This window comes from Triticum urartu, chromosome 3, assembly GCF_003073215.2.
Source record: "Triticum urartu cultivar G1812 chromosome 3, Tu2.1, whole genome shotgun sequence".
NCBI lineage: Eukaryota > Viridiplantae > Streptophyta > Magnoliopsida > Poales > Poaceae > Triticum > Triticum urartu.
Window position 1 is genome coordinate 547,118,852 of NC_053024.1, and position 72,089 is coordinate 547,190,940.

The 72,089-nt window shown below is 45.6% G+C and overlaps 1 long non-coding RNA gene across 14 annotated transcripts; it reads right to left on the bottom strand.

Moving 5' to 3' along the window:
• Positions 1 to 10,784: 10,784 nt before the first annotated feature.
• LOC125544920 lies at positions 10,785 to 35,101 on the bottom strand. Of its 14 annotated transcripts, XR_007299832.1 has the most exons (11): positions 34,403 to 35,101; positions 34,148 to 34,224; positions 33,895 to 34,006; positions 33,085 to 33,292; positions 32,855 to 33,000; positions 32,724 to 32,787; positions 13,100 to 13,292; positions 12,707 to 12,851; positions 11,849 to 11,932; positions 11,576 to 11,715; positions 10,785 to 10,833 (listed from the first exon to the last, which is right to left on the bottom strand). It is a non-coding gene; the product is annotated as an uncharacterized LOC125544920 (long non-coding RNA). The 14 variants fall into 14 exon arrangements; XR_007299839.1 differs by lacking the exon at positions 10,785 to 10,833 and having other exon boundaries at positions 10,965 to 11,715; positions 12,707 to 12,817; positions 34,403 to 35,100; XR_007299840.1 differs by lacking the exons at positions 10,785 to 10,833; positions 11,849 to 11,932 and having other exon boundaries at positions 10,968 to 11,715; positions 12,707 to 12,817; positions 34,403 to 35,099.
• Positions 35,102 to 72,089: the final 36,988 nt, after the last annotated feature.

Here is a 72,089-nt window from a genome sequence, read left to right on the forward strand (position 1 = left end):
AGAAGAAGAAGGCGAGCGCGAGGCAGATGCAGATCACCATGGGAGGCCACTAGGAGGCGGGCGAGGAGCTGAGGCCTCTTGAAGGTCGAGGTCGCCGGCGGGGCCTGGAATTTGCCGCTGGAGGGCGCGTGAGGAGAGAGGGTGAGGGATCGGGGCTCGAGCGAGGGAGGGACCGAGAGGGAGATCAAGAGAAAGAGGGGGGTCACGCCTGCGTGCGTGTGTCTCTGGCAGCGCAGGAGGACGAGGGCACGATCGAGGGAAGTGGGTGCACGCTAGGGTTAGGATGGTTCGGTGGGCTTTGGCCTTGGGCCGGCCCAGTAGAGAGGGAGGGGCTTCTCCTAGAGAGCCCGGCGGCTGGGCCTTAGGCCAAATTGGTGGGAAGGAAAAGTCCAGAGGCCTGGTCTGCTGTCTCTCCCTCATACTTCTCTTTATTTGCCAAAAGAGCAAATAACAAAGAAAGAAAATGAGAGAAAAAAAAGGTCGGAGAAGGAATTTGGGCACGGGGATAATTTCCCCGGACTCACAAAAATGTGCACGGTCAAAGAAAATTAGGAGTGGACATGATTGCAAGAATTAAATTCAAAGTCATTTGAATTTAATTGAAAAGGTTTGAACAAGGGCTAGGAATTAGAAATGTCCAAAAATGTTGAGAATTTAGGTGGAGCTCCGGAAAATGACGAAAGGATATATGGCAAAGTTAGAGGCCAAGAGTTTGTGATAACAAAGGCATTGAGATTTATTTTGCAAGTGTGTTCCGGTTAATTCCAACAAATGAAATATTTAATATAGCTCCCTAATATCGGGAGGATATGTTATAAAGAGAATCACCATGTGAATTCCCTTGATTTAAATGGATCAAAGATCCATGCCATTTATTTAGTTGAGTTGCAAAAGATTTATGAGATGATGGCATGATGAGATGATGCAATGCAAAAATAAAAGGGCAGGCACAAATGAAACACACGGCGAAACCCGGAACATATGGAAGTATTCTCGCGCATCGGTCTCGGGGCGTCACACCGATCTTCGCCTACTTCAAGCGCCGGGGTGTTTGTCCATTCTGCCACGAAATCAGCGAGTGCGACTCCCTTGATGACCCTGGTAGTGCTGAACTCCAACTGGAATGCTTGTAACTCGATGTTCCACTCAGCAACCCTTCCAGCAGAGTTGGGGCTCCTGAGCACCCTCTCCAATGGGTAGGCCAAGACGACTTTGATGGGGTGGCCTTGAAAGTAGTGCCGCAGCTTTCGTGAGGCCACCAGGAGCGCGAGCAGGAGCTTCTGAGGCATGGGGTACCGCGCTTTTGCGTCCCGCAACACCGTGCTGACGAAGTATATCGGGTGCTCGACGAGGGTAGGCACACTGATGAGGATTGCGTCTTCCGGGAGTTGTGGTGCCTCCTGAGGTGGCGGAGCCCCCAACGCTCGATCGCTTGTCGAGGCCTTTGCGGGTTTGGGAGCGTCATCCTGTTGAGCTTGCTCTTCTGCTGTTGCTGCGGCGGCCCTTGTGGCACCCTCCTGGTCTTACGTCGTCTCTGCTAGAGGTGTAGCTCGGCGCGATGCGCCCTTGTCTTGGTGTTCTTCCTGAATTGCCACTAAAGCCGCGCTGGCGGAGTAGGGAGTGGCGGCAAGATAGAGCACTAGGGGCTCAAGAGGTCGCGGCGCCACCATCACTCGTGGGCTAGTCAGGTATCTCTTAAGGTCTTGAAATGCTCGGTCAGCCTCCGGGGTCCACTCGAACGGGCCCTTCTTCTTGATCAACTTGAAGAAGGATAGGGCACGCTCTCCCAGCTTGGAAATAAAGCATCCCAACGCAATCACCCGTCCAGCAAGCTTCTGCATTTCCTTGAGGGTTTGCGGTGGACTCATGTCTTCAATGGCCTTGACCTTCTCTGGGTTGGCCTCGATCCCCCTGTGGGACACAAGGAAGCCCAACAGCTTGCCGGAAGGGACACCAAATACGCACTTCTCCAGGTTGAGACGCAAGTCCACCTGGCGGAGGCTTTCAAAGGTCTCCTCCAGGTCTTGTATCAAGGTCCTTGCCTCCCGAGACTTCACCACGATGTCGTCGACTTAGGTTTCAGCATTCCTCCCGAGCTGCCGACCCAAGGCGATGTGCATGAGCCGCTGGAAGGTTGCGCCTGCGTTGCGCAGTCCGAAAGGCATGCAAGTGTAGCAGTATACCCCACATGGGGTTAGGAAGGCCGTCTTCTCCACATCTTCCACCGCCATCTTGATCTGGTGATACCCTGAGAACGCATCCAGGAAGCACAACTACTCGCACTTGGCAGTGGAGTCGACGATCTGGTCGATGTGTGGAAGCGGGAACGGATCTTGGGGGCATGCCTTGTTGAGGTTGGTGAAGTCGACGCACATCTGCTCCTTCCCGCATTTCTTCGGGACGACAACGGGGTTTGCCGGCCACTCGAGGTACCGAACCTCGCGAATGACACCTGCGGCCTCCAGCTTGCGGGTTTCTTGGACGATGAAAGCTTGATTCTCCATGGACTGCCGCCTCGCCTTCTGCTTCACGGGGCGTACATTGGGGCACGCCTTCAGGTGATGCTCTATCACCTCTCTTGGGACCCCCACCAGCTGATCGGGCTCCCAAGCAAACACTTCCTTGTTCGCGCGCAAGAACTTCACCAACGCTGTAACGCCCTCGATGCGGCTATAGCTCCCACGTGTCGAGGCACGACTTAGAGACATAACCGCATTGAAAGCAATGTCGCAAGTCAGGCAATCATTACAACATCCCATGTAATACATAATAAAAGGGGGAGATACATAGTTGGCTTACACTCGCCACGTCACATCAGAGTACATAAATAACATCCATCAAACAATCACTCATGGCCCGACTACGGCGCCAAAATAGAAGAAAAACCCAACATGCGACAAGGCCCTGAATCGAACCCCAACTAGGCACCACTACTGATCATCGGGAAAGGAAACATAATAACGCTGAGAGTCCTCGTCGAACTCCCACTTGAGCTCGTACTCGTCACCTGGAGCGAAAACACCTGGACCTGCATCTGGAATTATAGTATCTGTGAGCCACAGGGACTCAACAATCTCGCACCCTCGCGATCAAAACTATTTAAGCGTATAGGAATGGATGAGGCAAATATATGTGGAGCTGCAGCAAGCGACTAGCATATATGGTGGCTATCTTATACGCAAAAGAGAGCGAGAAGAGGAGGCAAAGCGCGATCGAGAATCTAGAAGAGCAACCTGCGCAAGCATTACTCCAACACCGTGTCCACTTCCCGGACTCCGCCGAGAAGAGGCCGTCACGGTAACACACACAGTTGATTCATTTTAATTAATTAAGGTTTAAGTTATCTACAACCGGACATTAACAAATTCCCATCTGCCCATAACCGCGGGCACGGCTTTCGAAAGTTCAATCCCTGCAGGGGAGTCCCAACTTAGCCCATGACAAGCTCTCACGGTCAACGAAGGAATAGACCTCCACCCGAGACACACCGATCAGACTCGGTAACCCGGTACAACAAGACAATTCGACAGGTTAAAACAAGACCAGCAACACCGCCCGAATGTGCCGACAAATCCCGATAGGAGCTGCACCTATCTCTTTCTCAGGGCACACTCAGATGAGACATCCTACGAGTAAAACCAACCCTCAAGTTGCCCTGAGGTGGCCCCGCAGTCTACTCGGTCGGACCAACACTCAGAGGAGCACTGGCCCGGGGGGGGGTTAAAATAAGATGACCCTTGAGTCTGCAGAACCCAAGGGAAGAAAAGGCTAGGTGGCGAATGGTAAAACCAAGGTTGGGCATTGCTGGAAAAGCTTTAATCAAGGCGAACTATCAAGGGGTTCCCATTATAACCCAACCACGTAAGGAACGCAAAATCCGGGAACATAACACCGATATGACGGAAACTAGGGCGGCAAGAGTGGAACAAAACACTAGGCGAGAGGCCGAGCCTTCCACCCTTTACCAAGTATATAGATGCATTAAGATAACATAGCACTATAATGATATCCCAACAGGTAAATAAATATTCCAACAAGGAACGGCCTCCAATCTTCACCTGCAACTAGCAACGCTATAAGAGGGGCTGAGCAAAGCGGTAACATAGCCAATCAATGGTTTGCTAGGACATGGTGGGTTAGAGGTTGACATGGCAATTAGGAGGCTGACAAGCAAAAGGTAGGCATCGTAGCATTGGCATAGCAAGAGCGAGCAAACTAGCATAGCAAAGATAGTAGTGATTTCGAGGGTATGATCATCTTGCCTGCACAGTTGTCAGAGTTGACTGGATCCTCACAAGCAAACTCAACGGGCTCCTCGGTAGCGAACTCGTCTCCCGGCTCTACCCAACAAGACAAACAAGCAACAAGGATACAATCAACCATGTGCAAGACCAAGCAATATGATGAAATGATGATATGCTATATGGAATGCGATGCGGTATGCAAAATGCAAGATATGACAGGAAATGCATGAACCTGGCCTCAACTTGGAATTCCAAGGGTGCCACTGGATAGAGGGGATGAAATCGCTTGAAAACGATATAAAGATCATTGGAATCGGAGTTACGGTTTGGAAATGGCAAGCGTTTTAAGATATGACACCGGTCTGCGATTTACAGCAAGTAGGCATCTAAATGCAACGAAATGAACATGCTACAGCCACCAAACATGACAACAAAATACATGGCAGGGATGACCACAAGATGCTTAACAAAAGACTAGCACTGAGCCACGGCCAATTCGTCCATTAAGAGGTTCAAACATGCATGGCAAAAACGCAAATGCAAAACAGATTCCAGACTTAGTGAAATTAACATTTGTCTTAAATTTCAGATCACGATGCTCTCTTCGGAGCAGCAAAACAACATGATAAATGACCTGAAAATGACAAGTAAGAACATGGCACGGAGCTACTCAACAATCTTAACAAAAGACCCAAAGTGACCTGGGGCCAAAAGGGTTCACAAAATATATTAACGGGCATACGAACATAGCTAAAACATAATCAGTTTTCAGACTTGGTGAAAAATGAGACATGCTGAAATATAACTCACGAAGGCATGTAAACGAGCTCGATGCACTCACCATGGTGCAAGTCACAGCAAGGCAAGCATACACCCATTAAGAAGGTACAAAATATAAGCTAGAAATGGCAAAAACAATGGCATAGCATGCACGGATCAACTATAACAACGCCGGCAAAATCGCAAACGAGTTGACGATCTGCCCAGATTCACCACGAAGCAAAAGTAGAGCTTGATTGACTCAATCTGGGGTGCTCCATAATTGCAAACAAAGACATGGATGGATAGAGCATAACATGATTAACAAAACTCCTTTACTGATCATCCTCACAAGAGGCACGGATCACTAGGAAACAAGCTGAACATATGGCATCATGAACTAAAATATCCCAGACTTAGTGAAAACAACTAAGTCCCTGAAAACAGATTTACCGGGTGCCTCACTTTGCAAGCTTGCACAAGTCACCACACACATCCTAAAAATGCATGGGTTGCACCTATGGAAAGAAGACAAAAAGCTTAACAAAACATATGAAGGACTCATAGGCATAGCATGCACACAATAATCATGGCAAAAATGACAAAAGTCTAAGATGAACTAGCAGATCTGACAATTAACTCACGAAGCCTCCTTCTAACAGAATTTTGGGCATCAATATGAACTCAAATGAAAATGATGCAATGGAATTAAATGATGTACTCGTCGAGGCGAAGATTTTGATATATTATATGCCCAAATCGGAGCTACGGATGCGAAGTTACGGGCGGTCAAAGTATGCATAAAAAACTAGGGTTAGGGACGAAAGTCAACCGAGATATTTTTGGATCTAGATCCAGATCGCACGGGAACCGAGGCCGCCGGAGTTACTGTAGCTTGAGGTCGCCGGAAATGGAGATCTTCGCCGGGGGACTTGCCGGAGCTCGGGGACGGCGGCGCCGGCTGGTTGAGGGGGCGGCGGAGCCGGCCGGAGCGAGGCGGCGGCCGGCGTGGCGGAGCGGCGAGGTGGAGGAAGGCGGTGGCCGGGCGGTGCGCCGGCGCTGCGGCGCGGCGGCCGGCGTGGCGAGGTGGCGGTGATGGCGGTCCGCGGTGGCGCCGGTCGCCGGAGGTTGGGAAGGCGGCGGCGCTCGTGAGGAGGAGGAGGCGCGGGGGCGCGGGCTCGCGGGGGCCGTACGCGGGCCTCCCGGGCCGGCTGGCGGCGGCGGCGGGCGCGGCCACTTGTCGCGTCGCGGTTGGCTGGGCGCGGCGGCGGACGCGTCCGGCGTCGGGGCGGACGTGTCCGTCGGCGGTGATCTTTTTTTTTTAGAACTAGGGTTTCGAGGGGGAAGACGAGATCCGAAAATGGAGGGGGTATATATAGGCATAAGTAGAGCTAGGAGAGTCCAAATGAGGTGCGGTTTTCGGCCACGCGATCGTGATCGAACGCTCTAGGACATGGAGTAGAGTTTGGTGGGTTTTGGGCCAAATTTGAGGGGTGTTGGGCTGCAACACACACGAGGCCTTTTCGGTCCCTCGGTTAACCATTGGAGTATCAAACGAAGTCCAAATGATACGAAACTTGACAGGCGGTCTACCGGTAGTAAACCAAGGCCGCATGACAAGTCTCGTTCCAATCCGGAAATGTTTAATCCCCACACACGAAAGAAAGCTAGAAATGACCTCCGGATGAGAACGAAGCGCCGGAATGCAAAACGGACAACGGGGAAAATGCTCGGATGCATGAGATGAACACGTATGCAAATGCAATGCACATGATGACATGATATGAGATGCATGAAAACAAAAACAACACACGGAGACAAAACCCGAACCCGAGGAAATAAATATAAATTAACGCCGGAAACGGCAAGAGTTGGAGTACAAATTGGAAAGTTACACCCGGGGTGTTACAAACGCCTCCTCCTGAGCAGGCTCGAGGTTGACGCCTATGGTAAAGGTTGCCCCTGAGGACCCGTCCTCCTCGACTGGCACTCGCTTGGTTTCTGCCTTGTCCTGAGTGAAAAACTGCTTGTTCTTGGTTGGTGCAGCTCCCTCGGCCTTGGAGGCATCCGAGTCGGAGGGCTGCGCTATTGCGGCGGTCTTGAGGGTGAGCTTGAGCGTCATCAAGGCTTCCTTGGCATCCCCCTTGATGGTGAGGACACCCTCGCTCCTCGGCATCTTCATGAGGTTGTAAGCCGGATGGGTTGCTGCCATGAACTGGGCCAGAGCCGGGTACCTGAGGATGGCGTTGTACAGGAGGCCGATGTGGGCGATGTCGAAGTTGATGAGCTCGGTGCGGTAGTTGTTGCGCGTGCCGAAGGTCACGGGGACGCGGATCTGCCCCAGGGAGCGGGCAGAGCCTCCGCCAACCCCTAAGAAAGGCTTGCTAGGACGGAGCCGCTCGAGCGGTACGTGAAGAAGGCTGAAGGCCTCGACGGAGAGCATGTTGAGGCCGGCGCCGCCGTCGATGAGCATCTTGGTGATGGACACGTGGCAGATGGTGGGCGTGCAAAGCATTGGGAGCACACCCGAGCCGACGGTGGAGGCGGGATGATCCCCTGAGTCAAAGGTGAGGTCGGCCTCGGGCGCGGCCCAGCCCGGCGAAGCCCCGGGGCGCTTGGAAGCAGCGCCGACCTGGCGAAAGAACGACTTGGCATGGCGATCTGAGGGTGGTTCTTGTGAGCCGCCGAGGAGGGCTGCAACTGCGTGGGGCACCAGTGCCGCGTGAAGCGCAATGAAGAGGCCGCGCAACTCCTCCCAGGACACCGCCGTGGATCCGGGGAGGTTGAGCAGCCAGGCGCACGGTGCGCAAGTGAGGGCCATGGGAAGCCAGTTGGCCATGACCTTGTCGTCGGCCCTGGCCTTAAGGACGACCTCCTCATATGCCAGCAGGAAAGCCGTTGGGTCCGCCGCGCCGTCATAGCGCGGCGGCATCTCCGACTTGAACTTGGGAGGCCATTGCACCCGTCGCAGGGCGGGGGCAAGGCTAGGAGCCCCCTGGCCCCACCGTCAGCGCCGGTCGTCGGAGCAGGGAGCGAGGCGCCTTCCATGAGGGCGAAGCGAGGTGGCGACGGCACGCAGATTGACGAGGAAAAACTCCGGCGCACCCCCTACCTGGCGCGTCAAATGTCGGATCACGGGTTTCGGCAAAACCCTCAAGGTTCGAACACTCGGGTGCGCGCGAAGATCTCCCCCTACCGATCCACGTCCTAGCTTTGCTAAGATCTTACGGGCTAACTCGACGAACTCGTAACACAAGGGACACAAGATTTATACTGGTTCGGGCCACCGTTGTGGTGTAATACCCTACTCTAGTGTGTGGTGGTGGATTGCCTCTTGGGCTGAGGATGAACTGTACAAGGGGAATAATAGCCTCCTGAGGAGAGGTGTTCTTGTGATCGGTGAACTTGTGGTTGTTCTGCTCTCTCTCGATCCGACTGATCAATCCCCCTAGCTACGGTGCTGGCTGGTCCTATTTGTAGAGGCCCTGGTCCTCTCCTCAAATATTGAGCGGGAAGAGAGCCAACAACGGCTAATTTGAAAGGGGACAGCTAGTATAGCTTATCCTAACAAAAGCAGTCTTCGCCTGCCAAAGGCTCTGGTGGTGACGCCGTCTTGGGCTCCACGGTGACCTCCATCTTGTCGTCCTGCTGGTCTTGGTCTCATTGCACCGATATAGAAACCTTTGCTTGACGCCTCGGTACTCCGCGCCTGCGCCTGCTTCCTTAGCACCAAAGAGGAAACAAGGACACTATGTGCGCTGGTGCCCGCCTAGCGCCCGCCTGACGCCCGCCTGATCTCGATCATCATGGCTCACGTCATCGAAACCTCGCGAGGTTTGCCTGGCCTTGATCTCTCCGCCACTCGCGAGCCAGCCTGGTGATGCCGCTCCTGAGGAGGTCTTGTGTCGTCCGCCTCGCGAGGCTTGGCCCCTCGCGAGGGTCTTTAGTCCTTGCTGGTGAAGATGGGCCGTACAGGCCCGCTCGTAGAGCCACGCCATGGGCCGCATGCAGGCAAGTCTGGGGACCCCGTTCCCAGAACGACGACATGTGCGAGGTCCCTTCCCCACCGTTCTCCATGGTTCTCTCGACGCTCTCCTTGTTTCAACGGCGTCGGTAGGGTTTAAGGTAAGCTTCGCACTAACCTAATCGTCCATCTTCTCGTGCTTACAACCAGTGTGACAGCTAATAAAAATCATGCTTACAATCTGTCTCCGAGTACTATGACAATCACTCTAAAATAGCTCTGGACCTTTGGGTCAAAGTTGTGACACTGTGTACAAATAAAGAAAAATAGATTGGTGCTTCTTTCAGAAAAGTGTACTCCCTAGAAAACTGCCAATATAAGCTACTAGTATTTTTTGAAGTCTAAGCTACTAGTATTTGGTTAGAGGATTTACTGCCGAGAAAGATCCATCCACGATGAGCACCACACATCCCACTGGTGGTGGTGGATGCCAATGCTTAGATGGAGCAGGGTTGATGTCGGTAATTTTTACTTGGCACCTCGCACTCTGCATATATGCCGGTTCCATCCATACATTTGTGCAGTTCCACCAAAATGTAGCTGAATAACCCTGTTTGCACAGATAATGAAAAAGCGTGATTACATTATAGTTGCACTAGTTGATGAAACGTACACTAATAAATAGAAGAAAATATTGCGATAGTATCATAGTATGCGATGCTGTGAGGGCGAGATGGGCCCTGTGATGCCTCATATGGTACACCTCATACTGGAAATCAACCCAAGGCCCCCCGATACACTTTCTGCCAGTGATGAACATCAGTGTACAACGGTAGTACAAGGAGGGGCCTTGAGACATTCCAATCTCTATTTTTGTGCAGATCAACTAAAATTAAGCACCCCAGTTTGCAAAAACGCTTAAACATTAACAATGGGACTAGTTGATGAAACATATACTAACAAAGAGAAGCACTTTCTTTATCTACATTGGAAATGAAATGATAGAGAGGACAGTCGCTCTATTTTAACTGCATTATTACTTCATTTTATCAGTGGCACTAGGGTCGAGTAGGTGGCAAATGAGGTGTACCATGCGTCGCAAGGATGGAGGACGGGGGTGCTTAGACTGGGATGCTGAAACTGGCTCTATCTCCCCCCTGATGTTTCTGTGGTAGCATTTGGGTTCTAATCCAAACTTGGTTGAGCTGGTGCTGCGGCCCCCTACCTGCCTAGCTTATGTGGCAAACTTGTCTCCTGCTAGTACTCAATCCAGTCTAGTAGTAGTTGCATAACTGCCCATTTACACTGAGATGTTGTCGGATAATGGTTCTCTATGGTAGGGTTTCTTTAATGAAATCGGAGGAAACCCCCTCTTTCGATATATAAAAAAATCAGTGGCACTAGCGGTGCCAAAACATTGCCTCAAATTAATAGTGCCACTAGATTAAGGTGTAAAATAATAACATTACCGCTTTATCATGGCAGTGCTAAAAACAGTAGCACAAGAGCAGACTCAACATGCAGGATCTTTGGCAAACAGTCAGACCAAAAAGGAACATACCTCGTGATGGGAACCATGTCTGCAGTCAACGCCATCGTAGAAGGGACGACACTAGTCACCAACATGGATGATTCAATTCATGGAACCTTTTGGTGCAGTTCACCTAAAATGAAGCAATGTCCCATGAGCTAGCAGCTTCTTCATTTTTTAAGAAAAGGGCTTCAGCCCCCGGTTCCATTTCCATCAGATAACGAAACCCACAGAGCTTCTTCTTCATTAGTTGCAATAAAATTGAGCAACATCAAGGTTGGTTGTGAAGCTCCTGGAATGCTCAACTATAATTTGGATATCACTAGCAAAAGTGCCTGTGTGTTGCACCAGGTGCAAAATAAATAAATATATGCTTAAAAAGTTGGAAAAAATACCACTCAAACAACTTTGCAAGTAATGAAACAACCATAACATAACAACATTGTTCGAACAATTCATATTTTCAGGTATGTCCCATAGCTTTCTCAAAGAATGATCATGGTTGGTTGTCAATTAGTGCTCAATGTTGAATAACAATGATACAACTAACCAACAAAAACAGACTTGCTACTTAAATTGGTTCATGGTTAAAAGACAGAGCCCTTAGTTCTCAAATATAAAGATGGACATCAACACACAGGTCATGAGCCAATCCAAAGCATGGCTTGTAGCATTAATCAATAAAATGGAATACCTGTATATACAAAGGCCGCCTAGTGGAAATCTAAAAGGATATTAACAGTCTAACCATCAGAGGGGCCTAAAGAGGGGGGTTCGAACTAAGTTATCAAAAAGGGGCTAAGAAGGAAAGCGAAAAGAAAGTACAACAAAAGAGAGCCTGAACAGTGACATCTATTCTTCGGAACAAACAGTTTCACCCTGTTCTTAGGAGATCGAACTTGACATATAACAAGTGAATTACATAGCCACACGAGATTTTATTTATGCATTTTTATTGCATAAACAAATCTTCATAGACCCAATATATGAACCATGCAACATTTCAATATAGGTTAATTTTCCTGAATAACTATTTTCAATAGAATTAGTTATGACATGCATACTTAGTTACCGCACCCTTCTTATTCTTCATTGTAGATTCTCAGGAAGCCCATAAGGAAGTATTATCCCTGTCTCTTGCTCTATGCGTCTCTTCAACTCTATTAGAATTCAAATTTGGCCCTATTTTTTCAGAGATGTTTTTTCCTAGCAAATCCCTGCATAAACAAACGTTCTTCAAAATCTAAGGGTGGAATGCTTATTTGTTTAATTGGCAGAGAAAATCACTTCATAATCTCCTCTAGGCATTACAGCAAACACGTGGTACACAACAGAAATCAACATATGTACCTTAGCAAGAAAGGGTAATGCTTCATTGTCTACGCGCTTGGCACCATTGTTTTGGGCACATGTGGCTCTTTGGAACATATCATCCTAAACATAACAATTTAGATACTAACATATTAGGTTGCTCAATACTTTGATACATGGGAAGAAGAATGTTTCATTTTGACACCTTTAGTTCTGTTGTGGACCATGAAATAATATTGCAGCCACTAATTAAATCATGCAGTCAAATTGGTATGAAAGCATAATTATGAATCTTCCCATTAAAGATTAAAATGCGATATAATTCTAGGCTGACAACAATAAAAGAAGCAGTACAGATCAACCAAAATGCGAAATTCAACAGAAGAGTGCAAGTTTCAAGAATCTGGAAAGAGATTATGTAGTACAATATTTAAGGATCCTCTAGGACCTCCTGCAGGTAGAACTGTCATCTGCATCATCTACTAACTCTACTAAAAAATGAAGCTGCTCGTGTGTCAGCAGTTGTCACTGAATTTTTTGATGACCGGCAATAAAGTTTGCTTCTTAATTTTGGACTGCTACATTTAAGTTTCCCATGTGTGTAGGTGTAGCAGGTAACAGCTCTGAACGCTGAAAAAAAGAATAAAAAATTGAATCCTTTCTCCATGCCCTCACAATGCCTATGAATTTCACATAGTGTTCGTTTAAACAGCACACACATTGTCCATTCAAAAAGAGGTGGAATAAAATTAAATCTAAACTGAACTTGACAAAAAATTTAATTCAGAGCCTTTGTATAGCTGACATTGGATCATCGTATACAACAAGATCCAGTAAGTAATGCAAGAGCACACACGTACATAAGAGTCAAAAAGCTAATTAGAAGGCATGACCTACATGGATATACTGAGGTCTCTGCAGTGTAAGGATTAAAAAAAATGGTAGCAACATGCCAAAGACAACGACAGTCAAGGATGACTTCTCCTTCCATACGGTGGTCCATGCTCTCTGCAATCCCGGAAGAAGAACATACCTTAAAAGGCTGAAATCAGGAGTAAAGAACATATCAAAAGGGTTCAGAAATAGAAAGCAGAAAATTCAAGAGTCAGTACAAAAACAAAATAGGTCTTTGTATCATAAACTCTGTATATCCAAATCGCTAAATAGATCCTCTGCTCTACTACTCCTTCAACTTCGAGGACGCCTCGCATGCTGCGCCTCTTACTTCTAATAAACACATGAACGAATCAGCATTTATGCTTGAATAAAAAAGATCCCCACGAAACATACCAAAGGGCGATGTAGTGGGACTCAGATCCTGCTGCCCCACAGTACGGAAAAAGGAAGGAAGAAGTTTATTCTAACACGATTATTGGCCCCAATTTCCTCAACTTTGCGCACAAATTGTTCGAAGGAGTAATATGGGATGAAGTAAGAGTGCCAGTTTAGCGTCAAGCTTGATAAGATTGCAAAGGTCCTCCACCTGGCATCAAGACGATAATTCAAATTTAGGAGGCCATCAGAAATCAGAATAAGTATAAGTGTGCAGTGAGCAACATCGGGCTACAGTCTCTACTGTTTTTGAGACCCAAGTTTTATGAGAAGAAGGCAAATTAGAACTATAACACCTGCTTAACATCCTGAATATCATGTTGCCAACTTGTGAAATAAAGCTTTTGAACTAACAGTAGGTACGTAGGTACATCTCCTGGATGTTGTTGAGACTGAGATAATGATGGTCATAAAAAAGAGAAGTGAGAATGAGGGAGTCTTGGATTAGGGGTGTCCGGATAGCCGGATTATACCTTCGGCCGGACTCCTGGACTATGAAGATACAAGATTGAAGATTTTGTCCCGTGTCCGGAAGGGACTTTCCTTGGCGTGGAAGGCAAGCTTGGCGATACGGATATGTAGATCTCCTACCATTGTAACCGACTCTGTGTAACCCTAACCCTCTCCGGTGTCTATATAAACCGGAGGGTTTTAGTCCGTAGGGCGAACATACAATCATACCATAGGCTAGCTTCTAGGGTTTAGCCTCTCTGATCTCGTGGTAGATCTACTCTTGTACTACCCATATCATCAATATTAATCAAGCAGGACGTAGGGTTTTACCTCCATCAAGAGGGCCCGGACCTGGGTAAAATATTGTGTCCCCTGCCTCCTGTTACCATCCGCCTAGACGCACAGTTCGGGACCCCCTACCCGAGATCCGCCGGTTTTGACACCGACATTGGTGCTTTCATTGAGAGTTCCTCTGTGTCGTCACTTTTAGGCCCGATGGCTCCTCCGATCATCAACGACGATGCGATCCAGGGTGAGACTTTTCTCCCCGGACAGATCTTCGTATTTGGCGGCTTTGCACTACGGGCCAATTCGCTTGGCCATCTGGAGCAGAATGAAAGCTACGCCCCTGGCCATCAGGTCAGATTTGGAAGTTTGAACTACACGGCCGACCTCCGCGGAGACTTGATCTTCGACGGGTTCGAGCCGCAGCCGAGCGCGCCGCACTGTCACGATGGGCATGATCTAGCTCTGCCACCAAACAGTGCCCTGGAGGCCACACCCGCATCAGCTCCGACCCTTAATTCGGAGCCAACTGCGCCAATCGAGGATGGGTGGTTGGACACCGCCTCAGGGGCTGCAATCTCTACGGCGATCGAGCCGAACACCAGCCCTATTCTCTGCGAAGCCCGTGACTCCAAGGAGCCGGACTCCTCTCCAAACTCCGAGCCCTCCGCGCCCCTACCGATCGAACCCGATTGGGCGCCGATCATGGAGTTCACCGCCGCGGACATCTTTCAGCACTCGCCCTTCGGCGATATTCTGAATTCACCAAAGTCTCTCTCTTTATCAGGAGAGCCCTGGCCGGACTATGGTCAGCAAGGTTGGGATGCAGATGATGAAGAAATTCAAAGCCCACCCACCATCCACTTCGTAGCCTCTGTCGATGATTTAACCAACATGCTCGACTTCGACTCCGAAGACATCGACGGTATGGACGCCGATGCAGGAGACGATCAAGAACCAGCGCCTATAGGGCACTGGAAAGCCACCTCGTCGTATGATATATACATGGTGGACACCCAAAAAAAGGCAATGGCGATGGAACAGCGGAGGATGACCCCTCCAAGAAGCAGCCTAAGCGCCGGCGTCAGCAACGCCGCTCTAAATCCCGCCAAAGCAAAAACGGTGATTCCGGCACGGGAGATAATAACACCCCGGACAGTGCCGAAGACAACCACCTCCAGCAAGATTTAGCACAAGAGGATGGAGAAGCCAGCCCTCATGAGAGAGCGGCAGACAGAGAGGTCAAGGACGATAATTATATGCCTCCCTCCGAAGACGAGGCAAGCCTCGACGACGACGAATTTGTCATGCCGGAGGATCCCGTTGAACAAGAGCGTTTCAAACACAGGCTTATGGCCACGGCGAGCAGCCTCAAGAAAAAACAGCAACAACTTAGAGCTGATCAAGATTTGCTAGCCGACAGATGGACTGAAGTTCTTGCGGCCGAAGAGTATGAACTCGAACGCCCCTCCAAGAGCTACCCAAAGCGCAGGTTGCTACCCCGATTAGAGGACGAAGCACCTAAATCTACATCACCAGTGCATGATGCGGCCGACCGGCCACCCCGTGGCCGCGACAGAGAGGCCTCTTTGCCCTCCACTCAAGCCACATGCCGGCGCCACTCAAAAAATACCAAGGCATGGGAAAATGCACCAGACCTGCGAGATATATTGGAGGACAAGGCAACGCAAACAAGATCGATCTACGGATCGCGTGAGCGCCCCACGACACAAGACGGTAATCGTCACTCCGGATACAGTAAATCCGTCCAGGCCGAACACAGTAGACAAAGCTCGTTTGAGCTGCGTCGTGATATAGCCCAATACAGAGGCGCCGCACACCCACTATGCTTCACAGATGAAGTAATGGATCATCAAATCCCCGAGGGTTTCAAACCCATGAACATCGAATAATACGATTGCACAACAGATCATGCGGTATGGATCGAGGACTATCTCCTTCATATCCACATGTCCCGCGGTGATGACCTACACGCCATCAAATACCTCCCACTCAAGCTTAAAGGACCAGCTCGGCATTGGCTTAACAGCTTGCCAGCAGAATCAATTGGTTGTTCGGAGGACCTGGAAACCGCATTCCTCGACAATGTCCAGGGCACTTATGTGCGACCACCAGACGCCGATGACCTTAGCCACATAATTCAACAGCCAGAGGAATCGGCCAGACAATTCTGGACACGGTTCCTAACCAAGAAAAATCAAATCATCGACTGTCCGGACGCAGAGGCCCTAGCAGCCTTCAAGCATAACATCCGCGACGAGTGGCTTGCACAGCACCGAGGACAGGAAAAGCCGAAATCTATGGCAGCCCTCACGACACTTATGACCCGCTTTTGCGCGGGAGAAGACAGTTGGCCAGCTCGCAGCAATAACATGACCAAGAGCCCTGGTAATTCGGATACCAAGGACAGCAGTGGCAGGTCACATCTGTAGGATCGAAAGTATGTCTAGAGGGGGGGTGATTCGACTATTTGACCAAATAAAAATCTAGCCTTTTCCCAATTTTAGTTCTTGGCAGAATTTAGCTATCTTAGCACAAGTCAAGAAATCTCCACACAATTCAAGCAAGCATGCAAAAGAGTATATGAGCAGCGGAAAGTAAAGCATGCAACTTGCAAGAATGTAAAGGGAAGGGTTTGGAGGATTCAAACGCAATTGAAGACGCGGATGTTTTTGTCATGGTTCCGATAGGTGGTGCTATCGTACATCCACGTTGATGGAGACTTCAACCCACGGAGGGTAACGGTTGCGCGAGTCCACGGAGGGCTCCACCCACGAAGGTTCCACGAAGAAGCAACCTTGTCTATTCCATCACGACCGTCGCCCACGAAGGACTTGCCTCACTAGCGGTAGATCTTCACGAAATAGGCGATCTCTTTGCCCTTACAAACTCCTTGGTTCAACTCCACAATCTTGTCGGAGGCTCCCAAGTGACACCTAGCCAATCTAGGAGACACCACTCTCCAAGAAGTAACAAATGGTGTGTTGATGATGAACTCCTTGCTCTTGTGCTTCAAATGATAGTCTCCCCAACACTCAACTCTCTCTCACAGGATTTGGATTTGGTGGAAAGAAGATTTGAGTGGAAAGCAACTTGGGGAAGGCTAGAGATCAAGATTCATATGGTTGGAATGGAATATCTTGACCTCAACACAAGTGTAGGTGGTTCTCTCTCAGAAAATGTGTATTGGAAGTGTAGGTATGTTCTGATGGCTCTCTCCACAAATGAAGAGTGGGTGGAGGGGTATATATAGCCTCCACACAATATCTAACCGTTACACACAATTTGCCAAACTCGGTCGGACCGATTTAGCAAACCTAGTGACCGTTAGGATTTTCGGTGGGACTGAGATGCAACTCGGTAGGACCGATATGGTTAGGGTTAGGGCATAACGTAATCTCGGTGTGACCGATTAAACAAACTTGGTGGGACCGATTTTGGTAATAAGCTAACCAGAGAGTTGGTCAGGTAAACTCGGTGGGACCGATTCGCTCATCTCGGTGAGACCGAGGTGTTACAAAAGGGAAACAAAGAGTTTACATTGCAATCTCGGTGGAACCGATCGCTCATTTCGGTAAGACCGAAACATTACGAAGGGAAACAGAGAGATTACAATCCCATCTCGGTGAGATCGAGATCCCTATCGGTGAGACCGATTTGCCTAGGGTTCGTGGCAGTGGCTATGACATTTGAAACTCGGTGGCACCGGATAGAAAGAATCGGTGGGGCCGAGTTTGACTTTTGGTTTAGGTCATATGTGGATGTGGAAAGGTAGTTGAGGATTTTGGAGCATATCACTAAGAATTTTGAGCAAGCAAGCCATTAAGCAACACCTCATCCCTCCTTGATAGTATTGGTTTTTCCTATAGACTCAATGTGATCTTGGATCACTAAAATATAAAATGTAGAGTCTTGAGCTTCAAGCTTGAGCCAAACTTTTTGTCCTTAAAATTTGGAGGGATCCACTTTCCTCATCCATGCCATGCCATTCATTGAGCTTTTCCTGAAATATTAATCTTGGAATAATGTTAGCTCAATGAGCTATATGTTGTTAGGAATTACCAAAACCACCCAGGGATAGTTGCACTTTCAATCTCTCCCTTTTTGGTAATTGATGACAACATATAGATCAAAGATTCGACAAATGATAATAAGAGTGAAAGATATTGTCGCTTTGAGAAGTATGTGAAAAGCAAGAGCTTCCCCTAAATTTGTGCATATCTTAAGATTTGCTTTGGACTGCAAATGCACAATGAGTTAGGATTATGGGTTACTATTCCATGTCACATACATCTTGGTGGAGCGCTCAAAATAATAAAGATTGAATACATGCACTCATCACCAAGCAAAGTGAATGATCATATAAGGATAAGTAAGATAATATCATCTAACAAGCATAAGTGTAGATTATGATCAACCACATGATCATCAATGTCTCACAGATAATAGCATAGTATCTCAAGCAATCAAAAGACAAACAAAGTTCAACCACCAAAGCAAGAGAGAATAAAAAGCAACGCTCTCTCTCGAAGCCTATGATCTATACATGTTTCTCCCTCTTTGGCAGCAAGATACCAAAAAGTTCATAGAAAATGCATAGCACTAAAACGTCTCTCAAGCTTGGTCTTCAGGTGGTGGCGTAGAGATGGCTCCTTGGACGAAGACTTCAGTTGATGTGGATGGAGCTGAAGGAGTTGGTGCTGGAGCTGGTTGCGCTGAATCTGTAGCTAGTGCAGATGACGGGCTCTGGTGTCTGGAACAGGCACTGCAGCAGACCTCTGAGCTCTAGACACTCTGGCAAATGCATCAGTGGTTGCATTGCCCTTCCTCTCCTGCATATCATCTTGAAGTTGCTCCACAACAGACTGAATCTCAGTTACTTTCACATCCAAGTCATAGAATTTTTGCTCCATGATTCTTTCCAAGCTCTCCTGATTTTGAGTCAGGGTGGCCAGTCCCTTCTCAATCCTCAGAGTGGATGCAATCAGGTAGCCAAGCTGATCTTGCTTACTCTTCAAGAGATACTGAGATGCTTCTTCAGTAGTTGGCATCCTTGCAGCCTTTTCAGCTTTTGCCTTCTCTCTCTTGGCTTGTGCTTGTACTGAGGATGGTTCATCTTCATCCATAACCACTTGGTTGTCCTCAAAGTCAGGATAGAGAACAAAGTGTTCCTTATCCAAAAAATATTTTCCTATGCCCATCTTTGAGTTAATCAACTCCTGAATTTGTGGGGCATATCCACAACTTCTCTTTTGGTCTGCTGCTGTCCTCTTGATAGTCTCAACCATGAGGCTCATGACCTTGAATTTCTATGGCACATCAAATATGTGTAGCAAATTAATTGCATGCCCTCTGATCATGTTGTGGTCACCTGACTTGGGCAAAAGAGTATGCCTTAGGATCTAGTTGATCGTTGGCAGTCCTGACAGAAGAAAATGGACTGACCCAAACTTGAAAGTCTCAAGAGCTTTGTCTGGGATCTTTTTGTACATCTGTGACATAGAATTGTGATCCATCTTTTTCTTGGCATAAACATCCAAGTCATCTTCACTTTCCTTTGGGGCATTGATCAGATTGGCCCATTCCTCAATAGTTGATTGGTATCTCATTCCTTCAGACATCCAAACTATTCTGCCATCTGGATAGAAATGTGCTGTGGAGTAGAATTGCATAATGAGCTCATCATTCCAGTTTGTGAGCTTTTGCCCAACAAAGTCTGCAACTCCACACGCACTGAAGCTGTCATACACTCCAGGATAGCGTTCTTCATTCTCCTTCATGTAGATCCAGTCGACCCACCTCATATCACACACTATAGGCTTCTTGTCCAACAAAATTGTCTCATAGAAATCCTGTTGTTCCTTTGTGTGGAACCTGTAATCAACAGCAGTGCTTCTCCTGGTGGCATATGGATCTGACTCTCTCCATAGCCTCAACCCTGAGTCTCTCCTGATCTTCATGTTCTCAGTCACAGGATGAGCATCATTGTGATCTGGGATTTTGGGTTTGAGCTTCCTCGGGACTTGTCCTTCATCATCTTCATCGGCAGCAACTTCAGGCACTGGAGCCTTGTTCTTCTCAGCAGCTGGTATACTCCTGGTATTCTTCTTAGGTGCACTCTTGGGCTTGGAGTCTGCTTTGGGTGCTTCTTTGGGATTTGATGTTGCAGCCCCTGATTTTATAGCATCACCCATCAGCTTTTGTGCCTTGGGTGCTGGTGTAGCAACCTCTTCTTCCTTTTCCTCTTCAGAATCTCTCATGATTGAGGATCTCCCAAGCACTCTAGCAGTGGTCTTTTTGATCCTCTCCTTCGTCTTCTTCCCTTCTGCAGCAGCCTCTTTGGGTTCAGATCCCAAAGGGACTTGAGTAGATGCTCTGGCCTTGGACATTGGAATTCTCTTTGCAAGAACCTTTTGCTTCATGCCTAGCTTGGTGGCAGCAGCAGTGCTATATTCCTTCTTAACCACTTTCTTCTTGGAAGTGGCCTCATCCTCAACTGCCACATAGTCTTCATCCTCAGATTCAGAGGTCTTCTTCTTTCTGGCCCTAGTGGCAGCTTTGGGTAAGTTGCTTGGGGTGCTCCTGCTACCATCATCTGAACTGCTAGATGGACTAGTGCCCTCACTCAAGTGAACCTGCTCCTCTGACCTGTTCTGGCTGTCACTCTGATCAGACATATTGCAAACACTGACAGCAGACCCTGTGAATAGATATAGATGAGATAGAGTGGATGAGCATCACAAAATGCAGAGGTTTTTACAAAAGAATGAGTCAAAAACTTAGTTTTAGTTTTCCACAGAAAGCATTTCGGATCAACCGATTTGTAAACTCGGTGATACCGAAGCAGCTGTTGGAATCTAAACTAGTGAACTCGGTCAGACCGAGTCACAGTTCGGTGGCACCGAGACTGCTAGGGTTTCACAAAGTCCTGAACTCGGTCACACCGATTTGCAATTCTCGGTCAGACCGAAAATTACATGTGCAATGGCCTGAGTCGAATCGGTGGTACCGAGTTCCACAACTCGGTGGGTCCGAGATGGTTTCGGCGGAAACCTAACCCTAAATTTTTAATTCAACTCTAATCTACAGAGTGTTTTGGCTGGATAAGATCGTTTCAATCGTGGCAAGATTCATGGCAAACACAATGTGCTAGGAATCGGATTGAGGATAGCACAATGATCAAGTTCATACCCTAGTTCGGCGATGAACTTGCTACAGCGGCAACAGCGGGAATGATTTCCGTTGACGGCGGCGGAGACTAGCGGCAGGAGGCGGCTGGCGACGAGGAAGACGATCCGGAGACCCTGGAGGCAGAGCGGGCTAAGCGCGGGTCGAGGAGGTTTGGAAAGTTTTCCAAAATTTGACCCGTGGGTATATATAGCCCGACCCTGTCGGTGTGACCGAGTGGAACAACTCGGTGGCACCGAGATTCATAACTGCAATCAGTTACTGAAACTCGGTGTGACCGAAAGGTTCAAATCGGTTGCAACGAGATTGAAAACCTAGATCGACTTAGTGATCTCGGTATGACCGAAATGGATGAATCAGTCAGACCGAAACGCACAAAGAAGTTTTGGAAGTTTAATTCGATGACGAATCGGGGACTCCGAGTGCTTCTCACACGGAGTGGTTCGAATCTGACTTGATCAAATTTTGTGATGTAGCATGAATAGAGTTTGAGACGAGAAAAGCATAGATAGCTAGAGAGGGTTCTTAGGCATTCTTGTCCATCCACTTGGCAAAAGAAAAGAAAACCAATCAATCAAAACAACAAGTGGATGTCCTCGAATGAGTAAAATGTGCAATCAACATGCTCACACAATAAAATGGCAATTGAAATATGTGGCAAAGCATGCACAACCAATTCTAGCATCTATCAAACAATTTGCGATGACTAGGTCATCTATATATGAGTATATTGACTTAGGAGTCAAATGCGAACATTTGATTATAGGTCATACTCATCGTTTAAGCACAAGTGGGGTTACCACTTTTACATAAAGCATTGTTGTGTTCACACCATTAGAGTTGCTTTAGATTAATTCTTAGAGTAAAGCTCCCCCTAGATGTGAGATCCCCCCTAAGAGGGATGAACTAACCTTGGGTTTTGTCGATGATGACTTCATGTAGATGTTGAAGATGTGGATGCTCAATGTTGATGTAGATCATTTGAAGTTATCCATTGGAGTGAGTTGCACTTTCAATACCTACACGGATTAGTCCCACAAGGAACAAATAAGGATATCCATAGACATAAAGTGATGCACACACAAGATGATGTCTATGAAAGCTTCTAGGTTACCTTGTCTCTTGTCTTACCAACAAGAGGGTTTGTGACTCCTTGAACTAGTGCAAGATGTGAAAGTTGATTGCACTTGTTCTTGCCAAGATGATAAGAGTGAAGTATGTTGGCGGAGTCACCGTCAAGAACTCTCCAGTTCTTCTTCTTCGGGATCCACACCATCTTGATGGGAATCCTCGGTGTGGTAGTTTTACTTGATGAAGTGGAACTTGAAGTAGTCTTGGGAACCCACTTGACCAAGGCCTTAGGAGCTTCTTCAAATGCATCAATTTTCTCTTGAAGCTTGTCCTTGCCTTTTTGCTTCTGGTCTTGTGATGGAAGATCATCTTGAGCTTGTGTCCCTTTGAAAGAAGTAGGATCATACTTCTATTGTTGAGGAACAAACTTCGTCTTGGGGTATTGACCTTCTTCCCACTCAACTCCATTGGCATTGAACTTTCGTTCAAAACCAACACCTTGATTCTTCCGGTGCCTTCCTTGATTGTGTACAATTTCCTCGAATTGCTACTTCTGGCAAGGCTCTTGTAAACACCTTTCTCTATAATTCCCTTCAATAAGCTATTTTCTTGCTCAAGTGTAACTTGGCTAAGAGAATCATTAGTGGAATCAAGAGAACTACTAGAAGCAACAATATTGGATTTAGCATGATTATTGTTACTACCAGAGGAAGAATCTTTCTTGTTCTTGTTACCAGACTTGACTTGAGGCATGTAAGTGGATAAGAGTAAATGCTTGGCAATGTAAGAAGAACTTCTCTTACGAAGATCATCATTGATTGCTTTTAAGAACTCATGCTCTTGCTCAAGGTTGAGCTTTTCAAAATGTAATTTCTCATGAGTCCTTGAAAGTTCTCGATGATCTTCTAAGATAGTTTCATGAACTAACTTAAGAGTGTTTAGTTCTTTAGTTAGAGACTCAATCTTCTCCTTATCATTATCATTCGTTTTATCTTGATTAGCATGACTAATTGACGTTTCATCACAGTATTCATCACTAGAGTTGTCAACAAGTAAATCATCATCACCTAACAAGTCATCTTCATCACTATTGAAATCAACATACTCGGGGTGTGATACCTTTGGGCCTTTAGCCATGAAGCATGTTCCAACTCCTTCGTTTGGTGAGTCAAATATGTCGTAGGAGTTGGTTGTCACAAGTGCTAGACCAGCAACACCTTCATCTTGAGTATATTCGGAGTCGGAGTGATAGCTTCTCTCGGAGTGGTTGTCGGAGTCGGAGCCGGATACCCATTCACCAACATGAGCTTGATGTCTTAGTTTTGTGTAGCTCCTTGATGACTTGTCCTTTCTTTCTGAATCCTTACTTCTCCATAAGGGTCTTCGTTCATAACGATCATCTCTACTCCTTCTTTCTCTAGATGGTGATTCTTCTCTTCTACTTCTTCTCTTGGAAGAATCTTCTCTTCTCTTGTAGGGGGCCGTACACTCATTGGAATAGTGTCCGGGCCTTCCACAATTGTAGCAGTTTCGCTCTCGACTAGAAGATCTTTTGTCATTGTAGGACCTTGACTTGGAGCTTCTCTCTTTGCTTCTACTCTTGTAGAACTTGTTGAAGTTCTTCACCATTAAACTCAATTATTCATTGAAGGTTTGTTTCTCACTTGATGATGTGGGGGCTTCACATGAGGCTTTGTAAGCACCACTTGATTTGTTGTGAAGTTCCTCTTTATCATTGAGTGACATCTCATGAGCAACAATTCTTCCGGTGACTTCCGTTGGCTTGAGATCTTTGTAATTTGGCATCATTTGGATCAATGTGCACATGGTATCATATTTTCCATCCAAGGCTCTTAGGATCTTCTTGATGATGAATCTATCTGTCATCTCTTCACTCCCTAAGCCGACAATCTCATTTGTGATAAGAGCAAGCCTAGAATACATTTCAGCAACACCTTCACCATCCTTCATTTTGAACTTGTCAAGTTGACTTTGAAGCACATCCAATTTGGATTCCTTGACGGAGCCGATACCTTCATGCATATCAATCAAAGTATCCCAAATTTCCTTTGCATTCTCAAGACGGCTGATTTTGTTGAATTCTTCGGGGCACAATCCATTGAAAAGAATATCACAAGCTTGAGCGTTGTATTGTAGCATTTTCAACTCTTTCGCGGTGGCTTCACGGTTCGGCTTTCCCGTCAAAGAATTCACCTTGCAAGCCAATACACACAATAGCCCAAACGGCGGGGTTATGTCCAAGAATATGCATTTTCATCTTATGCTTCCAACTAGCAAAATTAGTGCCATCAAAGTAAGGACCTCTATGGTGATAATTTCCCTCGCTAGACGCCATACTCTCCTAGGTTGTGAAACCAAGACCGTGACCGCCAAAAGCTATGGAAATCAAAGCAAATGGAGACCAAAGCTCTGATACCACTTGTAGGATCAAAAGTATGTCTAGAGGGGAGTGATTAGACTACTTGACCAAATAAAAATCTAGCCTTTTCCCAATTTTAGTTCTTGGCAGATTTTAGCTATCTTAGCACAAGTTAAGCAATCTCCACACAATTCAAGAAAGCATGCAAAAGAGTATATGAGCAGCGGAAAGTAAAGCATGCAACTTGCAAGAATGTAAAGGGAAGGGTTTGGAGGATTCAAACGCAATTGGAGACACGGATGTTTTTGTCGTGGTTTCGATAGGTGGTGCTATTGTACATCTACGTTGATGGAGACTTCAACCCATGGAGGGTAACGGTTGTGCGAGTCCACAGAGGGCTCCACCCACGAAGGGTCCACGAAGAAGCAACCTTGTCTATTCCATCATGACCGTCGCCCACGAAGGACTTGCCTCACTAGCGGTAGATCTTCACGAAGTAGGCGATCTCCTTGCCCTTACAAACTCCTTGGTTCAACTCCACAATCTTGTCGGAGGCTCCCAAGTGACACCTAGCCAATCTAGGAGACACCACTCTCCAAGAAGTAACAAATGGTGTGTTGATGATGAACTCCTTGCTCTTGTGCTTCAAATGATAGTCTCCCCAACACCCAACACTCTCACAGGATTTGGATTTGGTGGAAAGAAGATTTGAGTGGAAAGCAACTTGGGGAAGGCTAGAGATCAAGATTCATATGGTTGGAATGGAATATCTTGACCTCAACACAAGTGTAGGTGGTTCTCTCTCAGAAAATGTGTATTGGAAGTGTAGGTATGTTCTGATGGCTCTCTCCACGAATGAAGAGTGGGTGGAGGGGTATATATAGCCTCCACACAATATCTAACCGTTACACACAATTTGCCAAACTCGGTGGGACCGAATGGTTAAACTTGGTCGGACCGATTTAGCAAACCTAGTGACCGTTAGGATTTTCGGTGGGACTGAGATGCAACTCGGTAGGACCGATATGGTTAGGGTTAGGGCATAACGTAATCTCGGTGTGACCGATTAAACAAACTTGGTGGGACCGATTTTGGTAATAAGCTAACCAGAGAGTTGGTCAGGTAAACTCGGTGGGACTGATTTGCTCATCTCGGTGAGACCAAGGTGTTGCAAAAGGGAAACAGAGAGTTTACATTGCAATCTCGGTGGGACCGATCGCTCATCTCGGTAAGACCGAAACGTTACGAAGGAAAACAGAGAGATTACAATCCCATCTCGGTGAGACCGAGATCCCTATAGGTGAGACCGATTTGCCTAGGGTTTGTGGCAGTGGCTATGACATTTGAAACTCGGTGGCGCCGGATAGAAAGAATCGGTGGGGCCGAGTTTGACTTTTATTTTAGGTCATATGTGGATGTGGGAAGGTAGTTGAGGATTTTAGAGCATATCACTAAGAATTTTGAGCAAGCAAGCCATTAAGCAACACCTCATCCCTCCTTGATAGTATTGGCTTTTCCTATAGACTCAATGTGATCTTGACTCACTAAAATATAAAATGTAGAGTCTTGAGCTTCAAGCTTGAGCCAAACTTTTTGTCCTTAGAATTTTGAGGGATTCACTTTCCTCATCCATGCCATGCCATTCATTGAGCTTTTCCTGAAATATTAATTTTGAAATAATGTTAGCTCAATGAGCTATATGTTGTTAGGAATTACCAAAACCACCCAAGGATAGTTGCACTTTCAGCGTCGCAACAAGCAAAAGCACCGCATTAACGACGACAATGCTGAGGATACGACAGTTAATGCCGGATTCAGAGGCTCTAAACCCGGTCAGCGGAAAAAGCCATTCAAAAGAAATACTCCAGGCCCGTCCAGTTTGGACCGAATACTCGACCGCTCATGCCAGATACATGGCACCCCCGAAAAACCAGCCAAACACGCCAACAGGGATCGTTGGGTGTTTAAGCAGGCAGGCAAGTTAAATGCCGAAAGTAGAGACAAGAGGCTGCATAGCGATGACGAGGAGGAGCCCCACCCGCCGAACAACAGTGGACAGAAAGGTTTTCCCCCACAAATGCGGATGGTGAACATGATATACGCAACCTACGTCCCCAAGAGGGAGCGGAAGCGTGCGCTAAGGGACGCATACGCGATGGAGCCAGTCGCCCCAAAGTTCAACCCATGATCTTCCTTTCCGATCACTTTTGATCGAAGAGACCACCCCACTAGCATCTCTCATGGCGGATTCGCCGCATTGGTTTTAGACCCAATTATTGACAGATTTCACCTTACTAGTCCTTATGGACGGCGGCAGCAGCCTAAAACTGCTTTACCAGGATACAGTGCGGAAAATGGGCATCGATCCCTCGAGGACCAAACCCACTAAAACGACCTTTAAAGATGTCATACTAGGTGTAGAGGCCAACTGTACAGGCTCAGTTACACTTGAAGTGGTCTTCGGATCTCCGGATAATTTCCGAAGCGAGGAGTTAATCTTCGACATAGTCCCGTTCCGCAATGGCTATCACGCACTGCTCGGGCGAACCGCATTTGCCATGTTCAATGCGGTGCCGCACTACGCATACCTCAAGCTCAAGATGCCAGGCCCTCGAGGAGTCATCACGGTCAATGGAAACACCGAACACTCTCTCCGAACGGAGGAGCATACGGCGGCTATCGCAGCGGAAGTACAAAGCAGCCTCTCAAGACAATTCTTCAGTCCGGCCATTAAACGTCTGGACACCGTCAAGCGCGCCCGGAGTAACCTACAACAAGACCGCCTGGAATGTTCCGAGCAAGCGTAGCAATGCGGCCCCAACCCCAGCCCTCGCGAACTTGCGAAACCAGTGTTGCGTGTACATAACTACGCTCTGGAAATACCATGGGCACAGGGGGAGGGGCACCATCACGGCACGCCCGAAACACGGCTTAAACCACACTAGGGGCTGCCGACTTCTTAATTTTCTCTTATTTTCAGGACTCCATTCTTCGGAAGGCTTGTCCGGCAGTACAATTATCGCACAAACGATACAACCAGGGAAGCAGAAAGCTACGCCGCACTATGGAACTCTAAGGTGGTCTCTATAACGAGCAGTATACCTGTTTCACATAACATTCCGCAGCTCGCCCCTGGAAAGGACATGTTAAATAGTCCCATCTTTTGCTTATTGCACTATTTGTATCGTTTTGCTTTGATCGCAACCTTTTTAAATAAACAATGCATAGCTTCCGTCTATTATTGCATTACTCTTTTTTACGAATATATGTTCATTAATGACATGTTGCACCCGTACACTTTGGTACGGCCAATACGCCAGGGGCTTAAGTACCCCATAATACGGTGTGAGAAATCCGAACACTTTCACAAGTGCGGCACCCCGAACTTATAGCATTATATGCATTGGCTCCGAATCATGTCTTGGGTCAATAGTTGGGTTTGCCTGACTCCTATGTTTTGGTACCTTACGTTCCGTTATATCGGCTAAGGTAGCACTAGGAGAACTACTGCGATTGTGCCCTAGTTGAGCTGGGCTAAGTACCTCAGTAGAGAAAGCTAAAACTGACCGTCATGATGAGGCGAGAGCTGGTCGCTGTTTGAGAGGTTTTCGAGTCCCTAAAGACTTATGCCGCTTAGAGCGAGGAGTCGGCTTTGTCCGGCCTAGGCGTGGATAGCGCCCCGAACTCGGTCTTCCGAACACTACGGGCTTCGCCGAAATTTAAAATTATAGAATTCTATGGCTAAGTGAGAGTGTTCAAGCATTATAGTCCGATTGACTTGTTCGTTGTGTTGAGCGCCTCCCTCGATGGACCCAAGAATGGGAAAAAGAGCGCTCATGTTTATCCCGAACACCCCAGCACTCGTGGCATGGGGGCAGAAGCCGACGACTCGCCATCTCTCAAATTTGATAAACGGCCGCACAGAAGGTAATATTTTAAATTCAAAAACGTTGCTTAGCGCATATGAAGAAGTTTTCAGCGTACAGGATCACAAATGCGAGTTTACTCAAAAATTACATCTTTGGAGCATTCATCCGCTATAAGGCGGGCACCCTTCAGGACGCCCTCATAATACGCTTCCGGGACGCGATGCTCCTTGCCCGGCGGCGGCCCGTCCTTCACCAGCTTCTCCGCATCCATCTTGCCCCAGTGCACTTTAGCACGGGCAAGCGCCCTACGGGCACCTTCGATGCAGACGGAGCGCTTGATTACTTCAAGCCGTGGACAGGCATCCACCAGCCACCTTACCAGCTCGAAGTAGCTCCCAGGCAGAGCCTCTCCAGACCAAAGCCAAACTACGAGACCCTTTATGGCCTGTTCGGACACCTTGTGGAGCTCGACCATTTGCTTCAGCTAGTCGCTCAAAGGCACCAGGTGTCCGGCATCAGCATACTAAGACCAGAACACCTTCTCCATCGAGCTCCCCTCCTTGGATCGGTAGTAGGCAGCGACATCAGACGCACTACGGGGCAAATCTGCGAATGCTCCTGGAGAGCTCCGGACTCGGGTAAGTAACAAGTAGTTCACTTTCACGTGCTTGCTTTGCATAACGAATGCCTTACACGCTGCTATCTTCTTCATCGCTTCAATTTCTTGAAGGGCTTTCTGGGCTTCGGCCTTGGCAGACTTCGCGCTTTCGAGGGCTGCCGCAAGCTCGGACGCTTGCGTCTTTGAGTCAACCTCCAAACTCTCGTGTTTTTTCACGAGAGCCTGGAGCTCTTTCTGCACCTCCTCCACCCGCGCCTCCTGCCTCCCTCTCTCTGTGCGCTCCGCGGCCGCTCTGTTTTCGGCCTCGGACAGCGCTTGCTTAAAGGTTGCCACCTCGGTCGTGGCCCCTATAATAGCACGTTGATCCTGTCATTTTTTGCAACCACATCTTCTCTATATACTTGCGCAAGGTATTACTTACCTTCCTTCTCCTCGAGTTGCCTCTTGGCATGGCCGAGCTCGTTCTTGGACCGCGCGAGGTTTTGCTTCAGCATATCCACCTCCGCAGTCAGTGCGACGGAGGCCAGCAGCGAAGCCTGCATATGCATATTGACTTGATTATGTTAGACTCCTGCGAATGTTATTAGATCCTCTATTCGGCTTTTCTTTCCGAACGCCGAACAGAGCATCAGGGGCTACTGTCTATGCGATAATATTTTTACATATTCTTTACTTACCTCAAAGCCTGTTAGAAGGCTGGCACATGCTTCAGTCAGTCCGCTCTTGGCGGACTGAACCTTCTGGATCACCGCACTCATAATAGTGCGGTGCTCCTCGTTGATGGAGGTGCCGTTAAGCACCTCCAGCAAATTGTCCGGTGCCTCCGGTTGGACGGAGGTCGCCGACTCGGTAGGCTTGCTCCTCTTGGAAGGAGGCTGCCTACCGGAGTCCGGAACCGTTGAAGGTTCCGGCGCAGTGTCCGGCTCAAGGCCGGACTCGGAGCCCTTGGGGGTTCTATCCCCTTTACGCCTGGAGTTCGAAAGGTCGCCTTGCGGCGTCTCCAGGACCACCTCCTCCTGGCTTGGAACCTGTTGGGACGCCATCGCGGCGTCGTCCATAGGATGGAGGGAGGTAGCCTTCCGAAGCGAATTCACATCTGACGAATCCAGGGAACCGCTCGACGACACGTCGAGCCGGTCTTTGGGTGGACTGCATAAACATGTTCGACGTAAGGAAAAGCTGTGCAATGGGGGAATACTATGAATCACTCTGGTATCCGGATACTTACGATCTCGCCAGGGGCTTGGCCCTGTGCGACCACTCCTCTTCGCCGTCGTCGGCGTTGGTGGAGTAATCCGGAGGAGGGGTCTTCCCCTTCTTGGACCCTTCGGCCTCCCCAGTTGGGGCGGCCTTCCTTTTCTTCCCTCCCCCCGCTGGAGGGGGAGAGGTCTCTTCTTCCTCCTCCTCGTCTTCATGGGAGAAGTGCGCCTTAGAGTCGTCGGATGATGAATCCGACACCTCCTGGCGCCGGGCACTCTTTCGAGTCCCCGTGGCCTTCTTCTCTGGCACCACATAGGGTGCCGGAACCAGCAGCTTCGCCAAGCGAGTGTCCGCTGGGCCTTCGGGCAAAGGAGCCGGACAGTTGATCTGTCCGGATGTCTCCTGCCAATCCTTTCAAAGGTAAGGGAGCTTAGATCCTGCATGGAGTCAAACTATGAAAAACTAATACCCTGTAAAAGATAAAAACAGCTTACCGCACGAGCGTGACGCTGTGTGCTGAAACCGCGATCCTCGATAGCGGATGTGGGGGCCTCGGCGCCCTTGAAAAGCACCTTCCAGGCATCTTCGTACGTCGTGTCAAAGAGCCTGCTAAGAGTTCGGTGCCGCGCCGGGTCGAACTCCCACAGGTTGAAAGCCCGTTGTTGACACGGGAGGATCCGACGGATGAGCATAACCTGGACTACGTTGACAAGTTTGAGCTTCTTGTCCACCAGGGTTTGGACGCATGTTTGGAGTCCGGTCAGCTCTCCTTTTTTACCCCATGACAGGCCCGTCTCTTTCCAGGAGGCGAGCCGCGTAGGGGGTCCGGATCGGAACTCGGGGGCTGCGACCCATTTAGGGTCGCGCGGCTCGGTGATGTAAAACCACCCCGATTGCCACCCCTTTAGGGACTCCATGAAGGAGCCCTCGAGCCATAGGACATTGGGCATCTTGCCCACCATGGCGCCTCCGCACTCTGCCTGGGTGCCGCGCACCACCTTTGGCTTGACATTGAAAGTCTTGAGCCATAGGCCGAAATGGGGGCGGATGCAGAAGAAAGCCTCACACACGACGATAAACGCCGAGATGTTGAGGACAAAGTTCGAGGCCAGATCGTGGAAATCCAGGCCATAGTAGAACATGAGCCCCCGGACAAATGGATGGGGAGGGAAGCCCAGTCCACGGAGGAAATGGAGGAGGAACACCACCCTCTCATGGGGCCTAGGGGTGGGGATGAGCTGCCCCTCTTTGGGAAGCCGATGCGCAATGTCGTTAGACAAGTATCCGGCCTTCCTCAGTTTTTTGATGTGTCCCTCCGTGACGGAGGAGACCATCCACTTGCCTCCCGCTCCGGATATGGCTGGAGAAGGTTGAGGTGGGGTGTGCAGACTTGGGCGCTGGAGCTCGAGTGCGCGGAAATGGATAGGCAAAGGAGGAAGAAGGCGTGGATGAAAAGGTGGATCCTTATCCCCTTATATGGGCGGACGCGACTATGCGTCCCCACCAGCCTGGTAAAACTCGCTTGTCTCCCAAACGCCGTAATCAATGGTGCGGTTGGGTTACCCACGCCCGTATTGATGAAAATCCCAGAATAAGGGAACACGATCTCTGCTTTGACAAGACGTGCCAAGGAAACCACCTCGCTAAACGCGCTGAGGTGGAACAATAAAACGATTCGAATAAAGACTTGACCATGGTGTAATGTCACGCTACGGAATACGTCAGCAGATTAGATTTGTGTAAATATTATTCTCTCTATGGCAATATGTGGAAACTAATTTTGCAGAGCCAGACACTACCTTTGTGTTCAAAATCTTCTATGAAGTACTTGGAGGAGGAACCCGCCTTGCAATGCCGAAGACAATCTGCACGCCAGACTCGTCGTCATTCAAGCCTGGTTCAGGGGCTACTGAGGGAGTCCTGGATTAAGGGGTGTCCGGATAGCCGGACTATACCTTCGGCCGGACTCCTAGACTATGAAGATACAAGATTGAAGACTTCGTCCCGTGTCCGGAAGGGACTTTCCTTATCATGGAAGGCAAGCTTGGCGATACAGATATGTAAATCTCCTACCATTATAACCGACTCTGTGTAACCCTAATCCTCTCCGGTGTCTATATAAACCGGAGGGTTTTAGTCCATAGGGCAAACATACAATCATACCATAGGCTAGCTTCTAGGATTTAGCCTCTCTGATCTCGCGGTAGATCTACTCTTGTACTACCCATATTATCAATATTAATCAAGCAGGACGTAGGGTTTTAGCTCCATCAAGAGGGCCCAAACCTGGGTAAAACATTGTGTCCCCTACCTCCTGTTACCATCCGCCTAGACGCACAGTTCGGGATCCCCTACCCGAGATCCGCCGGTTTTGACACCGACAGAGAACATTACTTCTTACTTTTTACTCATAAAGTTTGCAAAGAATGACGAGGAGGTACAAACATAGAGAAGTTGTATCATCCAAGAAGGTGCATGTACGTAAACTTTGCTCACATGTTCCAAGCAGTATTGAGTCACACGTCTGGTTCCAATCCTTAGAACAATTGGACTGCAATGCCTGTGGATTTTCACTTGATGAGATTTTGTTTTCTAAGATTAAATACAAACAAAAAACAGACATTCACCTCCAATTAAATCGACCGGGAGTTGCCTTGGTCTTCAAATTTAAAATGTAAAACATGAATATGTATGTATGCTGCTTCGACCAATCTAGTTCAAGGGTTGTTGGTATGGTTCTTCCTATTAGGAAAATTGAACATAGAGGAGGAATCTGCAGACTTTATATTTCAGCTTGCATTCTCTTTTTACATGAAGATAAAAAATGAAGTAAATACTTTTAAGCGATAAGTGTTACCTTGGATTTCTACTCGTAAATCTGGGCGTATTTCATGTAGCTAGCATTTTGAATGCGTGAGATTATATGTGACTGTGCCTGCGAGCCTGTCAGTCAGAATTCAGAAGCCTGGGTCGTGAAAATGCACTGTTGATTGGTTGTGTACTAACTGCTGGAGCTAAAATGGTTGTAGATCTTCTTGTGCCTTAACTCATCACAGGCAGTCCTCCTGCATAGTTCGAAAAAAGAAATAATTCACAAAACAATACTGAGGAAGACATATAATGGTAAGATAAGAATAGCTAGCTAGCCAGCGGGTGAAGGACTCATTCAGTTAACTGGCTTGTAATCATCACCCAGTCGCTCCCAAAATTATTCAGTACAGGGCCAAAATCACAATCGTCAGTCTCATGCAAATCCTTAATTTCCCATACCGTTGGACACTCATCAGGACTAAATAAATTATGAAAAAAGTCAAGTATGAGATGTAAGATTCAGAGTACAGTCTTTAAAAAACCAACTTTTCTTTCACAACAAAAGCCATCTGAACCAAGTCTGATGCCCACTAAAAACCCATTATATTTAATGCACGGGATTAAACAGGACAAACAAAGCAAAAACAAAAGAGGCAATGTAATTGACCAATGGATTGCTATCTTCATTCATGGAGTCCAGAAGTGGGATCAGATGAGAAACTGAAGCTGGCGCTCCACTCTCTGTCCATGCAAGAGTGCAATCTTGCATTCAATACTTTAATTACTCAGTAAACAGAATTTCTTGCTAGTGCTTGCTGAACGGTTTGAGGCATCAGGCATGGGGAGGGAATCTCACCAGATGAGGAGGTCCTGCCGAAGGAGGGGATCCCACAGGTCTTCGTGCCTCGATCCGGCCAGAAGGAGCAGTCATCATGACAACGGCAGGGTCGCTCCCCCAACCTTGTAGCCTGCTAGAACAATGACAATAATGTTGATACACAAGATAAGAAGCGCAAGCCCTTGAGAGAAGTCTGCTTGCCAGAACAATTAACAAATTAACCTCTTGAAGCAGAACAAGCACGTTGACACACTAGTTAAGAAGCACAAACCTTGAGAGCGGTCTGCTTGCGCAAGATATCATTTGACTTGAACATGACTGCGGTAATCCAAATCATTACGAAGAAACCTACACAATATAAACTCAATTGGAATGAGGAACTCGCCATCATCTTCTGACAAGCAACTCTCTGCAGTATTTGGATCGAACCAAACTCGCGTCACAAATTCAGGCGTATAGCCTGATGAGGGAAACCTCATGCTTCATAGAGAAGAAAGAGGTAGGTGCTGCACGCGGATTCGCGTACCTTGCAGGTGCTGGCGGATGAAGACGTCGAGGAGGAGCAGGGAGAAGGGCAGCGCGTGGTCCACCCACCTCGCCAGACACTGCACGTCATAGCCCTGGTACGTCGAGTCCCCCTCCCGCCGCCCGCGCCGGCCTCGAGCCCCCCCCCCCCCCCCCCCCCCCCCCCCCCCCCCCCCCCCCCCCGCGTGTCGCGGGGGCCTCCTCGCCCGTGAGCTGCTGCCCTCCCGCATCCCCCGCCGGCGCCAGGCGCGTCGTTCCTGTCTGCCCTCGCGGCGGGCTCCCCGCGCTGCGGCCTGCCGCCTCCAGCCTGGGCCCGCAGGACGCCCGAGGAGTTATTTGGGGGTGAGCTCCTCGCGCGGACACAAACGGTCGGAGCATGGGACACCCCCTCCCCCCAATGCCATGGCGCGCCGGTAGCCGTCATGCTCCAAGCCCCGGCCGCCTTCCTTCCAGATTCGCTGCCTACGCGCCATTCCTCACCTGATTCGTCGAGATCCGGCAGTTCCTCGTCGTCGGCGGTGGCAGGCCACGGGTCGCCGGCAGTGGAAGGCTGCGGGTGTGGGGGCACTCGGGGTAGGGGTAGGCGCGCCAGCGGGGTGGGCGGCGGCGGCGAGCGGCGCGTGGTGAGGCAGGGTGGGGCGTTGCAGGAGGCGGCGACGCGTTGGAGGTGTCGGGGAGGCAGGATGGAGTGGTTGCTTGTTTTTTTCTTTTATCTCACACGCAACGGTTTGGGTTACCAACATGAGGACTGCGGGTTGAACTGTCAAAAACTAGAGGGACTCTTTTACAAAAGCGCCGCGACGGTGAACCCGGAGACTCAATCTGTGCTTTATTATTAGGGAGAGATTTGTGCAGTTCAACTAAGATCAAGCGTGAAATGTATGTCTTTGTTTGCACAAAAAAGGTGGAAAAGGGGGTGACAAACAAGTGATGAAACATACATCAAATAAAAAGAAGCATGTTCCTTATCTGAATGGCAATCCTACAAGGACAGTAGCAATTTCTAAAGCAGCAGCATTGCTAGATATTAGTGTGGGCATTAGGATTAACTATGACAATCATTAAATACGACATTACTTTAATGGTGCCATTGCTTCATTTTACCAGCAACATTACATTAACAACCGCTACAGAGTCGGTATTTGGGCACGTGAGAGTAAGTGGACCAGGACAGTTGCATTTCTAACGAAAGGAAGCAACTTATCTTAATGGGAAATTTAGCAGGACATGAAAAAGTGCCATTGATTCATATTACTGGAGGCATTACATTGAAAACAACATTGTTTTAACGTGTCCTTACTTTTAATAGTGCGACTGCTACATTTTACCAGTGGCATTACATAAGAGTGGCTCGGGGCAACAAACATCAGAACAAGATATCTGGTTTGGTCCCATTTTTGTTCGGTATAGCCACCTTATACCGTGTGAGGCTAGCAAATCTAGTGCTGGACATACTCTATTGACTTGTCCCCCAGTCCCCACTTTCTTTCATTTTTCAACCAATAGATCGGGTTTATATTGAGTTTGTACTGCATTTTTATTTCCCTATTAGACCAAGAGACCGGTTGGATAACCAGTCTCTGCTACTTTTCACCCCCATTATTTCCTCTTTCGACCAAGTCCTAGATTCAGGTAACAGATCTTCCCCCACCCCACCCCCTTTCTTCCTTGTTTGAACCAAGTAGCACTAGATTCGAGTGCATGAACTACTTTTCCCTCTTAATAGTCAAAATTTAGGTGGCTTTCGAATAGCCGATCGATCCTATCTACGAGGGGGGCTGGGAAATAGTAAAAAATTCAAATGCAGCGACGTCAGAAGCTTGGGAAGTAGAGCAAGGCCGATTTCGAAGTTATACCTGAGGTCCGCCGGGATGTCGCTAGGTGGGCGGCGGGAGGCCGGATCTGCCCACACTACGACAGTGAGGAAGAAGGGGTCGGAGGCCCTCCCTAGCCAGCGGTGCTTGGGAGAGAACGGCAAGGCACGCTGATCGGGACGTGCCGATAGTGGGTAAGGGCCGTCGTCGAGGACGACCGCGTGAACATTGCACCTTCTCACCTTCCCCGACGGAGAGGATCCGGCTGGATCTGTGACCAGCGGTGAGCAGAGAGAGAGAGAGAGAGTGCCCACCGCTGTCGTGTTTAGATCTGGAGAGGACGAGACAGTGTGAAGAGAGCAACACTAGCAAGCAAGCGCGGAGGCTCCTACATATATAGTGGAGTACTAGTTTTCTTTTGTTTACCGGAGCTAGCTTGATCTCGTCAATGACTGTCGAGAAGTCTTCATGCATGTGCCCCGGAGGCACAGTTGTCGTCATTTTGATCTGAAGGACCGGATTATAACATATAACACGAAAAAATGCCACATGACAAAAAACCATAACCTCACTGCCCAAAGGAGACAACATGAATCCCGACGGACAAACTAGACGAGGATCAAAGCTTAAATTAAAGATAAACTCGTAGAGAAGGGGTCCATCGATAGATGTCCTAATGAACATAGCCGGCTTGACCCAGATGGCAGCCGAGTAGACTTCGTGCATGTGTCCCCAATGACCAGCGCCTTGGAGGAACTCAGTTGTCGCTGTTTAGCCCTCGCAGTGATCTAAAGCACATGACACCTAATATTGCGAGATGACAAGAAACTTTTTTTAGATTTCTCATCGGAACTACAACCCTGTACAACATAGCCTGCACGATATGTAGACGATAGCCAATCCAGGCGTGTCTGCTGGAGTCTGGTCACATGCATGGACGAACTGATCTTTCGTGTCATGCAGGGATCGTCCAGGCACCAACGTCTGTACAACACTTCTCTAGTACTATCGCTCGTCTCTCTCTTCTATTAACTCAACCGACTTGCGGGCTTGGGGAGTGTGCCTATGGCCGACGCGCGTTCCATTTGGAGAGCGGCGTGCCAGACCAACCGACCGTCTGGGGTGGACGCGAACGTGATGGGCGTGCTGTATACTCCGTACATGGGTACCGCCGTTTTCTTGAGGCTTTGCTCCATGGCGCAATCCATGGATACAAAATTAGTATACTGTACTATTTAAAAGTCGAGGGCGGGGCAGTTCTGCCTAGTCGGTTCGACAAAGACGCGAGAAGATGAGGGACTAGGCTGCTGCAAACGTAGGGCTGTGTGATTTGACAGCGAGTTACTGCTGGACAGGTGGGGCTCTGTGATTTGACTTGCCATTTTATCATTTTAACTGCGGCGCTATGACTGGCATGAGTCTCCCGATTCCTGACCACCTTCATGGTATACAGGTGCCTCTCCCAATGCTCCACCATGTAGAGGCTGGCTCTTGCATGAGAGCCCACTCCTCCACTTTTTCCTTGCCTCTTTCCTCCACATATGCAAAAATGCCATGTAAGTGGGCTTATAGCCCACTATTGTACTTGCTCGTATAGGTGCTAAGCCTGCCACATAGGCATAAAGTCTGATGTGGCAAGTTAATTACTCCCTCCGTCTAGGTGTACAAGTCATCTTACGAAAACCAAATAATCCCAAAACACTTAGGCGCGATGCATACATCGTTTCTTGTTTGTTGACATATCAACCAATAAGAGATGTGGGGTGTGCATGCTTTTAATGACTTGAGACTACCATTTCATTGGAAGAGGTCACTCCTTGGCAAATGCAATAAATACTATGAAGAAAGAGATAGAGAGAAGTAAAAAAATACTCTTATAGCCAACCTTATAGCTAACCTTGTTGTATGAGTGACTAACTGATGACTATGTATGACATGCCAACATCAGGTAGCCTAACACACCGTGTTCTCCAAGGGCGCGACCGCGCGAGTGAGGCGACGGTCGTGGTAGGCGCGACCATGATACGGGCTGCTGACAGCCCTTGGATCTGAGATCGAACAGTCGCATGCTAAGTTGCTGAAAATTTGTATAATAACCCTCCAGGATAGGTTATTCACCCATAGGTCTAGAATCACGCCATGCAATCATTCGATCTCAGATCCAAGGGCTCTCGGAAGCTTCGTATCACCTGTAATTTTCCCGACGCTTGACATGACATCGAAAGCCCTTTAATTGGGCGTCGAGTAGACATGACATCTAATTGGGCCCCCATAGTACTGTGCATGAATCCATTTATCCACCAGGCAAGCCACTACCCTGCCGTTCACGCGCCCCCACTTGGCATTTTTACAATCGATAAACCGCTCCTAGTCATCCCGTCCTTTCACATTACGGCAGTTTCACTAATCCTAACCCTCCTCCCAAATACATGGCGTCCCAAATCTCCATGATCGGCGGTGAGTACAAGGTTAGAACCATCACCGGCGATGAGTTCGACGTCATCTACACCCGTTCTTCTACAACGGTGAAAGAATGCCTTGCTCGCTTCAAACGCATGTTCGAAAACTCAAATGATGAGTGGGTCGCTGGGCTAGATGTTGAGTACACCACAGTCCTGGGAAGCGAGAAGAATCTAAAGGAGGCAGAGAAGAAGAAGCCCGCCGTGATCCAGGTTTGCGTGCATGACTTATGCTTGGTCTACCACATATGCCATGCCGACATTGAGTGTGAGGAATTTAAGAAGTTCCTCAAGGGCGATCGAGTCAAATTCGTTATTGTAGACTTTAGGAATGACAAGGAAATCCTAGGACAGATAGGCCTCGTTGTAGGCAACCCCTTCGACCTCCAGAAGGAAGGGTTGGTGCCCTCCCGTGATCATCCTTCAATGCTGACCCTGGCAGGAGCCATGGTTCATCCTTCGTACGGTAAACTGAAGAAACCTCCGCACACGTTTCATCGTGCATGGCAGTGGAATGTACTAGATATAGACCACATCCACTACGCTGCAATGTTAGGCTACCTTTGTTTCAATATCTACAAGGGTTGGATGAAGAGCAAGAGCCAAGTGTGCGGTTCAAGCAAAGAAGTATCGGCCAAGAGGAAGAGGGACAAGGACGAAGTCGAGGACGTGGATGAGGACTCCGAGTAAGGTGGCAGTGTCGTTGCTCATGGTGGTTCTAATGCAGTGTCTACCGGATTAGTTGCTTAGTTTAATTTCTGGTGTGCCTAGTTTTATTTGAGGGGTGTGTTGTGCTGAGCCCCCAGCAGAACTATGTTATGTTTCTTCTCATTACTTTAACTCTTCAGTACGTACATACTAGTATTTCTTACAGTTCATCTTTTAGTTGGTATTGTACTACGACTACCACTCGTTTCTTCACATTATATACGTACAATATATATGGCCAACATCATATAGCCAGCAGTTTAGTTGTCAAAGAATTTCAGGGTGCTTAGTTTTGTCAAAGAATTTCAGGGTGCTTAGTTTTATTTGAGGGGTGTGTCGTGCCGGACACCATTATTGTGACTCAAATCTCTTTTGCCATGTTATAATGACATAAATACTAATGGACCAACATGGCAGCTCTCCCTCTATCTCACTACAGTAAAATAAAGTGTGGGGCCTACTTGATCCCAACAACGTTCTTATTTTCCTATAAAATTGTTCGCTTGGTTACTCCTGACAAGCGGGGCCACACTTATCATTGTGAGAATCGGCTTATTTTTGTCATGTAACATGGTCAACGGGTTTTACGTGAAAATCACAATTTATAATGGCATTTTTGAGTAAACATCTAACTTAACGATGTCATTTTTGAGATATATAATTGCATTTTTGAGCAGGCATCTCATGGATCGAGGACATTTTTGAGTAGTTGTAATTTCTAATGACAAAACTGAGTAGTGATACACAACTAGTGGCATAAATAACAAGAACCCAAGAATTAAATAGGTATGCTAATTTCTTTAATATAATTTAGCACCCCATTTAAGCATGTACTAGCTTTTTTAATAGTACTATATGCATAATTTGGCGACGAGCGCTCTCTATGTATCACCTTTTTTCTTTAATTCCATCTTGTTAGTTTTGCTCCATGGCGCAATCCATCGATACTACTACTGTATGAAAGTATACATTTTTAAAAGGCTAGAAGGCGGGGCAGTCTAGCTTGGTAGGTTTCAAGAGAGGCGAGGGCCTTTGTGATTTGACGGCTCATTACTGCTGGAAGGCGGGGCCTTTGATTTGACTGCTCGTATAAATGTGCCGACGACCTGAGGAGGAGCAAAGAACCGTGCGGTATACTCAAGTTTTCCACTGGAGTAGTACGACAGAGGAGCACGAAACACGGCAGCCCAATTCCATATGGCGATAAAAATGATCTAATTTGCTAGTCATCTTATTGTTAGCATTGTTCTATTCATGCCTCGCAGAGAACATGACACGTGCGGCGGAACACCCGAAGCAAAATAAGAAACACAAGGGCAAAAGAAGAAGGAAGATTATCAACCCCCAAAAAGAAGGAAGACGCACACACAAGTCTGGGGCGTTGCTCTCTACTACATGAAGGGTTGTTGGCCGCGGAGTCGTAACTAATTCTTCATCGCCTCCACGACCTCCATCTCCTTGCGCGTCTCCTCTGCCATCTTCTTCATTCCGTCCATGACGCGGGATTTCTCGATGTGAGCCTTCATCATCTGTTCCACGGCCGCATTACGTACCTTGACAGCAGCCGGGTGCTCGATGCGGAGCTTCGCCAACTCCTCCTTCTGTTCCATGACGAGGGCCTGCAACATCTTTATCGAGGAACTACTATTCTCATCTAGCTTCTTCCAACCGGCGTTCTCCTCCTTCAGCAGGTCGAGCTCGTGGCAGAGCTTCGCCTTGTCCTCCCGAAGTTGCAAGATTTCGTCGGGCGCCTTCTTCTCCGAGGCAATGCTCTTCTTCAGCAGCATCACCAAGCCGGCGGTCAACTCCCCCTGCTCATTGAGCTCAGCGGGCACGTCATCGAGGCTCTCCTTCAGCAGATCAACCAAGCCATGGATGAACTCCTTCTGCTTATTGAGCTGATTGAGCATGCCGGCATGTTCGCCTCCGCGGCTAGGGCGCTCCTGGGAGCCATCGCCTGCCCGTGAGAGATCTTTCGAGGTCTCTGCGAGGCGGCGAGCCCTCTTTTTTTCCGCAGCCTTGGTGGCCGCTCCCTTGTTACGAGTAGTTCAGATAGTTCTCAACCTAGAGCTATGCACACCGGTGATGAACCACAAGTATAGGGGATCTATCGTAGTCCTTTCGATAAGTAAGAGTGTCGAACCCAACGAGGAGCGGAAGGAAATGATAAGCGGTTTCTAGCAAGGTATTCTCTGCAAGTACTGAAATAAGTGGTAACAGATAGTTTGGTGATAGTACTTATGATTAACCTCTATTACAAGCATCCGCAACTACAACAAAGTATTAAGGTAAACCTAACCATAGCATGAAACATATGGATCCAAATCAGCCCCTTACGAAGCAACACATCAACTAGGGTTTAAGCTTCTGTCACTCTAGTAACCCATCATCTACTTATTAATTCCCAATGCCTTCCTCTAGGCCCAAATAATGGTGAAGTGTTATGTAGTCGACGTTCACATAACACCACTAGAAGAGAGACAACATACATCTCATCAAAATATCGAAGGAATACCAAATTCACATGACAACTAATAGCAAGACTTCTCCCATGTCCTCAGGAACAAACGTAACTACTCACAAAGCATAATCATGTTCATAATCAGAGGGGTATTAATATGCATATAGGATCTGAACATATGATATTCCACCAAATAAACCAACTAGCATCAACTACAAGGAGTAATTAACACTACTAGCAACCTACTAGTACCAATCCCGGACTTGGAGACAAGAATTGGATACAAGAGATGAACTAGGGTTTTGAGAGGAGATGGTGCTGGTGAAGATGTTGATGGAGATTGCCCTCTCCCAATGAGAGGAGCATTGGTGATGACGATGGCGATGATTTCCCCCCTCCCAGAGGGAAGTTTCCCCGGCAGAACAGCTCTGCCGGAGCCCTAGATTGGATCCGCCAAGGTTCCGCCTCGTGGCGTCGGAGTTTCGTCCAAGGAGATGGCTTATGATTTTTTTTCTCATCGAAAGACTCCATATGGCAGAAGATGGCCATCGAAGGGCCACCAGGAGGCCCACAAGGTAGGGGGGCGTGCCCAGGGGGTAGGGCGCGCCCCCCACCCTCGTGGGCAGGGTGTGGCCCCCTTGGTGAACTTCTTGCGCTCAGTATTTTTTATATATTCTGAAAACGTCTTCCGTGAAGTTTCAGGACTTTTGGAGCTGTGCAGAATAGGTCTCTAATATTTGCTCCTTTTCCAGCCCAGAATCCCAGCTGCCGGCATTCTCCCTCTTTATGTAAACCTTGTAAAATAAGAGAGAATAGGTATAAGTATTGTGACATAATGTGTAATAACAGCCCATAATGCAATAAATATCGATATAAAAGCATAATGCAAAATGGACGTATCAACTCCCCCAAGCTTAGACCTCGCTTGTCCTCAAGCGAAAGCCAAAATTGAAAAGTATGTCCACATGTTTAGAGATAGATGTGTCGATAAAAGTAAAATACGGACATGAGGGCATCATGATCATTCTTAGAACAACAACTTATATAATTCTTGTCATATGATCTCTTATGCTAGAGTAACAATTCAATCACAATTTCAAGTATGAATCATAAACTTCATTGAAAACTAACAAACTATAATCTCAGTCATTGGAGCAATTGCAATTTATCATAACATAGGAAAGAGTCAATATATAAGAGCTTTTCAGCAAGTCCACATACTCAACTATCATATAGTCTTTCACAATTGCTGACACTCATGCAATACTTATGGGTATGGAGTTTTAATCGGACACAGAGAAAGATATGGGCTTATAGTTTTGCCTCCGAACGTTTTACCTCAAGGGTAATGTCAACAATAATAGTTCATGAAAACTCACATCCAATTAGCCATATATACCAGGATCTTTCCAACATACTGTGCTTGCCAAAGGATAAAATGTAAAAAGGAAGGGTGAAGATCACCATGACTCTTATGCAAGGTAGGAGATAAAAGTAAAAGATAGGCCCTTCGCAGAGGGAAGCAGAGGTTGTCATGCGCTTTTATGGTTGGATGCACAAAATCTTAATGCGAAAGAACGTCACTTTATATTGCCACTTGTGATATGGACCTTTATTATGTAGTCTGTCGCTTTTATTTCTTCCATATCACATGATCGTATAAAGTTTATTTTCTCCCACACAAATAAGTCATACATATTTAGAGAGCAATTTTTATTGCTTGCACCGATGACAACTTACTTGGAGGATCTTACTCAATCCATAGGTAGGTATGGTGGACTCTCATGGCAAAACTGGTTTAAGGGTATTTGGAAGCACAAGTAGTATCTCTACTTGGTGTGATGAATTTTGCTAGCATGAGGGGGAAAGGCAAGCTCAACCATGTTGGATGATCCATGACAATATAATTTATCTCAGATGTAAGAAAACATAACCCATTACGTTGTCTTCCTTGTCCAACGTCAACTCTTTAGCATGTCATATTTTAATGAGTGCTCACAATCATAAAAGATGTCCAAGATAGTATATTTATATGTGAAGACCTCTCTTTCTTTATTACTTCCTATTAATTGCAACGATGGCCAAAACTATGTTTGTCAACTCTCAACAACTTTTATTCATCATACTTTTTCTATGTGAGCTCATTACTCTCCATAAGATCCATATGATCTCTTTGTTTCCTTTTTTATTTATTTCTCTTTTATTTTATTCACTTAGGATCATGGCAAAATAATCAAGCCCTTGACTCAACACTAATCTTTATTATATATAGCTCACGGACTCGATTACATAGAGGGATCATAAAGCAAAACTCAAAACTAGTTCATGCCATAAAATTTATTCTACTAGATCAAAATATTACCAAAAGGATCGAATTAAGAAAAACGGTAAAGATAAAAGTGATGGTGATACGATATCGGGGCACTCCCCCAAGCTTGGCAGTTGCCAAGGGGAGTGCCCATACCCATGTGATTATGTCTCTCTTTTCGGGGATGGTGATGTGATATTCTTGATGATGATGCCCCTCAGGATACGATTCTCCTCCTCGAGCTTATTGACTTGCTGCTTGAGGTCCATTATTTCCTTTCGGAGTTTTCCTATAATAGCCAAAGCTCCCTGGACCCAAGGGTGCTGCATAGCTGTGGGAGAACCAGTGACACTCTTTTTCATATTCTCATAAGAAAGAAATCTAACATTGGAAGGGATAACCGAGTTTGGAATAGCCGAGCTCTGCAGTTCTCCCATTGTCAATCCAGCTCGGAAGCGGGAAGTGACTTCTTGATCCTCTTCCATGGCATCTATCCTCTTCAAATCAGCCTCCATCTCCTCCTCCATTGCTGGCCCAAAGAGGTCAACATTGTTGTTTGTCATTGATCTCGGTGCCAGATGAGACACCCGGCTCTCCCCGACTGACTCTTGCGAAGACATCTTGCTCTAATCTGCAGCAGCAATAGCTCGAAACACAAACAGAGGATAATTGTGTGATACGGGAGTCAAAACCCCCGGGAGATTATATAATGAATTTTTACCGACCAAAATACGTATTGTGCAAGAAAACAAAGTCCGGAGAGCGCACGAGGTGCCCACGAGGTAGGGGGCGCGCCTAGTAGGGTAGGGCACGCCCTCCACCCTCGTGGAGGCCTTATGTCCTTCTCGGACCGCTTCTTATTTTTCTATTTTTCTAAATATTCCAAAACGGAGAAATATTGCCTTAAAAACTGTTTTGGAGTCGGTTTACTTACCGTACCACATACCTATTCCTTTTCGGAGTCTGAAACGTTCCGGAAAGTGTCCCTTATGTATTCCTCCGGGGTTACGGTTTCAATAACATTGGTTTCAACATTTATGGGATTACCTTAGATATAATGTTTGATTCTTTGACCGTTCACCACCTTCGGATTTGTGCCTTCGAAGTTGTCGATTTTTATGGCACCGGAACGATAGACCTCCTCGATAACGTAAGGACCTTCCCATTTAGAGAGAGGTTTTCCTGCAAAAAAATCTTAAACGAGAGTTGTATAGCAATACATAATCACCTACATTAAACTCACGCTTTTGTATCCTTTTATCATGCCATCTTTTAACTTTTTCTTTAAGCAACTTGGCATTTTCGTAGGCTTGGATTCTCCATTCATCGAGTGAGCTAATATCAAATAATCTCTTCTCACCGGCAAGTTTAGAATCATAATTGAGCTCTTTAATAGCCAAAGATGCCTTGTGTTCTAGTTCGAAAGGTAAGTGACATGCTTTTCCATAAACTATTTTATACAAAGACATACCCATAGGATTTTTATATGCAGTTCTATAGGCCCATAATGCATCATCAAGTTTCTTGGACCAATTCTTTATAGACATATTGAAGTCTTTTGCATAATTAATTTGATCTCTCTATTACTCCATTCTACTTGACCACTAGACCGAGGGTGATAAGGGGATGCAATTCTATGATTAACATCATACTTAGCAAGCATTTTACGGAAAACACCATGAACAAAATGTGAACCACCATCAGCCATTAAATATCTAGGGACTCCAAATCTTGGAAAAATAACTTCTTTAAGCATTTTAATAGAAGTGTTATGATCAACACTACTAGTTGGAATAGCTTCTACCCACTTAGTAACGTAATCAACATCAACTAAAATATGTGTATAACCATTAGAGGCAGGAAAAGGTCCCATATAGTCAAAGCCCCAAACATCAAATGGTTCAATAACGAGTGAATAGTTCATAGGCATTTCTTGACGTCTACTAATATTACCAATTATTTGACATTCATCACAAGATAAGACAAACTTACGGGCATCCTTGAAGAGAGTAGGCCAATAAAAACCAGATTGCAATACCTTATGTGCAGTTCTGTCTCCAACATGGTGTCCTCCATAAGCTTCGGAGTGACACTTGCGTAGGATCTGTTCCTGTTCATGCTCAGGTACACAACGTCTAATAACACCATATACTCCTTCTTTATAAAGATGTGGGTCACCCAAAAGTAATGCCTCAAATCATAGAAGAACTCTTTCTTTTGCTGGTATGTGAAACTAGGTGGTATGGATTTGGCAACAATGTAATTAGCATAATCAGCATACCATAGAGCAGTATGAGAAGCATTTATGACATTTAATTGCTCATCAGGAAAGCTATCATCAATAGGTAGTGGGTCATCAAGCACATTTTCTAACCTAGACATGTTGTCTGCAACGGGGTTCTCAGCTCTCTTTCTATCTACAATATGTAAGTCAAATTCTTGTAGCAAGAGAACCCATCTAATAAGTCTAGGTTTAGCATCTTTCTTTCCCATAAGATATTTAATAGCAGCATGATCAATGTGAATAGTTACTTTAGAATCAACAATATAAGGTATGAACTTATCACAAGCAAATACAACTGCTAAGAATTCTTTTTCAGTAGTAGCATACTTTCTTTGAGCATTGTCTAGGGTTTTACTAGCATATTGAATAACATTTAATTTCTTATCAACTCTTTGCCCTAGAACATCACCTACAACATAATCACTAGCATCACACATAATTTCAAAGGGTAAATTCCAATCAGGTGGCTGAACAATAGGTGCAGAGATCAATGCTTTCTTAAGTATTTCAAATGCTTCTACACAATCATCATCAAAGACAAATGGTATATCTTTTTGTAATAAATTAGTCAGAGGCCGAGAAATTTTTGAGAAGTCCTTAATGAACCTCCTATAAAATCCGGCGTGACCAAGGAAACTTCTTATACCTTTGATGTCCTTGGGGCATGGCATCTTTTCAATAGCATCAACCTTGGCTTTATCAACTTCAATACCTCTTTCAGAAACTTTATGCCCCAAGACAATACCTTCATTAACCATAAAGTGGCACTTTTCCCAATTCAAGACAAGATTAGTTTCTTCACATCTCTGCAAAACTCGATCAAGGTTGCTCAAGCAATCATCAAAAGAAGATCCATAGACGGAGAAATTGTCCATGAAAACCTCACAAATCTTTTCATAGAAGTCAGAGAATATAGTCATCATGCATCTTTGAAAGGTAGCAGGTGCATTACATAAACCAAAAGGCATACGTCTATAAGCAAAAGTACCAAAAGGGCAAGTAAAAGTAGTCTTTGATTGATCCTTGGCTGACACAAGTATTTGAGAGAAACCAGAATAACCATCTAGAAAGCAAAAATGTGTATGTTTGGATAATCTTTCTAGCATTTGATCGATAAAAGGTAAGGGGTAATGATCCTTTTTAGTGGCCTTATTTAATTTTCAGAAATCAATTACCATCCTATAACCTATAATAATTCTTTGAGGAATCAATTCATCTTTATCATTAGGAACGACAGTAATACCTCCCTTCTTAGGGACACAATGGACAAGACTTACCCACCGACTATCAGCAACGGGATAGATTATACCCGCCTCAAGGAGCTTTAGTATTTCCTTTCTTACCACTTCTTTCATTTTAGGATTCAACCGTCGTTGATGATCACGAGCTGGTTTAGCATCTTCTTCCAAATTTATTTTATGTTGATATAGAGTGAGACTAATGCCCTTAAGATCATCAGGAGTATACCCAATAGCAGCACGGTGCTTCTTCAGAGTTTTCAATAATCTCTCTTCCTCATGCTCTGAAAGGTTAGCACTAATAATTATAGGATATATCTTTTTCTCATCAAGATAAGCATATTTAAGAGTATCAGGCAATGGTTTAAGCTCAAACACGGGATCACCCTTGGGTGGAGGAGGATCCCCTAGGATTTCTACAGGCAAATTGTGTTTCAGAATAGGTTCCTGTTTAAAGAATACTTCATCTATTTCCCTTCTTTTATTCATAAACATATCATTTTCATGGTCTAGCAAATATTGTTCTAAAGGATCACTGGGAGGTACGACAATAGAAGCAAGACCAATAATTTCATCCTTACTAGGTAATTCTTCTTCACGGTGTTGTCTACTAAATTTAGATAAATTAAATTCATGAGCCATATCATCTAAACCGATAGTAACAACATCCTTTTTGCAATCTATCTTAGCATTAACAGTGTTTAAGAAGGGTCTACCAAATATAATGGGACAAAAGCTATCTTGTGGGGAACCAAGAACAAGAAAATCAGCAGGATATTTAGTTTTCCCACACAAGACTTCAACCTCTCTAACAATTCCCATTGGTGAAATAGTATCTCTATTGGCAAGTTTAATTGTGAAATCAATATCTTCTAACTCAACAGGTGCAATATCATGCATAATTTCTCTATATAGGTCAATAGGTATTGCACTAGCACTGGCACCCATATCACATAAGCCGTGATAACAATGATCTCCTATTTTAACAGAAATAACAGGCATGCCTACCACAAGTCTAGGTTTATCTTTAGCACAAGGTTTAGCAATTCTAGCAGTTTCAACACAGAAATAAATAACATGCCCATCAATATTATCAGCCAAAAGATCTTTAACAATAGCAATATTAGGTTCAACTTTAACTTTCTCAGGAGGTGTATATGTTCTAATATTTCTTTTACGAACCACAGTTGAAGCTTTAGCATGATCCTTTATCCTAATAGGGAAAGGTGGTTTCTCAACATAAGAAGTAGGAACAATAGGATCATTATAAGTGATAGTATTTTCTTCAACTTTAATAGGTGCAGCTACTTTTACTTCCATGGGAGGATGATATTTAAACCACTTCTCCTTGGGGAGATCAACATAAGTAGCAAAAGATTCACAGAAAGAAGCTACTATCTCAGAGTCAAGTTCATATTTAGTGCTAAATTTATGGAAAACATCGGTATCCATAAAAGATTTAACACAATCAAACTTAGGTGTCATACCTGACTCCTTACCTTGGTCGAGGTCCCAATCTTCGGAGTTGCATTTAATTCTTTCCAATAAATCCCATTTGAATTCAATAGTCTTCGTCATAAAAGAGCCAACACAAGAAGTATCGAGCATGGTGCGATTGTTATCAGAAAGCCGAGCATATAAATTTTGAATAATCATCTCTCTTGAGAGCTCATGATTGGGGCATGAATATAACATTGATTTAAGCCTCCCCAAGCTTGAGTGATGCTTTCTCCTTCGCGAGGCCAAAAATTATATATATAATTGCGATCACGATGAACAAGATGCATAGGATAAAACTTCTGATGAAATTCCAATTTCAACCGTTTGTAGTTCCATGACCCCGTATCATCACATAGCCTATACCATGTCAATGCATCTTCCTTCAAAGATAAAGGGAAGACCTTCTTCTTAATAACATCTCCAGGTACACCTGCAAGCTTAAATAATCCACAAACTTCATCCACATATATTAGGTGCTCATCAAGATGCGTTGTTCCGTCTCCTGCAAAAGGACTAGCTAGCAGTTTTTCTATCATACCCGAAGGAATTTCAAAGCAGACATTTTCATTTTCAGTAGGTTCAGTAGGTTGAGGAGCAACTCTTTGCTCTACTGGTCGGGGTGAAGATACCTCGAACAAGCCCCTCAGAGGATTACTTTCCATAGTAACAAGTGACAGTAAATTTCAGGACACTATATAAATTTTCCTTACCAAATTCCACCTACCAAAGGCGCTTCACTCCCCGGCAACGGCGCCAGAAAAGAGTCTTGATGACCCACAAGTATAGGGGATCTATCGTAGTCCTTTGGATAAGTAAGAGTGTCGAACCCAACGAGGAGCACAAGGAAATGATAAGCGGTATCCAGCAAGGTATTCTTTGCAAGTACTGAAATAAGTGGTAACAGATAGTTTTGTGATAGGATAATTTGTAACGAGCAACAAGTAACAAAAGTAAATAGAGTGCAGCAAGGTGGCCCAATCCTTTTTGTAGAAAAGGACAAGCCTGGACAAACACTTATATAGAGAAAAGCGCTCCTGAGGACACATGGGAATATCGTCAAGCTAGTTTTCATCACGTTCATATGATTCGCGTTCGGTACTTTGATAATTTGGTATGTGGGTGGACCGGTTCTTGGGTACTGTCCTTACTTGGACAAGCATCCCACTTATGATTAACCTCTATTGCAAGCATCCGCAACTACAACAAAAGTATTAAGGTAAACCTAACCATAGCAAGAAACATATGGATCCGAATCAGCCCCTTACGAAGCAACACATAAACTAGGGTTTAAGCTTCTGTCACTCTAGCAACCCATCATCTACTTATTACTTCCCAATGCCTTCCTCTAGGCCCAAATAATGGTGAAGTGTTATGTAGTCGACGTTCACATAACACCACTAGAAGAGAGACAACATACATCTCATCAAAATATCGAACGAATACCAAATTCACATGACTACTAATAGCAAGACTTCTCCCATGTCCTCAGGAACAAATGTAACTACTCACAAAGCATAATCATGTTCATAATCAGAGGGGTATTAATATGCATATAGGATCTAAACATATGATCTTCCACCAAATAAACCAACTAGCATCAACTACAAGGAGTAATTAACACTACTAGCAACCTACTAGTACCAATCCCGGACTTGGAGACAAGAATTGGATACAAGAGATGAACTAGGGTTTTGAGAGGAGATGGTGCTGGTGAAGATGTTGATGGAGATTGCCCTCTCCCGATGAGAGGAGCGTTGTTGATGACGATGGCGATGATTTCCCCCTCCCGGAGGGAAGTTTCCCCGATAGAACAGCTCTACCGGAGCCCTAGATTGGATCCGCCAAGGTTCCGCCTCGTGGCGGCGGAGTTTCATCCGAGGAGATGGCTTATGATTTTTTTTCTCATTAAAAGACTCCATATAGCATAAGATGGCCATCGGAGGGCCACCAAGGGGCCCATGAGGTAGGGGCGCGCCCCCACCCTCGTGGGCAGGGTGTGGCCCCCCTGGTGAACTTCTTGCGCTCAGTATTTTTTATATATATTCTGAAAACATCTTCCGTGAAGTTTCAGGACTTTTGGAGCTGTGTAGAATAGGTCTCTAATATTTGCTCCTTTTCCAGCCCAGAATCCCAGCTGCCGGCATTCCCCCTCTTTATGTAAACCTTGTAAAATAAGATAGAATAGGCATAAGTATTGTGACATAATGTGTAATAACAACCCATAATGCAATAAATATCGATATAAAAGCATGATGCAAAATGGACGTATCAACCGGCCATGGCAAGGATAGACGAACAAGAAAGACTTATGAGGAGGAAGAGGTAGAGTGATTTTATGCGAGGTACTAGTTCCCCTTTTTATAACCTAGTACTAGCACTAGTACTAAAACATGCATAGTGGGAACATGTTCAGGTTTGACAAGTACTAAGTGTGAGCAGGTTTGCACTTAATTATACTACTCCCTCCGTCTAGGTGAATAAGTCATGTTAGGTTGTGCACCATGACCAAGAAGGAGGGGAGAACAAGAGAACTTAATGTTTATTTGCTAATTAATAGCATTGCATGCAATGGACTAACCACTGCATGTCGTGTTTGGTAGTCTTGAGTCATTGAAAACATGCACGCCCCACATCTCTTATTGGTTGATATGTTAAGAAACAAGAAACAAGGTGGGAGCATTTTATGCACTTTTGGAATGTGATGGGAACAAGCTAAAGATTAATTGATGGTTGTGGTTTTGAGGCCTGAAACGGCTCTCGATGAGTTTAGTGGAACATAAATTTCAAGTACTCCCTCCATCTCCAGTTTACAAGGCTTGCACGTGTATCTAGGTCATCAATGTAACTTATATAAATTAAATTGTTTAACACAACAAATAATCTGAATATTTAAAGTTTGTAATGATTTTTTGTAATGTATGCCTGTTATTAAGTTGGTCAAATTAATGACCTAGGTACACGTGCAAGACTTGTAAACTGAGATAGAGGGAGTACTACACTGCTCAGATGCAGTTGCACAAGTCAGTGATGTAACTGGTCGTACATGTCAGACCAAGCCGATGCGTGTCCCTTCGGTGAGACGTGGGTCCGACCGACCGTCTGTTGGTGCGTCTGACCATAAAGTATTACGCGATGGAGACTTCTGGTTGTGGCTTCGGTTGATTGTCACGACCAAGCATTCTAAAACTAGTGATAAATCAATTACCATCTTTTTCCAAACGACCAAGTATTTTCATAGGAATACAATACATATAGATGGAGTGATTGTCAAGGTTGGAAACCGACATGGCGTTGCAAGTTCACTGCAGCAGCAACCAACTAGGTCACTGCATCGCTGGCGGGGAAGGAGGGCAGATCACCTTGCCTACGATGCATGCCCAGCGGCGCCGCCGCAACCGGTCCCGGGATTTGGCTTCTTCTACCGCCCATTTGAACTGCTGCACCGGCTGCTCATGACATTACGCAGGCATGCACATTCTTTCCTCTGCAGTCGACTCTGTGAATATGATCTCTGCCATTAGCCCTAGCTCGAAATCAATGCGACGCTGCCAGATGCTGACATCCCTCAGCATCTCTCCCCTGAGATCGACTTGCGCCTCCGCCTTATGCTGCGCCAGGCGTAGCTCCTTGGAACTTCTCTCCAATCAATGCGACGCTTCCTTGATCTGATTTGCCCTTGCTGCCCACCACCTGAAATGCAACCATGGCATGTCCTCCGGTGCCACTGATCTGTGATTCCAGAGCAATGGATTCCCTCTAAAACACATGTGGGTTTTGCTCAAAGGCGGCAGTGCTGCGGTCCGCAGCGAGAGGGCAGCCCGGCGGATCCTGGGATCTAAGGGATTATCCATGGCGGGAGCCTCCATGGCGGGATGCGGTGGGCGAGGCGGGGAGGCAAGCCTAGGCGCTGGGAGAGCCCTACGAGGCTAAGATAAAGATAGTACTACTGCACTCCGTCCATATTTAAATACAAAGGCCACCAACAGTAGCCCTGGCAAAAATTGATCATGCCGCCCGCGTCTTGGTTTATTGCCCTCTTTTTTGTGCCACTTTTTATGACATGCATAAATATTATGTTACTTAAAACTATGCTAAAAAAATTGGCACAAAATACGAAGGAGACCAATGGAAGTAGCAACCCATGATTTAACTACTCGCATGCACGCAGTGGAGTAGTAATGTATTTCTTCCTCCCTCACGTCCACTCAATTTGCATGCACTGTATTAATTGACCATCGATGAAGTGAAGGACTTTATACGCGTCAAAGTATCACATGGGGTGGATCTTAGTACAAAAATGCGTCCCCCCGTGTACCCGCGTGTGCGTGCGAGGGAATGAGTGCATGTGTGGCATGCGTGCACATCTTCGCTTCGTGCATGTACCGCCAGTGTGCCTTAGAGAGGACAAGTACATTCTTATGGAACCAACAGCACGTCACTGTGATCAATCCCACAAGGAGGTCGCGACAACGCCTCCACATGCGCCATGTGGCTTCATGAACTATAAGAGAGACACTGTGTAGCGTGCCATTGGAATTATAATTTACGTATTTTGCAGATACTCGAAGTACTAGTAAGGTACACATGCATTGCACGCATCAGATTTGGCAACCAAATTATGAATAAATACCACACTATAGCATGTAAGCTTTGAGTCATATACGCCTGATGTAGACGTTTGTTTAATTCTTATAGTTCAACTCATTCAAAATCAATTAGTTTTTATAAAAAATCTAGGGCCTCTTTGATTCGTAGGATTTCCAAAACGCGGGAAAAGGAAAAACATGGGATTAGAGTGGAATGTCGTATTGAATCCTATAGGATTGTACGAGTGTTTGATTGTGCATAGAAAAACGCAGGATTCTTTCAAACAAGTTTGAGTGGATGGGATGTTTCCTATGAAATATAGGGCAAATCAATCCTATGGAAAAATTCCTATGGTTTACAATCCGTCGAATCAAACAACCAAGATAGGAAAAATTCCTAAGGATTAGAATCCTCCAAAATTCCTTTGAGAATCCTTTGAATCACAGAAGCCCTTAATCTATTTTATGATTCATGGAATTGTGTGTTGTAAAGCTGTAACATCCCAAAATTCTAAATTTTGGAATGTTATAATAAATAGATAGACTTGATGGATTGTTTGATTGATTGACTGAAAGTGAGTGAAATTTGAAACTTTTTGAAAGTTAAATGAGAGGGAATAAAAGGACTTTCCCAAACTTTCATTTTTGCATTTTATGCTCTCCGTGAATTCAAATACTTTTCATCACAAAACCCTGGAGAGAAGATGACATGACTTCTTCCATTTATATAAATGAAAAGGGTTTTTGAAAATATTTGAATTTCATTTGGAAATATTTTTCCAACTCAGAAACTTTATGCAACTCAATGATTTTCGTGAGAGAAGATAAAATGACTTCTTCAAATTATATGAAATACGAGTTGGGAGTTTCAAAGAATTAAATTCAAAGTTCTTTTGAATTTATTTTCAATTTGGAGTTATTTGAGTTTTATTCAAATTATTTTTCTCCAAAAATAAAATATATGGAAATTAGGGTAACATGATTCCCTACAACAGAAAATTGGAGAGAAATCAATTTGAATTAATTTTGGTTTTTCTAAAATGATTTTTATTGAATTTTAATAGACCAGTAGCACTCTTTGAATTATCTGATTTTGTGTGTATTTTATTTAATGCTAGAAAAATGTCCATGATGTTGGAAATCTTTTTCTGAAAATTTTGATATATTATATGCCTATATAATATTTTTAGTTATTTCGTTTTTTTAATTATGTGAAAAATGTTTATTAAAAAAAAACTCTTCGGACCGACTGGGCCGAAGCCCAGCCGGCCCAGCGCCACGCCGGCCCACCCCGGGTCGTCCCCGATCTCCAGCGGGAGACCGAGTCCCGCACGCCATCGCCGGCGCCGTACGCCGCCAGGACACCGCCGCCGTTGCCCCTCCTCCACGCCACCTCCTCCCCTTCCCCTTAAATAACGAGGCCCCGGGCCCCGTTCCTCTCCTTCTCGCCGCTCGTGCCGCCTCGCCTCGCCCGCATCTCGCCGCCGCCGCCGCCTGCTCCAGTCGTCGCCGCCGCCGCAAGCGAGCCACCCTGCCGCCTAGTCCGCCGCCCCGCCTCGCTGCTCGCCGCCGCACCATCGCCTAGCGCCGCCCCCCGTCGCCCCGCGCAGCCGCCGTCGCCGCACCTCGCCGAAGCCGCGCCGCCTCGCCGGAGTCCGTTCGTCACCGCCGCCGGTTTTATTAGGCGAACCGGTAAAACCCGCACAAAACCCGATCCGGTTTTCCCCGGTTTAACCGGTTTATTTTAGGGTTCGGTTTTCGTTAAAAAAACGATTTAGTTTTTTATTAGATCTATTTAGAGAACGTTCTCTGTTTAAGAACTAGTTAGCGAACGTTCACTTTTTAGCTTTTTCTTTTTCTGTTATTTTCGGCCAGGGACCTATTCGTGATAAATTTCTTCACAGATTAGTCCCTATACTTCAAACCCTCATAACTTTTTACTCGTTAGTCCAAATCCAACGAAACCAACGCCCACGTCTTCGTTATGATCCCCTCTATCCTTTAATCCAACTCAAACATGTTTTTGAAAAGTTTAAAATTTGAATTAGATCAGATTTGAATTCAAACTTCGTTTGATCATAACTTGAGTTTCGTAGCTCCGTTTCAGTTGATTCTTTTTGCAAATCGAAGCTCTTGACCTAAACATTCTAATAAGGCCAAATTCACATAATTTTGGTACTGTTAGAAATTGTTTTATGTTGCAAGAGTTATTTGCTTGGTTTTGATGTTTTCGAATCGTCTTCTTCGTTCTTTCTGATCTTTGGAGTGATTGCTTATGTGTGGTTACTATTGCTTGCTTACGATAGATTGACCGGAGTGTGACGAGTAGATCTATCAAGAGTTTTGAGTGCGAATAATCTTCATCAACATTGCAGGCAAGTTCACACTTTGATCATACCTCTTTCATACCCAGTTTTTATTGCATTAGATCAAACCTCCAACATTGCATGATTAGGATCTAATTAACATGTGGGTATTGGGAAGTAGTTGATGAGGTAGGAACCTATTGCCCTGCATTCAAACCTTGGGAGTTACTTTTACGTTATGCTTACATGGCCATGCTATGCTCGTAGACGTGGATTGGGTTTTGAGAGTATCCATGACAGATGTGAGATTGTTAATTAATGGCTTACTTAAGGTGGCAACTTAAACACACATCTGGGTGGATTGAGGCACCTGGTTATTCTAGGATTGCCTGTCTAGGCACCTGGGTAATCCAGGACTTGCCTGTTTTCTTTTGGACCGCCACCCAGGCTCAAAGGGATCATGAGATTTTTCAAACTAGAAACTTCCGTGTGCAGCCACAAGCCATTATGGGCTCTGGCATGGTTGATTAAGTCGTGCAAACTCTTACAAGGTAGACTAGCAGATGTAGGGGAAAGTAGGTGTACCGGTCTATCCATCTTAAGGTGCTAGCGCTTCTGAAAGACTGTGTCTCGGTCATCCGTTTCTCAAACACCATGTAGTGCGAGAAATCCAACGGAGGCGATCGAGTCTTGTGGGGAAAAGTGCGCAAACCTCTGCAGAGTGTAACAAACTAATCATGATTAGCCGTGTCCCCGGTTATGGACATCTTGAGTATCTAGTTCTTGGATTATCCTGTGATCTCATCACGTTACCTTAAATGAATATTGTTGGGTTTTAATGATGATGCTTAATTGGGATTGAGAATGCTGTCAACCATTCTCAATGTTCAACAACCACCATGATAGTTAATTAAAATGTATTCCTTTGCAGTAGGGAAAAATTGGCTTTTCGCAAAAACCTTATAACCATAGAGCTTTTCCACCAGCCAAATATGCATGTAGTGATAGCCTTTATTCATCATTCTCTATGGTGTGAATTTGCCAGTACATTCAATGTACTGACCCTCTGTGGCTGCAACGTCTCATGTTGCAGGATTATCTTACGATGAGTAAGTGATACATTAGGGTTACGATTTCTACACTCAACTTTGCCGTTGGTGTTGATGGGAATCCACAACCTTGTTACTTCCGCTAGTTTGGATTTGAGGTAATAGTATTTACGTTACTTTTACATGTGATTTACCTCTGTTATAAATCCTCGAGTACTGTGTGTGTCAGCATACCGATCCAGGGATGACACTTAAGCACAGAGACTTGACCCATTCGGGTCGGGTCTCTACAAAAGCATAAAGTAAAAAACAAATAATGGCAATTCAACTAGGAAAAAAGTTTGGGCCGTTATGATACAGAAAATTCTAGAACAAAGGAGAAGCACTTGTGTTTTGAGGTTTGTGCATTATGCTTAAGTTCAACCATGGAGTCTGCTAGATTGTACATGTGGCAAAATCCGGTGGGGGGCTAGAAGATGGTGCGAGGGTCCAAGTGGAGGGAGACTATGAAGGAGTGCACATGTGCGAGATCGATATTTAAAGATAGGGGGCGAGAACATGCGCTGTTGTGCGCAGTGGCGGAGTCATGAGAAATAAATGAGCTAGGGGGCCAAGCACTGCTAATCATTTACGAGGAGGAAAAATTCATCAACTTAAATCATTTAGAGGAACATCGATCGTTGCGCATGGACGTGAGAGATAAAGAATGCCCGTTATGATGGAGAGGGGGAGGTGTGTGTGTGTGCATGCATGGGAGACCGACCTGAAGAAAAATATTGCATGTGTGCGATGGATAATGCCGACTAGTAGTGTGTGTGCATGCATGCACGAGAGAAAATTAGTAGTACAATTATAAAGAGAAGACGGCTGTGTGGGTGTAAAAGACTAGGTGAGGTCATAATCAATGTAAAGTTGAATTCAAATATTTGAATAAGAGATCATGATGTTTGAAACCCATGCATGCATGAATATAACTGAGATATGTGTGGTGTGGTTTGGAAATGAGCATGTTGTACTGTATACACATTGAACAAGGTCAGACTGATTTGAATTTGAGATACCGATGGTAGACATCGTTTGGCCACATTGCATCCGTGCATGGACACACTATTCTAACTGGAGATGATGGTTGGCTTTCGCATCACATATCTATATCTGTACCCCTATATTTTATATTTTATATATAGTGTGCGGATAACTTTAACTTTGAAAGATGGTCGTTGGATGAAGCCAATTCGATGGTGCAGAGATGGCAAATTTGAGCACTACTGGCCGTTGGATATCATCTAGATTCCACCAGATTTTGCCACATGTAAAATCTAGAAGACTCCATGGTTGAACTTAAGCATAATGCACAAACCTGAAAACACGATCACTTCTTCTTTGTTCTAGAATCTTCCATATCAGAATTGCCCAAATGTTTTTCTACATGATTTGCCATTATTTGTTTTTACTTTATGCTTTACAACGCACAATTCCATGAATTTTAAAATAGATTAGCTTTCTTATAAAAACTAGATGATTTTGAATGAAATGAACTATAAGAATTAAATTAACATCTACATCATGCATATATGACTCAAAGCTTACATGCTATAATGTGGTATTTATTCATAATTTGGTTGCCAAATCTCATGCGTGCAATGCACGTGTACCTTACCAGTCTAAATGGTGTTTGTGTGTGTGTTGTGCGTGTTAAACACATTGTACGTAGTATCATACATGGTTTACATTCCGAACATCTAGCTAGAGCATACATGTACTATGATTTGAATTCAAGATAAAATGGATAAGATCGTATGTACATGTAGTTCGTATTTATATAGGAATTTACTTCTCCTATATTCATGTCATGTGTTGTGAAGATAATATTTAGATGGTTGTATAACTAACCCGAGTACAATCCCATTCAAACAGGGAAAATGTACTCAAATTTAATTAGTCCATATGCTAGACAACACACATTGTTTTTTTATTATTGAGGGAAGTGCAAATTGTTTTGGTACTCTACATGTTATGTTTGTTGTCCTGATTCTTTTAGTTTTTGTTGTTGTATTTGAATGCATTTCTAGTAATATAGTAAAACAGGACATGGCTCTCCTAGTGATAAGGTGCGAATTGTTTTTTTGGGTACACGTTAAGCTTGTTCTCCCGAAATTTCAAGCCCCGCCTTGTTATGCCGAAATTTCAAGCTAGCATCTCTGTCTATTGTGCTGCGAAACTCCCGCCTCTTCAACCGGCGCCTTGTTACCCCGAAATATTTAAGATATATCTTTGTCTCGTTGTGCTCCGAAAACTCCCTCCATCTCAACCCGCACCTTGCTATCCCAAAATTACAACGAGCGTGAAAACTCCCACCTCCTATGAAATCATGACACGCGAAATGCCCGTGATACACCTGAACCGAAAGAACTGCCTAGCTCAAATCGGTGGGGGTACTTACGTAACTTACCCCATATTTCGGACAAGCGCGTCCCTAAGCCATGGTTCCCCTCCCACCGCCTCCTTTTCCCCATTTGAAATCCCGGCCGCCATAACCTCTCCACTCCAGCCGCAAAACCCCACCCTCCTCCGTCCGCCACCTCACCGCTGCCCAGCCGGAGCCTCTTCCCCGACGACGTCGTCCACAGCAACAGCTCGACGTCCCTCATCCATTGTACCGGATGAGGATCCATCGTCGATCTCATCGTCCCGCCGGTTCAGCCACCCCATCCTCCACCTCCAAGGAGCTGCCCTGACGTTCCCCTTGTCTTTCATGCCACCTCCATTCCCACACCACCGTCTTCACCTGCACCACCGGAAGAGCATCATCATCACTGTTTCCTTGGATGAAGCTGATGCCTAATCGGCGCCACCAAAGAGTTTGTACACTAATCGCCGCATTTCCTTATTCATTCGATCTCACGGTGCTGCCGGCGCTTGGTCCCGAGCCGACATGGTGCTGCTCCATCCACGGCGGCACCGTCGGCCACTTCCTCCACGGTGTCGCTCCCTCCGCGGCGACGTCCACATCAGTAGGAGCTACTGCTGCTTTAGCTCTCGCCCGCGCTGCTACTCTACTCTTTCTCTCAGTCCCCTGCCTGGTCTGCTCTTGCTTTTGCTCTTGCTCACGCTACTGCTCTCGCTCTTTCTCTTGCTTGAGATGCTACTCTGATTTGGCTACACTTCAGGCGACTGAATCGACTTTTGGGTCAGTCGATTTCTAGGGGGGGATCACCGGAGTTAAGGAAGAACCAGCCGCAGCAGGGAGGGGGGCTCGCCAGAGAGGTACCCCACTATCTATCTTAGGGTTCAGGGTGGGGGCGTTGGTCGCCAGCGGTGGCGTCGGAATCGCCGAAGAAAAAGCTCGGCACGGGGGGGCCTAAAGGGATGGCCGGGGCGGTGGCAGACAGACGGTGCAGAGTGGTTTTGGGGCGGGCGGGGCAGCGCACCACCGGCCGCGGGCTGTGGGGGCGGCGGCTTGGCCGGTGATGGCTGGCGGCTCAGGGGGGTGGAGGTTGAAGATGAACTGCTACACGACCAGCTACCCCGCCTCTCGCACACGCTGCTGCTACTACTTTTCTGCACTAGTGCGTTCAGTTTCGATAGCAAAATTCAGTTTCGACAGTTAAGTTCAGTTTCGACAGTTAAATTCAGTTTCGACAGTTAAGTTCAGAGATGAGCGGCTAATGTATTTTACATCTAGAACTATGTTGTTATGTATTTTACGTCACCTATTGGAGATGCTATTAGAATTCCACTCAGGTTAACATTGTCTCTCTTGTCCAGCTTCAACATCGGCGTCGTACAACTCACCGAAGCTGCTCGACGAAACCCTCCATCACAGCGGAGCAGTACCCCGGGCTCCATCTACAGACGCCTAAGATCTTCTTACCCTCCTCCGACAACCAAGTCAGCCGGAGCATCCTCACTGACCAACCCAATCACGCCGAGATCGACATGGCTTCGCCAAAGAGGTTGTACACTTGTTGCATCTCTTTTTTACTCTACATGTTATATTTATTGTCCACTGAGCACACGTAGTAACGTGAAATACGATTATTTTATCCTACTCTATGACAAGCATTAAGGTACCAGACAACTTAGCTATTTGTGATGGACTCTCTTGAATGCCATCATTATTTATCTCTGTGCGTTTGAGCTGTGCATTTGTCGATGGGCCTGTGAGTTGATCTAGTATGGCAGTGGCCTGGGTCCAAAGTAGTAGAAGTAGCACAAAACATTTTTTGAGTGTAGGATTTTCCTTGCTCAAGCCTGCCTACTAGAATCGCCAGTGCTTGAAAGGAAAAGTGAAGGAAAAACATAGGAATTGGAAAGTTTCCTATGGTACTACTATTCATGCATTTGGTTCAAAGGAATGGAGCAAAGGAAAACTGTAGGATCTGTTCCTTTAGTGTCTCCTTGAAAGAAAAACCATAGGAATTTTAATTTCCACTTGTCCTCCTTTTCAAATTCCTATTCATGAAGCACAAGACTAAGAGATAGTATCAAACAGCATCATAACCGTACATTTTCTTATGGTTTGACTTAATCTCATCATGCTTCTTTGCATCTTATGATCTTCCAATTATTGTGAACCAAACACCCAGATTGGCAGAAATCATGTGTTTTTAAATTCTCTGTTTTGCATGTGCATTCCTATCCTATTCCTGTATATTTCCTATCCCTCCATTGTTAGAATCCTCAAATTCAAACAAGCCCTTACACAATTACTTCTGTTACAGATATGTGCCAAAGAAAACCTTGTGTGGTTTGTCCTGCTCCTGCTACACTGTGTTCCACCCCAGCTTAGCTGCTCCAACATTGGAAGGGTTCACCACAGCAGGAATCCGCTCTCCATACCACCTTTCGCCGCCTCAGATCTTCTTCCCCGCCGCCGGCAGCCACGACAACTGCATTACCATCATCAATAGAGCAGATGACCTTGAGGACTACACGGGTCTGCAAGAGAGGTCGCACTCTTCCGTGTCTGCTTACGCTATGCATCACTTAATATGATGACATGCTACTTTATCGTCATGTTCACCTATTAGACTCTGGGTTAGGTCCAAACTAATGCTGAAACTTGAGTTTTTAAATGGTTGTGGGGTACATATTGGGGCAGCAATCACTACTATCTGTCTACTATCTGGTTAATCTCGGGTGTCTACTATGAGTTTCATGTTGGGTGCAAACAAACATTAAAGGAGCCATTATCTATATCTTTTTAACTAAAGCTATTATCTGTCTGCTATCATTGGTTTTGGGTCTATCCACAGTTTGCTACCAGCACTCTGGATTTGTGCATGCACTCCTTACATAATCTCACTATATATGTTTTATTCCTATGCATGTCAGTTATTGTACACAATGGAACTGAACATGTAGAGCAAAAGAGACGAGCCTTGCATGGCAATAAAATTTCATGCAGACATCGCTCCATGGTGGGTGCAAAGGCAGCCCCCCTCCACCCATTTCAGATTGTAATCAAGAGGAAGATAACTGTTCTGAGGGGGATTCAGAAGGAGAAGACCACTCCTATTTACCCCCTGAGGTCTTCGCTCTAACTTGGCATGCTAATGTTGGTAATATCATGCATATGCTGCCTTGCATTGCTTACTTTATACATCAAATATGTCATCTACTTAGTTTAGACATGCTTTATGTGAATGTCATCTGTTTAGTTTCTTTACCGTATATGTGAATCATGCAATGCCATCTTGTTTAGCCATGCATCATATATGTGAATTTTGCAATGACAACCTGGTTAGCCAGTCATATTATATGTGAATTATATTATGCCATCATTTTTTATTACGTGTTAAATTTCTCAACAATTTTAGAACATTCAATTACTCTTCCTGTGCATCAGCCATTCGGCACGGTCATGGAAAAATTTGGAGTGGAAACAAGGTCTCTAGAGCAGACAATGTTGTCTGACGAAGTGCATGTCTTGCTGGTTACGGATAGCTCCTCAGAGGAGGATTCAGAGACAGATGACCAGTCCTATTTCCCCCTGAGGTGCATGCTCTAACTTGGCAGGGTTATGTTGCTCATATCGTGCATATGGTATCTTGCATTCTATGCCATTTGCTGAATTAGACATGCTTTGTGTGAATGTCACCTCTTTAGTGTCTAATTACCATATATGTGAATTATGCAATGCCATCTTGTTGCAAGACATCATATATGTGAATTATGCAATGCTATCTTGTTGCAAGGCATTATATATGTGAATTATGCAATGCCATGCAGTTTAGCCAAGCGTCATATATGTGAATTATATCATGTCGTCCTTTTTTTGTATTTCTCGTTGCATTTGTTGACAATGTTTGTATATTCAACTGCTCTTCCTATGCATCAGTGTAACATCCCAAATTTTCAATTTGGAATGTTATATACTAGATCATCATTGCATATCATATTTATTGCATTTTGGTTGATCCTAGAAATTTCACGCAACTCAAGGACCCTCGGAGAGAGTTGGGGATTTCGTTATTTTCATATTTGAGTTGTCTCAAATTTTGAAAAAAGGATCATTTGATTTTATTTATTTTATCTTCAATTATTTCTATTATAAAAATTATGAGAGAGGGAATAAAATGACTTTCCCAAAATAAAGAAATATTGGGGATTTAATAAAAAAATCAAATAAGATTTTATTTGGTTTTATTTGCTATTTTATTTGAATTTAGGAAAAATGCGCGTTTTTCAAATTTGCATTTATGCCCCAAATAAATGTTCATCCTGTGCGGCTTGATTTTAGAAGCCGGGGAAAATTTATTTCGGGATTTTTGGAGTCCGTTTAGTATTCCTTTTGTTTTTTCCGAGCGTAACTATTTAAAGAAAAAGTCCGAACCGACCTTGGGCTGTAACCGGCCAGGACTCCGCCTGGCCGGGCCTTTTTATAGCGCCCCAGGCAAAGCCCAAGCCGCACCCCGCCCCAACCCTAACCCTAGGCCGCCGCCGCCGCCGCGCCGCGCCGCCCCGTGCCGCGCCACCCGCGCTGCCGCACCGCCCGCGCCGCCGCCGTCGCCGTTCGCCGGAGTCGCCGGAGGTAGACCTCGCGCCGCCGTTTTTTTAGAAAACCGATCGGTTTCCCATCGGTTTTGTTTGTTTTTTTATTTTCGGTTTTTTTAAATAGATCGGTTTTTCCGGTTTATTTATTTAGCGAGCGTTCGTCCATTCGTTCGTTTTAACGAACGTTCATCATTTTTCTTTTTCTCGGATTAAATCCGCGGTTTTTCTGATCGCGATTTCTGATCCGATTTTTGTTTTAGTCTAACTTTTTGCTCGTTTATCGGAATCAGGCGATTCAAGCGCCTGGAGTTTCGTATCGAAACCCTCTTTCCCTTTAACCAACTCAAACAAGTTTTTTGCCACTGTAAAATTTGCCTTAGATCTAGAATAGTAAACGAAGCCTGTTTCTTTTGCCGTTTGTCTTTCGTTGCTTCGTTCGATTTGATTCTTTTTGCCAACTGGAGTTCTTAAGTTGAAATTTCTGGTTAGATCTCTTATTTGAGTTTTACCTGTGCATTAGTTGAGTACTTATTGTATGCTTGTTTGTTTGCGATAGAGTACCCGGAGTGCGCCACTTGCTACTTCGAATCGCTAGGTTTCCCGGATCATCAGCAAGGCAAGTAACACTTTGATCATGTTTTTCCCTCTACCCAGTTTTATTGCATTAGATCAAACCTCACACATTGCATGATTAGGATCTAATTAAATTGTGTGTTTGGGAAGTAGTTCAGGTAGTACCTATTACCTGTTATTATCAAACCTTTGGGAGTTACTTCTACGTTTGCCTATTATGCCATGCTATGCTAGTAGACGTGGATTGGGTGAGTGTATCCATGACAGATGTGAGATTGTTAATTAATGGTTTATTTAAGGTGACAACTTAAGTACACATCTGGGTGGATTGAGGCACCTGAGTATTCCAGCGATTGCCTATTTTCTTTTGGACAGCCACCCAGGCTCAAAGGGATCATGAGATTATTCATGCTAGAAACTTCCGTGTGCAGCCACAAGCTATTATGGGCTCTAGCATAGTTGATTAAGTTGTGCGAACTCTTACAGTGGTAGACTAGCAGATGTAGGGAAAAGTAGGTGTAACGGTCTACCCGATCGTAAGGTGTTAGCGCTTCTGAAAGACTATGTCTCGGTCATCCGTCTTCTCAAACACCATGTAGTGTGAGAAACCAAACGGAGGCGATCGAGTCTTGTGGGGAAAAGTGCGCAAACCTCTGCAAAGTGTATAAACTAATCATGATTAGCCGTGTCCCCGGTTATGGAAATCTTGAGTATCTAGTACCTGGATTATCATGTGAATCTCAACATGTTACTCTAAAATTAAATTTGTTGGGTTTTGTTAATGATGATGCTTAATTGGGATTGAGAATGCTGTCAACCATTCTCAATGTTTAACAACTACCATGATAGTTAAATAAAATTTATCCCTTTGCAGTAGGGAAAATTGGCTTTACGCAAAACTGTAACCATAGAGCTTTCCACCAGCCAAATATGCATATAGATTAGCCCATTTCATTCCATTACTCTCTATGTGTTATTTTGCCAGCATATTCCATGTGCTGACCCATTTCGGGCTGCAACGTTAATGTTGCAGACTTTTCAGACGATGATTAAGGTGTTTTAGGTCGTGGTTCTATACTGAGTGATGCCATTGGAGTTGATGCACTCACTTATCTTCCAAGCCTTCCGCTGTTATCGTTATTAGATGGCCTTAAGCCATATTTATTGTAATAAGTTCTCTTTTGAGACACTCGATGTAATAAGTGTGTGATTGCTACTCTGTTATAAATCCTTCAAGTACTATGTGGTGTCAGCATTACTGATCCAGGGATGACACCTGAGCACAGAGATTGGACCGTTTGAGGTCTGGTCGCTACAAGATGGTATCAGAGCACACACTGACTGTAGGACACGACCACTAAGCTAAAGACCTAGATCACTACTCACTCTCTTCTCTTTCTGACTTCTCATCTTTTCTACTCTTTTAGGATGGCGGATGCAACGAACAAGTTCATGCAACCGGATGAAGATACACCCTTTGGACGTCACTTGAAGGAAGTCACTAGATACCTGAACATAGGAGTACCAAGCTTCACCGGAACCTACAACGCCACTTTACTTGAAGAAGAGCGCTGGATGATTCAAGTTCAAGTTCCAGGAAGGACGTTCATGCCAGTCACTGAGCCCATAGAGTTTTCTTTTGATGCACCAACTTGGAGTCTAGGAAAGAGTATGGCAGCTCACATCACCATGGGACGCATTGGAGAAGTTTACCGCAATGATCTCAAGGATACTATCTACCAGATTTGTGGGCGCCGAGATGAGCACTGGGAGATGATCAACACCAGAAAGGATAGATCAGTTGCAGCTTTTATCCAGGAGTTAAACCAGCACATTCGACGTCAGGAGAACCAGATGTGCGCCGACATGATAGATCTGAAGAAGGCGAGGACGAGAATCAAGTAACTGGAGGAAGAACTCAAGGCTACACGTGAAGATTATGAAGAGGAAATCGAAGTATTAGTGGAGAAGAATGACGATCTGATCAAGAAGATCGGAATATTTATGGGAGGCCCTCGACCAGTAGAAGAAGACGAAGAACCCAAGGAGATTCACCCGGAAGACTACATCATCATCGACGACACCGACCCGGACGATAGCGATGATGACTATGTTGATGAAGCTGGAGCAGATATAATGGAGTCTGCAACCGAAGAATATTTCTAGTAGACCACCTCATCAGTAGTAGTAGTCCACCATGTAAATATAGTAGTCCGAACACTTTTGCGATAGTTAGATCGATTGTATGCCCTTGTTTGATTGATTGAATGAAGTGAATTGTTTGCTTTCGCCTCATGTGCATATAGGTAGTGTTTTCTCTTTAGACCCCCTCTATTCTTAAATCTCATCTTTTCTAGACCCTCAGATGCCTCCGAGACGTGACCCCGGATTTACTTTCCCACCGGAGCTCACCCAGTTGATCCAGCAGCAGAACACATTGATGCAGTTGCTAGTCCAGAATCAGAATCAGGGGAACAACAACAACCCACCACCACCACCACCACCTGTTGATCACTTAGCCCATTTTCTTAGGATGAATCCGCCGGTGTTTTCCAGTAGCACTGAGCCGATAGTAGCAGATGATTGGCTCCACAAGACAGCTAGAGAGTTGACCACATCAGGATGCACGGATGCAGAAAAGGTGAAGTTTGCCGCACATCAGCTTGAAGGACCCGCAGCATCATGGTGGGAGAATTTCACGGCCACTTTCCCTATCGACACTATCACATGGGACCAGTTTCAGCAGGCTTTTCGAACTGCCCATGTTTCAGCAGGAGCTATGGCCATAAAGAAGCGAGAGTTTCGCAACTTGCGCCAAGGAGGACGGACAGTTGGCCAGTATGTGGAGGACTTTAGTAAATTAGCACGTTATGCCCCAGATGATGTTGCTATGGATGCAGCTAAGCAGGAGAAGTTTCTGGAAGGACTGAATGATGAGTTGAGAATGCAGTTGATGGTGGCCACCTTCAACAACTACCAGGAGTTGGTAGATCATGCTCTCATGGTTGAAGGGAAGCAGTAGCAGATTGAGAATCGCAAGAGGAAGTATGGACAAGGGAAGCACACTTCAGGAGCTCAGCAGAAGCCACGTTTTACCCCTAGACCGGGAGGACATTTTCAGCATACCCATGGAGGAGGTAGCTCACACAATCACAATGGCACCAAGAATGGTAATGGGAATGGAGGAAGCAACGGCCAGAACCGCACCAACCCATCGACCCCAGCCAAGAGAGACCTGAGCCAAGTCACTTGTTTTAAGTGCCAGAAGACCGGACATTATGCCAATGAATGTCCTGAATCACAGAATGGTAATGGCAATGGAAGCTCTGGGAAGAAGCCGAACCCTTTCAACAGGGGACAGGTGAACCACATTAACGTGGAGGAGGTTGAAGAGCAGTCGGATGCAGTAATCGGTAAGTTTTTGGTTAAGTCATTTACTGCACTCGTTCTTTTTGATACCGGTGCATCGCATTCATACATATCAAGGGGATTTGTGGATAAGTATAACCTGCTCACCAAAGTTCTTAGAACACCTATGTTAGTAAGCTCACCAGGAGCGGAGTATATGGCTAGCCAAGGATGTTTTCAAGTGCCATTAAGTATAGGTAGGCATGTGTTCCCCTCAGATTTGATAATATTGGAATCACAAGGTTTGGATGTAAATCTGGGTATGGATTGGTTGTCGATGTATGGATGAAACATCGATTGCGCCAGTAAGTCGATCTTGCTTACCACCCCAGAAGGGAGAAGGATCAAGTATGTATCCCGGCATGTGCCGAAGTGGACTCAAGTAAATTGTTTAACAGGAGTTGTGCAGGAGGAGGTACCAGTAGTGAAGGATTTCCCCAAAGTATTTCCAGAAGAGTTGCCAGGCATGCCACCGGATAGAGATATTGAGTTTTTGATTAAGCTTTTGCCAGGCACAGGGCCAATATCTAAGAGACCATATAGGATGCCCGCAAAGGATTTGGTGGAGATTAAGAAGCAGATTAAGGAGTTACTGGATAAAGGATATATTCGCCCAAGTTCTTCGCCTTGGGGATCGTCAGTACTTCTAGTGGAAAAGAAGGATGGATCGTTAAGGATGGTTGTTGATTATCGAGGTTTGAATGAAGTAACCATCAAGAATAAGTACCCACTACCAATGAACAATGATCTGTTTGATCGATTGCAAGGAGCTAAGGTATTTTCCAAGATCGATCTGCGATCAGGATACCACCAGTTGAAGATTCGAGAACAGGATATACCTAAGACAGTTTTTACCACCAGGTATGGGCTGTACGAGTATACCATTATGTCATTTGGTCTGACTAACGCACCTGCATATTTTATGAACATGATGAACAAAGTGTTTATGGAGTTCTTGGATAAGTTCGTCGTAGTGTTTATTGATGATATCCTGTATTACTCGAAAAATGAAGAGGAGCATAAGGAGCATTTGCGTTTGGTTCTTGGAAAGCTCAGAGAACATCAATTATATGCCAAGTTTAGCAAATGTGAGTTTTGGTTGAAGGATGTTGGATTTCTCGGACACGTTATATCGGGAGAAGGTATAGCAGTAGATCCCACTAAAGTTGATACCGTGACCAATTGGGAAGCCCCAACAACAGTTGGAGAGATCCGGAGTTTTCTTGGACTCACAGGATACTACCGGAGGTTTATTGAGAATTTCTCAAAGATTGCAAAGCCTATGACGGAGTTGTTGAAGAAGGATACCAAGTTCAAATGGACCGAGGAATGTGAGGCTAGTTACCAGGAGTTGAAGAAACGTTTGGTTACCTCACCAGTGTTGATTTTACCGGATCAGACCAAGGATTATGAGGTGTATTGTGACGCTTCACGTCGAGGACTTGGAGCAGTGCTTATGCAGGAACGAAGAGTTGTTTCATATGCCTCACGACAGCTTAAGCCCCATGAGTTGAATTATGCTACGCATGATTTGGAATTAGCAGCCATAGTGCATGCATTGAAGACTTGGAGACATTTTCTGATTGGAAACCATTGTGAGGTGTACACGGATCACAAGAGTTTGAAGTATATTTTCACCCAGAAGGAGTTGAACCTTAGACAAAGGAGATGGTTGGAGCTCATCAAGGATTATGATATGAAATTGCATTATCACCCCGGAAAGGCTAATGTAGTAGCTGACGCGTTAAGCCGTAAGAGCCATGTCAACACCCTAATGACGGGAGATTTACCAAGGGAGTTAGCCGAAAATCTTCGTGACCTATGTTTGGAGATAGTCCCGAGAGGCTATGTAGTAGCATTGGAGATTCAGTCTACTTTGATGGATAAGATCAGAGAAGCCCAGAAGACTGACAAGGAGATTGCCTCTATAAAAGAGAAAATGAGCAAAGGAAAAGCTAAGGGATTTCGTGAAGATGAGCACGATACCTTATGGTTTAAAGACCGTGTTTATGTGCCTAATGATTCGGAGATCAGGAAGTTGATTCTGCAGGAGGCCCATGATTCACCATATTCGATTCACCCAGGAAATACCAAGATGTATTTGGATTTGAAGGATACTTTCTGGTGGACCGGAATGAAGAAGGATATTGCGGAGTATGTAGAAGTTTGTGATGTATGTCAGAGAGTAAAGGCAGAGCATCAGAAGCCAGCAGGATTGCTACAACCATTGCCGATACCCGAATGGAAGTGGGATAAGTTAGGCATGGATTTTATTACAGGATTGCCCAGAACACGTTCAGGCTATGACTTGATATGGGTTGTAGTCGATCGTTTGACAAAGGTAGCTCATTTCATTCCAGTGAAGACTACCTATACTAGTGCAAAGTTGGCAAAGATATACATGAATAGAATTGTTTGTATGCATGGAGTTCCAAGGAGCATAGTATCAGACAGAGGAACCCAATTCACCTCAAAGTTCTGGAATCAGTTGCATGAAACTTTGGGTACCAGACTGGAGTTTAGCACAACTTTCCGCCCGCAGACAGATGGACAGACCGAGAGAGTCAATCAGATTTTGGAGGATATGCTAAGAGCTTGCGCGCTAGATTACGGATCTAGCTGGGACGAGAATTTGCCGTATGCAGAGTTCTCTTACAACAACAACTATCAATCCAGTTTGAAGATGGCCCCTTTCGAAGCCTTGTACGGAAGGAGGTGCAGGACCCCATTGTCTTGGGATGAAGTTGGAGACCGCCAGTTGTTTGGACCAGATCTGATAAAGGAGTCTGAACAGAAAGTGAAAGTGATTCGCGATAGGCTCAAGGTAGCTCAATCCAGGCAGAAGAGTTATGCAGATTCTAAACGCAAGGAGACAGTTTACGAAGTCGGAGACCGAGTTTATCTTCGAGTATCGCCACTTCGAGGAGTTAAGCGCTTTGGAGTTAAGGAAAAGTTAGCGCCACGTTTTGTAGGCCCATACAAAATTTTGGAGCGTATGGGAGAAGTTGCCTATAAGTTGGAATTACCCGAAGGATTGTCAGGAGTTCACGACGTGTTCCATGTATCCCAGTTGAAGAAGTGCCACACAGAGATGGCTGACATACCACTGAGAGATACGGTACCACTGGAAGCAATTGAGTTGGACAGTGATTTGACCTATGAGGAGAAACCAGTTAAGATTCTAGAGTATGACAGTCAAGTCACCCGCAGTAAGGTTATCAAGTTTTGCAAGGTTCAGTGGAGCCACCACACGGAGGATGAAGCCACCTGGGAACTAGAGGAAGATTTGCTGAAGGACCACCCTCACCTATTTTCTAGCCAACCCGAATCTCGAGGGCGAGATTCATCTTAAGGGGGGAAGGTTTGTAACATCCCAAATTTTCAATTTGGAATGTTATACACTAGATCATCATTGCATATCATATTTATTGCATTTTGGTTGATCCTAGAAATTTCACGCAACTCAAGGACCCTCGGAGAGAGTTGGGGATTTTGTTATTTTCATATTTGAGTTGTCTCAAATTTTGAAAATAGGATCATTTGATTTTATTTATTTTATCTTCAATTATTTCTATTATAAAAATTATGAGAGAGGGAATAAAATGACTTTCCCAAAATAAAGAAATATTGGGGATTTAATAAAAAAACTCAAATAAGATTTTATTTGCTATTTTATTTGAATTTAGGAAAAATGCGCGTTTTTCAAATTTGCATTTAGGCCCCAAATAAATGTTCATCCTGTGCGACTTGATTTTAGAAGCCGGGGAAAATTTATTTCGGGATTTTTGGAGTCCGTTTAGTATTACTTTTGTTTTTTTCCGAGTGTAACTATTAAAAAAAAGTCCAAATCGACCTTGGGTCGTAACCGGCCAGGCCTCCGCCTGGCCGGGCCTTTTTATAGCGCCCCAGGCCAAGCCCAAGCCGCGCCCCGCCCCAACCCTAACCCTAGGCCGCTGCCGTCGTCGCGCCACGCCGCCCCGCGCCACCGCCAGCCC